General features: G+C 36.4%; 1 protein-coding gene across 3 annotated transcripts; it reads right to left on the bottom strand.

The window, feature by feature from the left end:
* Positions 1–17,685: 17,685 nt before the first annotated feature.
* On the bottom strand, positions 17,686–43,163 carry LOC121370607 (homeobox protein OTX2-like). 3 transcript variants are annotated; one of them, XM_041495957.1, is made up of 5 exons: positions 42,885–43,163; positions 38,701–38,745; positions 29,259–29,468; positions 25,111–25,262; positions 17,686–20,331 (listed from the first exon to the last, which is right to left on the bottom strand). In XM_041495957.1, the coding sequence occupies exons 2-5, from the start codon at positions 38,705–38,707 to the stop codon at positions 19,765–19,767; spliced, it is 936 nt and encodes a 311-aa protein (XP_041351891.1). In that variant the 5' UTR covers positions 38,708–38,745; positions 42,885–43,163; the 3' UTR covers positions 17,686–19,764. The 3 variants fall into 3 exon arrangements, with proteins under 3 accessions (XP_041351891.1, XP_041351889.1, XP_041351890.1); XM_041495955.1 differs by lacking the exons at positions 38,701–38,745; positions 42,885–43,163 and adding an exon at positions 32,854–33,042; XM_041495956.1 differs by lacking the exons at positions 38,701–38,745; positions 42,885–43,163 and adding an exon at positions 32,854–33,042 and having other exon boundaries at positions 29,265–29,468.
* Between the last annotated feature and the right edge of the window lie 28,926 nt (positions 43,164–72,089).

Genomic DNA, 72,089 nt, shown 5'->3' with positions numbered 1-72,089 from the left:
TACTTGGTGTTATATAATAAATATTACTTGATTCGCTTCTCTATAATTACTTTTAATTAAATTGTAAATGAGATATCATAATATGTGATCCATTAAACCAGATATTTTTATTTGATTTTTTATCTTCATTTAATATACATATTTTGGACATTTGTTTTTTTACAGACCCTTAACTAGACAGAAGAGGGTGTAGTGGTCTTACACTTACCCATTGAGTCGTTAAAAATCGCTCTGGGTGAGAGCCGGTACCGGGCTGCGAACCCTGTACCTACCAGTCTTATGTCTGATGGCCTAACCACGACACCACCGAGGCCGATAGACGATATGCATTTTTCTCAAAAAAACTGCTTTGAAGTTTGAATCCTACATGCTAAGATATCTTCCTACATAATGTGACAATTAAAAAAAGAAAACGGACAAAAAGATATATAGATATTTTAAATAGATGCAGTTTCAAGTATTTTTTTATTTCATACATGTATTTAATTATTCTGCTATTTTTAGAATAGATAATCCTTCTTTCAAAACAAAAATACACATGTAATAATAATTTCTAATCCACCACCACCATTTAACACTGTGTTTGCACATAAATAAAATAAAAATAGTTTTAGTGTAAAAATCATATTCATATACATTGTACTTACCTTTCTTTGACACCCAATAGCCGATGTGTATTTATGTGCAGGGGTGTCGTTAAACATTGATTCATTCATTGTTCATGGTGTTATATGTTCATGGTGTTATCATATAAATAGAGCATACAAATAGAGCATGCCTGTATGGAAGGAAGGAAGGAATGTCTTATTTAACGTCAAGAACAAGAATTTATTTTCATTCAGGCCGTTGCACAACGGCGTATGAAGAATATATACGTGAACAATGTGTAACATACACGTGAAAAGATGTTTGACAATAAAACAAAGTTTCTTTTGTTTAACGACACCAATAGAGCAGATTGATTTATTAATCATCGGCTATTGGATGTAAAACATTTGGTAGTTTTAACATATAGTCTCAGAGAGAAAACGCGCGACATTTTTCCATTAATAGAAAAGGAATTTTTTATATGCACCATTCCACAGACAGGATAGCACATACCACGACCTTTGATATACCAGTCGCGGTGCACTAGCTGGAACGAGGTTTGACAGTAAATACATTGTGTGCAATATAAATTTATTTTATAAAAATATACTTTGACATATGCTTACAGTTAATTATTCATATGAATGAATGAATAATTAAATTTCTGTTACATTCATTACAACGTAACGTCATCCGATTGGTCCAGACGTAGCAACGGGAGTTTGTTCATTTTTCGATGAACGTAAAAATTACGTCGTCAGGGAACGTCATGTGATGACGTCATTTTATATGGGCAAGTTGTCTTAATGAGCGTTATTGTTTATGGATAACAAATAATTCAAAATAAAGTGTGACGTTTTAGTGTTATTATTAGCATGTATCATTCAAATTTAATTATAAGTAGTGTTTGTTATTTCTTTTACGTTTATCTGGGTATGAACAAAAAAAATCATCCGCAAACTTATGTGAGAACGGCTTCGCCGATGCACACAGTTTGCGGATGATTTTTTTTTGTTCATACCCCGATGAACGTAAAATAAGCAACAGACAATCCTTAAATGAATGAATGGATGGATGGATGGATGGATGGATGGATGGACGGATGGATGGATGTTTAACGACACCCCATTATTCATAAGATATACAGATATATTATCCAGATATTCGGGTAGCCAAGTATGTTGTAAACACATGTTCATTAAGGCTGTATGGCATCGGGCATATAGTTAAGGACCTCACAGATAATGAAAGAAGAAACCCGCTGCCGCCACGCAATGGGTTACATTTTCCGATCAGCAGCAAGGGATCTTGCATATGCAGCATCCCATAGACAGGATAGTACACGCCACGGCCTTTGTTACACCAGTTGTGGAGCACTGGGCTGTAACGAGATGGGCCTACCGACGGGGATCGATCCTAGACCGACCGAGCATCAGGCGAGCGCTTTACCACTGGGCTACGTCATGTCTCGGTAGCTTGTGTGAAAGAAAGAAATGTTTTATTTAACGACGCACTCAACACATTTTATTTACGGTTATATGGCGTCAGACATATGGTTAAGGACCACACAGATTTTGAGAGGAAACCCGCTGTCGCCACTACATGGGATACTCTTCCGATTAGCAGCAAGGGATCTTTTATTTGCACTTCCCACAGGCAGGATAGCACAAACCATGGCCTTTGTTGAACCAGTTATGGATCACTGGTCGGTGCAAGTGGTTTACACCTACCCATTGAACCTTGCGGAGCACTCACTCAGGGTTTGGAGTCGGTATCTGGATTAAAAATCCCATGCCTCGACTGGGATCCGAACCCAGTACCTACCAGCCTGTAGACCGATGGCCTGCCACGACGCCACCGAGGCCGGTCGGTAGCTTGTGTGAAGACAATTGACGATAACCGTTAATAGCGAACGTTAACTAAAACTGCAGCTGTGTTTGTATTTTGCATAAGTAAATTATTTGGTAACATGATGAGACGAAATTGCAACTTTAATATACATGCTAAAAAAAACACCCAGAGCAATAACAAAAGACACATACATGTAATATGCATGCGATATACAAGGTCCGTATTTTATCCCATGGAAAAATCATGTGAAAATCGTATTGGATATAACACTTTTGAGACGGTTTTAGTTAGCGGTAGATAGTTCGCATCCTCAGAGCTGGCATTTTAAATGAAGCTATCACTCTCCCTCCCCATCACTCCTCTCATACTAGTTTAAGGAGAGTATTTTTTAGCTCTCCTTAGCCTGTGAATGTATATGGTATCAATATGGTAATATCTTAAATGGCTCCTCATAATCTAAGTTAATAATAATAATAATGTATTCGCCGTAAACATACAGTTCATAGGCACACACATACATTATTCATAACATAAATATATATCACATAATTATGCATACGCATAATACATTATCCATAGTTTATCACATAATTATACATACACATAATACATTAACCATAATCCGCCGTATAGTTATATATTCATCACATAATACATTGCAATACATTGTGGAGAGTGGTACATAGAGGATATTTCATGTTTTTTGTCAAATATGATTTATATCTCATTGAGTGAAGTTTGCAAACTTCACTAGATGAGATATAAATCATATTTGACACAAAACGTAAAATGTTCTATTTATTATATAACTTTTGGTAATTTACCTTTATTTTTAAAATGCCAGCAGCAATATAGTTCCGGCTTACTTACAGTGAAGATAACACTTTCTACAATGACGATAACACATTTTAAAGTGAAATACTGAGATTTTCACTCTAAAATATGATATCGTCACTATATCTATTATAAATATAAATTATCATTGCTGCTAATAAATAGTTCAGGTTGGGGGGGGGGGGGGGGGGTGATTAATCAGTCTTCTCGATTTTGGTTCCTTTCTTTCCGTATCAAACCATACTCCACGACGTGCATATCAAAGTCGTTGTGTGTGCTGTCCTGCTCACACAAAAATGCATATAAACGATTCATTTCTACCAATAAAAAAAGCTTTAATGACGGTGGTGAGTTTCTTCTCTTATAATCCGGACCTGTCTGTTACTGCCTCTAAAAGCCGCTCATTAAAGGGACATTCCCGAGTTTGCTGCATTGTAAGATGTTTCCGACTAATACAATATTTCTACGATTAAACTTGCATATTAAATATATTTTCTTGTTTAGAATATCAGTGTCTGTATATTCAATGTGTTTCTGGTCGTCTTAATGTTTGTAAAACGCCTAAACTGGATTTTGTCTTCAAATAATTTCGTACGTATGAAAAAAAAATATTTTAGGAAATAAAATGAAATTTAACCTAGTACAAATATTAGAACGACCAGAAACACGTTTTATATATAGCCACTAATATTTTCTGCAGAAAAATATATTTGATATGTAATTAAAATCGTTAAAAAGTCTCTATTAGTCGATAGTCCCTTTAATGTCGGTGGTGGGTTTCTTCTCTTATAATCCGGACCTGTCTGTTACTGCTTCTAAAAGCCGCTCATTAACTGTGGGCTGGAATGTTGAACAAAATATCCCTTCCCTTTTATTTCGTAACATGCTACTTAATAATAATAATAATACACATGTAATAATAAAGAACTTGCCCTTGTTAGTATATCAAAAGATAATACAAGAAAGCACGTGTTAATGTCTGCTGTCCATAAAACGGCAGTTTCCGCGCCCACCGTTTATTCGACAATACCAACACAACGTACAATAGAAACGCATCTAATCATTTTAAATGTTTCACGTTTCATTAGCTGATAATTTTGTGTCTTCGGACATTAAGCCTTTGAAATCCTTTCAATGACTATCTACTTTGGCGTAAGCGGCTTATTGCGGGGTCCTTATAGCCCGGTTCGTCTCCCGGACCCGTAAAAAGCCATGCATGACTGCAAAGTCCCCATGTCACGGTGCATTTTGCATGACAAGTTTTCACGGAAGCGTTTGTCATATAAAAGGATTTATTTTTTTATATATTTAATAATTCATTTGCTCGCGTTTACGACTGGTACTTTATTAGTGCCACCGTCACTGAAGCGGAGATATTTAAGTGTGCTTTGATTAAAATTAAAAGGAAAATAGATAATTAAACAAAAAAGTATTACAGATCTGATTATAAGGGATAATCCAGCTGGTCGCTGCTACATTTGCTTGCTCGGTGAAGAATAAGAGAGAAGGTGTTGTTGGTAGTGTTGTTGGTAGTAATGTTGCGTGGAGAGTTTCACTCGCGAGTTAATCGCCAACAAATGAAGTGGACATTCCATAGGCGTATAGTATTAATATGATGGGGATTTAGTTTTTAATAGAGAGATAAGTACACGTGTGGTAATATTAACTTACATATCAGTATACAAACGCTGTCAGGGTCGGATCTAAAATAACTAGGGGTCGGGTGTACTAAGAAGAAAAATTCGGGGACCAGTAACATAGAATGTTTTCTAGGAAGACGAATAGATGCTTTTAAAATAAAAAGAGTTCAAATTCGGTGGGGTTTTTTGTTTGCTTGTTTTTTGGGGGGATGTTTTTTTTTTTTTTTGCTGGTTTGCATAAGCGTACGTACAGAAGAGCGTTAAGGCCAAGCGAAAAAAAAGCGTTTTTGTTTTTTTTCGAGTTGTTAATTAGAAATTTCGAGATACTAACTCGAAATTTCCAGTTAACAATTCGAAAAAACAAAAAACTTTTTTTTCGCATGGCCTAAATGCTCTTCTGTACGTACGAGACAGGGGGAGGGGATGATTGTCCCCTAGTGCAGGAGCAAAACCTCAAATTCGGGTAAAACTTATAAAATATCCGGGGAAAATGTGCTAACCTGAGACCTTTTTACCATGTATTTCCATCATTCTACCTCAAAATCAATTGTAATGCATGTAACGCAGTGATTCGTTTGCAATCCTATATAGTTGTTTGGTAGTAATGCTAATATGAATAAATGTTGTTATCCAGATTCGGGCATTTTCGTTTAATTCGGGTAAAAACCAGCCTGTCTCTCCCCCCCCCCCCCCCCCCCCCACACACACACACACAAAATGCTTGTTTGTTTGTTCGTTGGATTTTTTTGGGGGTGGGGGTGCCCACTTTTAGGTACGATCATGACTTACTCAAACAATACAGTAAAAGAAAACAAAGGTTTATGCACATTAGGCCCAATTTCTGTTTGTTTTTCCTTTTAAAGTTACAATGTAAAGGGAATTATTAATACTGAGACAAAGAAGAAGAAAGAAGTTTGTTTTGTTTAACGACGCCACTAGAGCACATTGATTAATTAATCATCGGCTATTGGATGTCAAACAGAAGAAACCCGCTACATTTTTCCTAATGCAGCAAGGGATCTTTCATATGCATTTTCCCACAGAGAGGAAAACACACAAAAAAATCCAATCATGACTTGACCGAGGTGGTTCGATCCTGCGATGCAAGCACCTCAAGCGAGCACTCAAACGATTAAGCTACATCCCGCCCCCTGAGACATAGAATTAACACTACTGGTTTTGTACCTTCGTACCCAATTTCACAAACATACAGTACACCAAAAGGGTAGACCGTTTGGGTCTAGCAATGCCAATTACGTCGTCTATTAAAGGGAGTAACTGTTCTCGGTTTGTCGCCATTGTAAGATATTTATTTCGGGAATTGGGAATGGTCTTAACAGCTAGTGTGAATGCGTTGACTTGGTGACTTGGAAAAATACGAAAATAGTTTAATAATTTATTTTCAAACATACTGTACGAAAATGAACTGTCAGGTGTGAAACATGTTACCATGACAATATTTGTGTAGCTGTCACACTACCTTCGTCGGAAGAAGAAGGAATTGTTTTATTTAACGACGCACTTAACACATTTTATTTACGGTTATATGGCGTCAGACATATGGTTAAGGACCACACAGATATTGAGAGAGGAAACCAGCTGTTGACCACTTCATGGGCTACTCTTTTCGATTAGCAGCAAGGGGTCTTTTATACGCACCATCCCACAGACAGGGTAGTACATACCACGGCCTTTGAAATACCAGTCGTGGTGCACTGGCTGGAACGAGAAATAGCCCAATCGGTCCAGAGCGACGGGGATCGATCCCAGACCGACCGCGCATCGAGCGAGCGCTTTACCACTGGGTTACGTCCCGCCCCCTACCTTTGTCGGCAGCGCACCACGATATATGAGATATCCATGTTGAGAATAATCGTTCAATAAATCTTTCTTTTTAAAAAAACGGGCGGGATGTAGCTCAGTGGTGTAGCGCTCGCTTGACGTGGTATGTGCTGTCCTGTCTGTGGGATGGTGCATATAAAAGACCCCTAGAACAATGTAACGGGTTTCGCCTTTAAGACCATTGGGCTATTTCTCGTCCCAGCCAGTGCACCACGATTGGCTTATCAAAGGCCGTGGTATGTGCTGTCCTGTCTGTGGGATGGTGCATATAAAATACCCCTTGCTACTAATAGAAACATTTAGCGGGTTTCGTCTCAAAGACCATTTGGCTATTTCTCGTTGCAGCCAGTGCACCACGACTGGTTTATCAAAGGCCATGGTATGTGCTATCCTGTCTGTGGGATGGTGCATATAAAAGATCCCTTGCTACTAATGGAAAAATGTAGCGGGTTTCGTCTCTAAGACTATATGTTAAAATTACCAAATGTTTGGCATCCAATAGCCAATGATTAATAAATCAATATGCTCTAGTAGTGTCGTTAAACAAAACCAAACTTTTTTCATTCTTTCTTCTTTTAAATACTTTTAGTCTCTCATAACTCTTATTAATAGCCATAGGAGTGGCGTATGTACTCTTTTTTTGTTATTGTTTACATCATCGTAAATTATTTTTATTGTTGCATTTTATCTTCATTTCTGACGCCATATAACCGTAAATAAAATGTGTTGAGTGCGTCGTAAAATAAAACATTTCATTCCTTCTTTATCTCCATTTGTACAGAAGGTTAGACGTAAAGAATATGTCTGTATATCTGTATGTCCGTCTGTCTTTCTGTGTGTATGAATTGAATCAAATGTTTTAACTTTTCGTTCACTTGTTTTTTAACACGACCTGTCTTTACTGTTAATTAGGAATAGCATATTTGGTGAAATCGAGTTGCGTATCTTGGAGATGACGTTGATAAACAAGTCTTCAAATTTTTTACAAAGACAAAATTTATAATATTTGACCTCACTGGGTAGGTGCCTTGGCCCCTTGGGCCCCCTCCTAGATCCGCCCCTATTATTACCCTAGTTTTAATGTGACAATTACTATAGTAAATATCTAATGGCAAGGATCGATGCGTAGCTCAGTGGGACAGCGCTCGCCTGATCTAGGATCGATTCCCGTCGGTGGGCCCATTGGGCTATTCCTCGTTCCAGCCAGTGCTCCACAATTGGTGTAACAAAGGCCGTGGTATCTACTATCCTGTCTGTGGGATGGTGTATATAAAAGATCCCTTGCTGCTAATCGAAAAGAGTAGCCCATGAAGTGGCGACTAAGGGTTTCCTCTCTCAATACCTGTGTAGTCCAAAATGTGATGAGTTTGTCGTTAAATAAAACATTTCTTCTAATGGCAACTGATTAAACAATGTGCTGAAGTGTAATTAAACAAACATTCTTGTCATGTTTCCACTTTGCTTTACACCAGCTGTTCTGCCTTCAGGTTGCATATCTCCAAATCAAATTCAGTAAACCACAAAGCTAACATATGTGACTATTAAAGCTGGTACAACCTTTCAGTCAGCACAGATATACACACCATATATATAAATATTAGTACTACAACATCTTGCCTTTAAAGGTACAATAACTATTCCATAGGTTTTCGATCAATACAGCCTTTTTAAATATTAAAATTACTAATTACTTCCTTTGGTTCACTTGGAATATTAATGTGTGTGTGTGTGTGTGTGTGTGTGTGTGTGTGTGTGTGTGTGTGTGTGTGTGTGTGTGTGTGTGTGAATATGCATGCATTCAGGGTGTATTTAATGCATTCCTGGTCATCCTAATGTTTGCCTACAGTAATACAAACATATATCAATTTATGTTTTTATTCGATTATAACCCCCCCCCCCTACCCCACCCCCATTTAAAAAACATAACTGTTTTATCAGTATACTTTGTCATATATTTTATATTTTATATAGTTTATTGCATTAAGTACTACAAAACATTTATAGCAAAGTATAAATACATCTCAATAATGAGTTGGCTGTGGAATTAAACTACAAAACAAAGAACACACATTAAAAAAGTAATAATAATAAAAAATTTAAATAAATAATATAATAATAATAATAATAATAATAATATGAAATAAAAAAAATAATATGAAAAATAAAATAAAAACTATATACAATACAATACAATACAATACAACACAATACAATACAAAATCAGTGAACAAATATAATGTTATAAAGCTTTATTACCCAAATGTATGACACATGAGTATATAAAAACTACAAGCTCACCATAGTCTTTAAAATGTACATTTATATTTGTTTACGTTATGTTTATTCAGTTTAAATACTATGACACATAAATAATTATCAAATGTGCCTCACACATTCACCAATCAACTGATTTCTTGGATTCTATATATATGTGGATTCTATATCTGTGTGGATTCGATATCTATGTGGATTCTATATCTGTGTGGATTCTATATGTGTATTCTATATCTGTGTGTATTCTATATCTATGTGGATTCTGTATCTATGTGGATTCTATGTATATGTGGATTCTATATTTATGTGAATTCTATATCTATGCGTATCCAAACAAACGAACAAAACAAAACAAAACCACGCAACCATTATGAATCTATATACTGAGAATATAATAATCCACTATTATTTACAAATTCATTTTTTTTCGTTGAAAAATAAAATTTCGATGATGAAAGTACACAGCAACCATCGCTGTGTATTTGAAAGCCAGTATGTCTTTATTTTATTTTTAAAAAACACAACCCTAACCGAAGAGCATTCTACCCCTAAATATTTAATGGTGGAAGAAGTGGGGGATATGACTATAGTTAGAGCCACCCTGTTGATTAGTCAATTACTTTCAAAGTCCATTTTAATATTTATCTCCTGTCATCTGTTTAGTCCAGGGACGGGACTTAGCCCAGTGGTAAAGCGCACGTCTGATGCGCGATCGGTCTAGGATCTATCCCCGTCAGTGGGCCCATTGGGTTATTTCTCGTTCCAACCAGTGCACCACGACTGGTATATCAAAGGCCGCGGTATGTGCAATCCTGCCTGTGGGATGGTGCATATAAAAGATCCCTTGCTACTAATGAAAAAAATGTAGCGGGTTTCCTCTCTATTACTGTGTCAAATTGACCATTATGTTTGACATCCAATAGCGAATGATTAATAAATCAATGTGATCTAGTGGTGTCGTTAAACAAAACAAACTTTATACTGTTCAGTCTAGATTGATTATGTAGTGTTCTATGTTGAAGAAGCTGTCTTTTCGTGCTATCTTCGGTTAAATATAGGTTAGACTATATTTATCTTTTATATATTATATATGACAAATACGATTCCAAATATTGGAAATAAATAGCTGTTTCGGATTCTTCAATTATATATTTTTTGCAACATTTGGAATGCAATTGGGGTCTGTACAATATGTTCAATTATTTCTCTGAAGACTATGACTGTTTACTTGATATATTACAAAAGGGACACTGTCGGCTACAGAACACATTTCTATGGTGGGTATTCGCGAATCATATAACTCTTGCAAATTCTCCATGGAACCAATCATGTTGCCATGGTCACCGATTTAATCCGAGACTGAACGTCGAAAAATAATGCCCGAGAAAGTGAATGTATCTTCTCGAGGGAAATCAGAAGTATTCGAAATGTTATCCTTATTTATTCGAGTTATTTTGTTCGTTTGATTTACCTTTAAATTAGCGCTTCGTGTATATATGGACAGACTAGTGTAAGCTAATGCAAACGAAAGTAAGAAATATGTATAAAGTGGGTATTTAAAAAAAACCAGAAACCTCTGTACATATCGGAGACTATGTCAATATTGTTGTAATGAGCAGTGCGGATTAAGCTTTAACAGTTCACTTTCATGTTCTAATTTAAATAAATCCATAAAAAAAATGTCTCTATGTCTATAATAAGAAAACTTTTACCAAGATGATAATGTGTACAAGTTATCGCCCCAGAAGACGTACATCGATAACAACGAAATTTTCCAGACACTGCATTACCATTTCAGAAATAAATTGTTGGCATGAAAGTTGTGTACTTGTATTTATACTTTTTTCATTGAAGTCGTGAGCGCTTCACTTTTCAATTATTTATAGTGTTTTAAATTATTTTAGAAAATAACTCTTACAGAGTTAAGATTCCTACGACCAAATAATTATGTCATATAATAATTTGTTTATATTAATATGACTAACAGTATAGTTATATCATAGAAAATATGTTTTCATAAAACGTATGGTTATATCATAGAAAATATGTTTTTATTAAACGTATGGTTATATCATAGAAAATATGTTTTTATGAAACGTATGGTTATATCATAGAAAATATGTTTTTATGAAACGTATGGTTATATCATAGAAAATATGTTTTTATGAAACGTATGGTTATATCATAGAAAATATGTTTTCATGAAACGTATGGTTATATCATAGAAAATAAGTTTTTATGAAACGTATGGTTATATCATAAAAAATATGTTTTCATGAAACGTAATATCCATTGACGTATGTTTAAATGTTGTTCCAAAGAACAATCCAAGTTATTAAATAATAACAATGTCAAAAGCACTACTGTTAAATTAAGTGAGACATGAGAGTACACACACACACACACACACACAACACACACACACACACACACACACACACACACACGCACGCACCCACACACATTTATAGTCCGTTTTCGTAAAACATTTTCAAAAATTACCATCTTAAATCTTTTTTGATACAGGTATGAAGACAACTGATAGAACAGCCAGGTTAAAGCACGCATAGTTCTGCCTTTAGTCTTTGTGTACGGCATCATCGATTACTTCAGTAGCAAAGTAACAATACCGGAGAAGCTACATACCTTGGCTGTTTTTACACCGCTGTATAAAAAATTATATTTAATCTCTATAAATTTACATTGAAATATTTAGTAACAAAATGTTATGAGAGTTGGTGTGGTTTAAAGCTCAATGATATGTTTTTATATGAGCTTTAACGTTATTCATTATACAGTTGCATGCCAATTAATCTGACGCAAACGGTCTATTCTATAAACATTAGGTTAGATGTATTATCAATACATTAGATTAGTGAATTTGGCCAATTTTCAAAAAACAATAGTAATATTTCGATACATTTTATAATGAAAGGTTATCATTATCTGGATGTATGTATTCCTTTTGACTATCATTATTTTATTATTTTAAACTCTAGATATGGTTAATTCCTGTGCCTATAATTATTATTTATTCCCATTAACTCGAGATGAATTTATTATCGATAACTATTATTATTAATTCCTTTTAACACTATGTAACCCCTCTTATCTGTTACATGTATTAATTATTCCTTTTAACTCTATAATCTGTCCCACCCTCCTAAAAATTTGTTTTAATTTTTTGCTGTAAATAATTTCAGTTTAGTTACACGCAAGAAAAAAAGCAAAAGTATTTTTTTTTTTGTAATCGAAAATCGGTTCAGAAATGAATAAGTTGTACTAAATTCCATAATATCAAAAAGGCGTTCCCTGTGGGACGGACTATAGATGTATTTATTCGCGAAAATTAGTCCGTCCCATCCTCCTACAATTTTTTTTTTTTTTTTTGGTAAATAATTTCAGTTTAGTTAGACGCAAGAAAAAAAGAAAAAGTTTTTTTTTGTTTTTTTGTAATTTAAAATCGGTTCAAAAATAAATAAGTTGTACTAAATTCCGTAATATCAAAAAGGCGTTCCCTGTGGGACGGACTATAGATGTATTTATTCGCGAAAACTAGTCCGTCCCATCCTCCTACAATTTAAAAAAAAAAAATTGTAAATAATTTCAGTTTAATTAGACGCAATTTTTTTTTTTTTTTTTTTTTTTTTTTTTTAAAATCGGTTCAGAAATAAATAAGTTGCACTAAATTCCATAGTATCAAAACTTTAGGCGTTCCCTGTGGGAAGGACTATATATGTATTTATTCGCGAAAATTGTTATGATTTATTCGTTTAAATCTAGATGTATTTATTCCCGATAAGTATTATTATTTATTTATTTTAAATTGAGATGTATTTATTCATGATAATTATTATTATTTATTCCTTTTAAATCTAGATGTATTTATTCGCGATATCTATTATTTATTCCTTTTAAATCTAAACGCATTTATTCCTAATAACTCAATATGTAATCCAGTCTTCTATCGGACTTTTACATGAAAATATCTTTTTATCCAATAATCTACATCATAATTGTAATATTTTCTTATCTGCTAATCCACATTATACTTTATTTATACAGTGTCGGTATAAGATAAATAATAGGTTTATAGTTATATTATGCAAACTGTAATAATTCTTCACAAGACGGGCAATGTCACGGCAACATGAGTACAATCAATACCACGATGTATGGCAATAGTGTACTGGTAAAAATTAATATTTATATGAGTAATATAAGTAAATACGTAGTGGGTAGGAAGGTCTCAATAAGGACTTTATCGTTTGTTTACCAGTTCGACTATAAACTTTGGAAACGGAATAGTGTAAACTTGTTCAAATGAAAGTTTCTTCCTGTTCCTCATAAATTGTGTTTACAAAGTTTTGTTTGTACTTTGTCTTTCGTGATAATTATTTTCCTCTTTACTTTTTATTTGGATTGTTGTTTTAGTTTTTAATTTTTTTTAATTTTTTTTTGTTGATTTTTTTTTTGGGGGGGGGAGGTTGGGGCGTGATTCTCTCTCTCTCTCTCTCTCTCTCTCTCTCTCTCTCTCTCTCTCTCTCTCTCTCTCTCTCTCTCTCTCTCTCTCTTTGTCTCTCTGTCTCTCTGTCTCCCTGTCTCTCACTCTCTCTCTTCTCTCTCTCTCTTCTCTCTCTCTCTCTCTCTCTCTCTCTCTCTCTCTCTCTCTCTCTCTCTCTCTCTCTCTCTCTCTCTCTCTCTCTCTCTCTCTCTCACACACACACACACACACTATATCTGTCTGTCTCTCTGTTTGTCTGCATGCCTGCCTGCCTGCCTACCTACCTACCTACCTACCTACCTACCTACCTACCTACCTACCTACCTACCTACCTACCTACCTACCTATTTATCTATATATCTGTCTCTTTCTTTCTTTCTATTTATCTCTCTCTCTCTCTCTCTCTCTCTCTCTCTCTCTCTCTCTCTCTCTCTCTTTCTCTCTCTCTCTCTCTAATGGGAAATATTCGAATCGTTCGCTTGAAACATAAAACGGGCAAAATACCAATAATTCGAGGCCAAATTGGAAACTGTTTCCAGCAGTGTGAGTTGCCCGTGCTGGAAGTAACATCGGAACCGTGTGAGGTGCATCAATATCAAGCCGAGGTCGATAATTGGCTGTGTTAATCCCCCGGCGGCATGCAGACACCATCCTCCGGTCGTTATCACTCCCTCCAGCTTCAAACAGGCAGGTCACGTGATCTCATGGAGACGCCAACGCTCCGTGCATTTTTACTTCGAGCCAAACTAAATCTGTCTTTCTTAATGATCCTCAAACAGATTAATGGTGTCGTTTTTAAAGCAGTGAATGAAATAGTTAATTTTGTATTGCATGGCATATATTATTGCACAAAATGAAGTAAAGTTAACTTAAGGACACCATAACACACAAAACAATCGGCTATTGGTACGAAGGTATGACAACCAAAATACACGTGGGCCCCTGTTTCGAAGCGATCTTAGCCCTAAGACCACCTTAAGTGTATAGCTACCTTATGTCCTTAAGGTGATGTTAGCGCTGAGATCGCTTAGCAAAACTGGGCCTTGATCAATATAATAATATGTTGTCGATATATTTATTTTCATATTTTTTTTATTTTGGGTTAAAAATATTACAAAAAAATATATATTTTAATACTGATCCCGTTTTTTCTTTTTTAACTTTTAGTAATTGATTCTATGTGGAACTGAGTGAATCAGTTTTGAAAAATAGTAACTATAATGATAGTTGTTTGGGGTTTTTCAAGGTAATTATTAATAATTATTTAAATTAGTAATATGAAACAAAATCTATGTTAAAGAAAAGAGACAGATAAAACTATGGTAATATGTTTTTTACTACCGTCATTATTGGTTTTGAAGAAACAGCAAACTATAATGACATCCAAAAGAAACCACGCCAATACTTTAAGAGACTACTGAAGAAGAAACTAAATATATTGCATGTTTAAAACATATATATTCATGAATGTGGTGTTTTGGGATTTTGGATTCCATAAAAGATACTGAATCACCCTATTATTTCCATTATCCAAATTATTACGGAAATTAAATCAATTTTTGTTGGTATAGGGCTTTTTTGGACGTCAGTATATCTAATATAATATTATGAAAGCAAATATATTGTCTTCAGTGTTGTCATTTAGTTTGTTTTCATCAGTTAATAATAATAAATCCAAATGATTTGGTTATAATTTTAATGGAATTCAATATATGTTTTTGCTTTGTAAAATGTTGTATATAAATTGTATCTTCCAAAGAAATCAAATTTTAGGGCTAAATTGGAAATTTTTGATAATATTTTTTTTTTAATTTAGAAATGCCCGATTTAAAAGGCGTCCAAAATTATATAAATAAATTAGTAGATTATATCTTTTCGAACATGAAGCAAATAAATTATAAAGCCCCCTTCCTTTTTGGTAAAAACAAAATTGTCCCAATTAATTTTCTGCCCCAAGTTGGGCCCCTGGCCTCCAGAGGCCGAACCCGGGGGAGGGGGGGGGGGGGGGGGGGGTAATGCTCCAAACCCTAGTGGTATATGAGCATGGAATTTTTTTTCGGATCGGATCAAAAGAAATAATGGAAGATATTTTCAAGGCAATATCCTGCAACAAGGAATAAAATGAGTATCTAGAGTACTGCAGACCAGCCTCGGTGGCGTCGTGGTTAGCCCATCGGTCTACAGGCTAGTAGGTACTGGGTTCGGATCCCAGTCGAGGCATGGGATTTTTAATCCAGATACCGACTCCAAACCCTGAGTGAGTGCTTCGCAAGGCTCAATGGGTAGGTGTAAACCACTTGCACCGTCCAGTGATTCATAACTGGTTCAACAAAGGCCATGGTTTGTGCTATCCTGCCTGTGGGAAGCGCAAATAAAAGATCCCTTGCTGCTAATCGGAAGAGTAGCCCATGTAGTGGCGACAGCGGGTTTCCTCTCAAAAGCTGTGTGGTCCTTAACCATATGTCTGACGCCATATAACCGTAAATAAAATGTGTTGAGTGCGTCGTTAAATAAAACATTTCTTTCTTTCTAGAGTACTGCAATAGCTCATATGGAGTTTCTCAGTGTTATTTTAGAATTTATTGTGTTTAGTGATGTTTTATGTTTTAATTGAGGTGAGACCGTAAAAGGGACATTCCTGAGTTTGCTGCAATTTTTAAGATGTTATCGACTAACAGAGACATTTTAACGATTGTAATTACATATCAACTATATTTTTCTGCATAATATATTAGTGGCTGCATATTAAACGTGTTTCCGATCGTTCTAATATCTGTACTAGGTTAAATTTCACTTTATTTCCTAAAATGTTTTGGGGTTTTTCGTACGTACGAAATTATTTGAAGACAAAATCCAGTTTGGGCTTCTTAAAAATATTAAGACGACCAAAAACACATTGAATATACAGACACTGGTATTCTAAACAAGAAAATATATTTAATATGTAAGTTTAATCGTAGAATATTTTATTAGTAGGAAACATCTTACAATGCAGCAAACTCAGGAATGTCCCTTTAATAACACTTTGTCTCTCTGCCTGTCTGTTTGTCTGTCTGCAATAGTGCCTTAATTCCCCACTCCCCACTACTATAATTCTCTCTGGCGGAACTGCATATAACGTTTTATTTTTTTTAAATGAATTATATTGTTTAGTCCGCTTGTATGTAGAAAGCAAATATCTTTACATTCTGGGACATTTTGGAAACGTATTGTATATTCTAATACATGTAAATAAATTTGCATTATATGTAATTTGAGTGTGTGTACTGCTGTGAAACTAAACTGATCGTGACCAAGAGGAGAATAAATATTTAGTAACGAAAACTGGATATGGTTGTTTTGAAATATTTTACCGTAAGTAATACAAAATAAAGACGATCCTACAGATCACATGCGTGTGGGGGGTAATTTATTTAAAGCTATAAGATTTAATTCAAATGATAATAAATATAGATACTTTAATTTTGTTCAGTACTATTGGAAACAAACTTGTTATTTATACGATCTTTATCCCCTAAACCAACACTCACACCCCCGGACCCTCCACATAATATTATCCTTCTACAGTTCATATCACACTAGTTAAAACTAGATCTTCAAAACTACTTTTTAAATCTACACACTTTATGTTGTGTAGATAAGGAGTTGGTTACTGGCGATGTCAGAGATCAAATCTGAGATGGGCGTACCTGAACCGTAAGTGGATAGAGGCACGTAAAAAGAGTACCCCCCGTACCCGTTGTAGAGGCAATCGTACCCAAGGATCCTTGTTACAGAATATCATTTATAATCATTTCTCATGGGGTTTTTTTTTCCAATACTTAAACATAATCCTTAAGATACATATATATATATACATATATCATGTTTCTTGCTACGTGAGAGATAACACACAGGATCATACCTAAACTAAATTAACAGGGGGGGGGGGGGGGGGGGGGTAGAGGAAAAGAATCAGAGCACTTTAACATAGGGACAAGGTAGTATTTTTCTGCGTGGGTGAACCCCCACCCCACCCCCTCCTGGAACGTATATCACTCAGTATAGTGTAGTAAGTGTTCACGAAAATATATGCTAATTGTGACGTCGTTAGAAATTATAATGAAAGTAATCACCATCACAGTAAAATAAAAGAAACACAACACACTTGGGTACTTTGATAAAACAACGATTTATTTTACTAAACCCAAATAAATCATTCACACTATATATGTATATAGGGTGCGAACTCGCGGCAGCAGCTGCATTACGAGGTGCCATAAATAGAAACAAAAAACAAATACACAAACAGACAATACACGTGTAAACCATCTATAAACTCAATCACACGCCAATCAAGTTTTCTTCTCCACTAGTTTAGGGAGTTTTTTGCGGGAGAAAAAAAAATCACATTCGTTGTACTGCCTTATTAAGTTTACCCCTCGAAAAAATCAGGATTGTAGAGAGGTAATAGCCAAGAGGGCCGAAATATTTTCGGGGGGAGGGGGGCGGAATCAATTATCGGTGATATTATGAAGCAAAACCCCAGTGGAACCGCCATCAAGTGTAGCCAATGTATTGTTATTTTGGTGATACATTGTATTATGAAGCATTACCAAGAGGTATTGTCTAAAAGGGGGCTTTAACCACCACCCCCATCTGAAAACCCTCGTGGAACCGCCATTAAGTGTAGGTTATGTATTGTTCTTTTGGTGATACTTTGTATTATGAAGCATTACCAAGAGGTACTGCCTAAAAAGGGGGCTTAACCAAACACACGCACACCCATCTGAAAACCCTCGTGGAACCGCCATTAAGTGTAGCCAATCTATTGTTATGTTTGTGATATTATGAAGCATTACCAAGAGGTACTGCCTAAAAAGGGGGCTTTACTCCCCCCCCCCCATCTGAAAACCCTCGTGGAACCGCCATTAAGTGTAGCCAATCTATTGTTATTTTGAGACACACAAGTCACACGACTACCTAAAAATACTTTAACACTGACGTTTCCGTGACACACACACACACATTGTTAAATTTGTTCACCCATATTTTATTAAATGTAAAAATAAATACAGAAAAAAAAATACAAGGCAGCCCACCTTGTGTACCCAGTTACAAACTATACACACAAAAAGTTTAAATTTTGAAAATCCGATGTTTTATTTAAAGAAATTCCTCATTTTTTGTCTTAGGTTTATGTATTCTATGTATAATTTAAACCTTTTTTAAAAGAAGAAAAAGAAAATGGATGAGCGAAAATAAAGAAGTGCTCACGATTCAGTCGATTTCTGACATATCATCAACTTCATTCGAACTATGACGTAATAATATGCATGGATCATAATTCGCTAATGAAATCAATGTATTCAGCTGCAAAATATTAATTCCACATGATATTGTGTGCAAATGAATACACAAAATAATAATAATAATATTAATAATAATAATAATACACATTTCACGAAATGTATTAAAATGAATAATCACACGGGACATCAAAGAATGCATGCATGTCATGATAATGAATTTGCACCATGACCATTGTCACATTGTTAAATAGAATATATATATAGAATACTCGCTTCGTAAATACTTTTAACTGGACATGAGTATTTACAGGAATTAAATATTAGACGCTGTCACAAGCACAAGTTAGTACTATGTCCCCTATTATGGATTCTCACTGCAGCCATCACAGAACTGTTATTATGCAAAATGTCTAAAGCCAAGTAAGTTTTGACTGTGAGAACCAAGTGTCACCATTATGATAATGAGCTTCTTTTACGGCAAAACAACATTTCTCCTCATTAACATCATCTCCATTATGTTGTCCTCCATTCTCTTAAAATGGTGCCGAGTTGCAATTATGACGTCACGAATGGGGTAGCAATATTTAGTTATATACGTCATCCCTGACTTGTGGTGACGACCTAAGGTTCAGAAGACCTCCTTGACTTTGGTAACAACAGAAGGGACACACAATGCACAACACACAATACATACTGATGGAGGAGGTACCGACTGTTTGCCTCAAACACGAGAACGATCAACATGTTCTTTTAATTGTCTTGAACAAGTCGAATGCTGAACGGTCGTGTTTTTCCCAGCCACGGGGTCGTGTTCCTGCAAACAAGAAAACTGTTGCAGACGACACAATCCAGTCCAGCGAAATCATGGACTATTCTTAAACACTCCTTTTTTGTTTTTGTTTTAAGAATTTTATTTTTTAAAGAAATGTTTTGATGGATTTCAGAGGACCTGAAACTTGGGCCATGATGACGTATCCTTGTACTCGAGACAATCCCCTGGATTGCGAGTCAGAGTCTGTGTGGATGGGAGGGGTCCGTACGACCCCATTTGATTACCGTGGGTGTTTGATATGCTTGACATGCCGTTGGCCATTTGATTGGACATCACTGGCAATTGCATCTGTGTGAAATAGTCCATGTTTCCATAGTACGACGAATGTCCGTAGTTCTGTGGGCTGTAAGAGTGCGACTGGCCATTAGGCATCTGATACGCCGACCTCTGCATGCAACTAGTGTTCGAGTTCATGAGTTCGTTCATCGGAGCCAGAGATGCCGGGTTCCAGATGGAAGCTGGGTTCATACCGCTGCCGTTAGGTGGCGTGCCGACCGAAGGAGGCTTGTATGTGACTGGTGAGGGAACCTGAGGGGGAGGGGGACTCTTCGTCTCTTTTTTCGGGGACTGCGACTGCTGCGGTGAGCTGGGCTGCCCACTCTGTTGTTGCTTGCTTTTCTGTTCCTGCGCCTTCTGCTGCTGTCGGCATTTTGCTCTTCTGTTTTTAAACCACACCTGTAAGAACAATATAATAATATAATTATGTGGTTATATTTCTGATTGAATATCACATTTAACTGAAGTAGCCCAAAGAAAGTATCCAACAAAACTAAGACGAAAAGAAAAAGCTACGTGTTTCCGGGAACCCAACCATAACTAGAAAAAATGTCGACCCTATGTTTTTTTCGATATGTTTTTTATGTTGGTGAAAAAATACAAACATAGTATTTTATCTGGACCCGTATGAGTGAATGTAGTATAAAAAAAAGAAGGGGAAAAGGCCAATTTACCGTACAAACCGTACTGTTAAGACTAGAGGAATTTAACTAGTAAAATTAAAAGATTAGGTTTAATATGGGAAAAGAAATGAACTATTATATCCAAACAAAAACGATGAGGGTAAGTAAACCAAATTATTTGAACTTTTATTTCCTTACTTCTTTTTTAAAAATCTATTATTAATGTTTTTTTCTAAACTTAATTTGACTGAAAACATATGATGAATAAATCAGAAAATGGAAATAAAAGCAACTGTTCACGTTTTTGGAGTTTTGAGAATAAGGGAGTGTTGCTTTTCATCTCTATTCAATGGTTCGTTATCAGTTGTCATGGTTTTAAATCGTTCATTGTGATAAATATCTCCACATTAATCGACCCAACACAATCTTTTCATAATTAATTTCAGAATATTTAAATTCTAGTATCCAGCCAAAAACAGAACGTACGTCATGTTTCCACTCCGGATGAGCAGTGGATTGCATCCTCTTTCTCCTAGATAGCCTGCGTCTTATTTTTTGAACTGACAAAGGATTGTGGGGAAGATGTATGCAAAATATGTATTCGTAAAATCGTTACCGTCGTGCGTAAAAACCTATCGCTTATCTCTATAGATATTTCATTAAAATTACTCTCTTTTTTACCAATAAATTAAATTGTTTTTTGAGCATGTAAACTGGATGTATAATCTTTACATTTTAAAACATAATTTTAAAAAACTATCTGAAAGAAGCCCATATTATCTAACAGTGGTAAAGCCTCTTTAAAACCTAAATACAAGTCAAGGCTTTGATAGTGGAAATAGATAATGGATGAGAACCGTGTGGCCGTTTGGTGTTTTTAATTGGACTCGCTCATTTTGTTGTTCGCCTTTTGGTTCACTGATGTACCCAAATGCTATGCAGATATTCTTTATTAATCGTCACTAAATACAGTAAAATCTGAACTAACACCGATTCACTTTACAAGGAGTTACGGAATTACCATGCATGTACATCTATTTTCCAACTTTCCTCCTATCCATGGACCATCTGGCCAGAGATGTTATCAAAAGGACGACCCGTTGTTTACCAAGATGACATAACATCCAGTCGACTTGGGGATTAACTACACACGTGTATATCGGACGGGGATAAGGCAGCTCCTAAATACCTCACAGTCAACGACAAACTATATCTAGAATGACATGGTTTGAAATTCACACAACATGTCCAGTTACGTCTAGCTTATCTGCGGAATCGTACCTATGGTAAAATGTCAGGCAATAAAGTACCAGAAGTAACAATATATTATATATATATATATATATATATATATATATATATATATATATAAACTAAAAAGGAACTTGTTTTCACAAACTACAGAAAAAAGTCTCAGATACCAAACTATTAGTGAAGACGTCATATGTAGTACTTTTTCTTACTAAACTTGTTCTGCTAAAATTGAACAAAGTCGTCATGTAGTGTATATAAAAACTCGCCGCTTTATTTCTGTCAAATGTCTAGTTTATGTAGCAAACGTTAGTAAACGATCATTTGCGTAATAAAACAGCTACGTCTATTTCACGTCTGCTTCTGAAAAAAAATGCGTTCACCAGCTATGCCGTTTGAAACACCGTAACCACTGCTCTTGGTAAGACAAAAAGACTCCATCCAGTAAACATTAGCATTACGATGTCTGTCAGAAAACAGTCGGGGGGGGGGGGGAGAAGGGGGGTGTTGGTGTGCACACAGATTCTTGTAACTCTATACATTTTACAGTAGATCAATTCAAAGCGAATCATTATATCCGAACAGCGGGAGAGGCCACTCGGAAGTCATTGAAACCGCGGTAAACTCTGCGATTACACGAACGTTACAAAACAGTCAAGTTTCCTTTATACAAGTTTCACTTGAGGGCCCTGTGTTCCAAACAGTTAGTGGGCAAACCCTAGAGAGAATAGGTTCAGTATACGAGCTACAATGCCGGGTACTGAAAAGCGACAATTTTCCCGGGGCCATTTTCCGGTAGAGTTGTCAGGTGCGTGGTGTGGCTACAATGGGGCACTTACGCCGAGGAAGTCTTACGGGACAAAATAAATCTGACCGTTTCTATTAAAACGTGTTTTGGCATCCGCGTAATATATCGACTGTGTTTGTTGTTGCAAAAGGTTCCCCCAGTCACCGTCCGAGTCCTTGCAAAAACATCGATGAAAAGAGTTTTTTTATTGCAAAGGATATCACCACTTGACTGCATTTCTGTAGCGAAAACACCAATTTTGTTGCCTACTCTTCAAGTGTTTTAGCAATACCGTTCGAAAAGGTGCCAGAAGCATTTGACACAAAGTGCCATGGGTTCTGCTAATTTGTTGAACGACTAGTCTATTCTCGAGCAGAGTTCGGTGAAATTAACTAACAAGAAATAATTAGCTATTTAATTTTCATTCTCTCGGAAAGGATTTTGTTTTGTTTTTTTGTGTGTGTGTGTGTGTGTTACACGCATCAATCAAAATTGTCGGATTTAACACAAAATAATATTATTTAACTGCAACGAAATGAGCTACTGTTAAGTATTTCAACTGAAATTTAAATTATGTGATATGAAAAACCTATTTTAAAATAAAATTATGACAATGCTAGTTACATTTAATATTGTTTATGTTACATTTGAATGTTTAAATACAATTTATTTTTGCAAAAAAACTAAAACATTTTGTAGGCATACATACATAGTTATATATAAAATAATAAAATGTGCACATTGTGTCACCTGTTTTTTTTAGTGGGGGTTTTCGGAGGGGGGGGGGGTCTGTATTTCACATACTTCCTCTTTCAGAATATTTCCTTTGATAGTTATGTTACTCTTAATTTATATATTTATCTTTCAGAATAACATGTTTTGATCTGTCTTTCACTGAAAAACCACCTAACAGCAAAACAACCAGTTTTATAAATAAATAATACAAATAATCCATAAATTAAAATCTAAACTCTGCCTCCGACATGTCGTTGAAGTAGAGCAAACGACGTTACGTGTGGGAAGGTCAAGTCCATATCTGCGATTATACTACTGTCATTCAAACAAAGAAGGATTAGATGAGAAAAGGATTCTGCCGTGTCCCACTGTTCACGCCACAATCCGCTTAGAGCAATGAGGAAATCCTAGTCCGCACTGACTACAATATGAGTATTCCTGTAACACGGTACACTATCAATATTCCTGTAACACGGTACACTATCAATATTCCTGTAACACGGTACACTATCAATATTCCTGTAACACAGTTCATTACGAATATACTTGTGTAACACAGTACTTCGCTAAATTAAAACACTATCAATATTCTTGTAACACGGTACACTATCAATATTCTTGTAACACAGTTCATTACGAATATACTTGTGTAACACAGTACTTCGCTAAATTATAACACTATCAATATTCTTGTAACACGGTACACTATCAATATACTTGTAACACAGTACACTACGAATATACTTGTAACACAGTACACTTCGCTAAATTATAACACTATCAGTATTCTTGTAACACACTACACTATGCATATTCTTGTAACACAGTTCACTACGAATATACTTGTAACACAGTACACTTCGCTAAATTATAACACTATCAGTATTCTTGTAACACACTACACTATGCATATTCTTGTAACACAGTTCACTACGAATATACTTGTAACACAGTTCACTCCACTAACTTATAACACTATCAATATTCTTGTAACACGGTACACTATCAATATACTTGTAACACAGTACACTCCGCTAAATTAGACACTGTCAGTATTCATGTAACACGGTACACTCCGCTAAATTAAGGAAAGGAAATGTTTTATTTAACGACGCACTCAACACATTTTAATGACGGTTATATGGCGTCTGACATATGGTTAAGGACCCGCTAAATTATACACTATCAGTATTCATGTAACACCACTGGCGTAGCCAGGATTTTATAATAGGGGGCAACCCACTACTGTGGGGCAACCCACACTATGTATGTATGTATGTATGTATGTATGTTTGATTTTATAAAAGTTAATACTGTAAAAATAACAATTTAAATGTGTGAATATGCTTTCATTAGAATGGATTTTGTGTGTATGGTGATAAAAGCATTTTCAAAATGTCTCTCCCCCACCACTAGTACCCCACCAACGCGATTATTTTTGGAATCTTTATCTGTGGTACATAAAGTATATATATATATATATATACGCACACATATACACAACACTGCACACCTTATTGGGAGATCCTTGAAATGATGACATGGGAAAGATGATATTTGGAAGGTGTTGGACATTTACAAACACAAATGAAGCCATGTTTTAATTTTTTGTTTGTGGGTAGGTAGCATTTGGAAACAAAGTCGCCTTTCATTTCTCCCATGTAATAATTTATCAAAACACTATTCTTGAATACCCCCCCCCCACCACACACACCCTCCCCCCCAAAAAAAAGTAAATTAAAAAAAAAAAAAATTAAAAAAAAAAGGAAATGCTATATTTACCTGAACTCTAGATTCTGGCAGGTTAATTTTGAGAGCGACTTCTTCTCGCATGAAGATATCGGGATATCTTGTCTTCTGGAACAGACCTTCCAAGACGTCCAGTTGGGCTCGCGTGAATGTTGTCCGTTCTCGGCGCTGTTTTCTCGGATTGTCTGCAAAACACAAATTACAAATTATACATCTTAGTAAACATATTTAACACAGTGGTTTTTTGTCGAATGCGAACTGCCTAGAAAGGTGACTTATTAAGACAACTCGTTCCAGCCAGTGCATCACGACTGGTATATCAAAGGCCGTGGTATGTGTTATCCTGTCTGTGGGATGGTGCATATAAAAGATCCCTTGCTACTAAAGAAAATATGTAGCGAATTTCCTCTCTAAGACTATATGTCAAAATTACCAATGGCCAAGTGGTCCTCTGTTACTGTTCCATAGTTTATGACAATATAAGGTGGCCGGTTAAAACAGGTTTCTGTTAAGTATTGACGGCCGATTGAGCAGTTTTAATTGTCTTGTATGTAGTATTCGCTTCAGAATTTAAATAGGTACTAGTATGATTTACGTGATTAATTTATTTTAAATAGTACAATTAAAATTTTATTCTAATAATTAATTATTTTTGGGGGTGTACAAAAGCATTATGTAAACCCGCAAAATTATGTGTGTTTTCTTTTCTGTACTTGTTTCTTTTTGTTTGTGTGTTTGTATGGGTTGGGTTTTTTTTTGTATTATCATTATTCTTTTATGTGATAAGACCGGAATGATTATTTCCTCAAGTGGTATTTAGCCAATGGAAATTAAGGAAATATGTCTTTACTCACATAATAATTGTAATGTAATTATTTTTAATAAATTAATGGGATATTTTTTTTTAATTTTTACAAAAGAAATGTGACGTATTATTTTTTAAATATTAATTTTCCATAAATATTGTAGCAGTCGTAAATCATGCTGTGTTATTTGTATTGTTAATGAAACGATGCTGTTTGCAAAACTAATTTATGTCGGCTAATTTCGCGCCGATTGTCTTCGAATTTCCGGACCATAATGCCGAAGCCGGAGCTCTCTGTCAACAAGTAAATTACTCCCTGAGGCTCGTTTTGGCGCCGTCTTCAAATTAAATAAATGAAGCCTGTGAAAACAGGCCATAAAATTGTGTGAAACAGAAATGAAAATTTATCTGTTTGCTCTTCTTTTATTGCAGACGAAAAATTACGAGCGTCCATAAACTTGAACCTGTAGGAAGGGAAGCTCGCGTTAAAGGGTCTTCCGGAGATGTCGAAAAAACGATCGGTGATGAATCTAATAATCGAAGAAACATGTCGAAGAAATGGACAGACTTCGCTGTCGTTTTATTGTCAGGCTTTTTTTTTTTTTTTTTCCTTGGCAATTGGGACCGGAGAAGAGGGAGCGAACGTTACAATATACGTTATACAAAGACCTTTTTCATCAAAGCTACCTCCGGTTTTTTCACGCGAAGTCTCCACTGCCGTCGTTCTTTCGCGGCCGATTTCGGGGTCTATCTCATAAAAATGCAATTTTCTATTCACCCGGTTGTCGGGGGACTCGAATGGAAGTCGTGACGAAAAGAATGGCCCCCGACTTTGGGGTTCTTTTCACAGCCGTGGCCAAAAACATGGCCACGAGTTGGCCTATTGACTGAAGTTTATTTTGCTAGCAAAGTGGATGAATGGCGCGGTGTGGCGGGATTCAATGAAACGCCAGATGGGGACAGTAACCCCGCGAAGCGATCCCTCGCCAATCGCACCTTTTCCCCCGTCAGCAAACTCTGATGACAAACACCGCCTCACGCACCTCGTGTAATCCGCGCTACTACAACACTGCTTTACACAGTTTCAATAAACCCTACACAAAACGTAAGACAGGAAGTTTTTCTCTGTCGATTCTATTGCCATGTCATCAATATTAGCATTTCTCTAGAGTTAATTATCATAGGAATAATATCGTATTATATACCCGTAATGCTATCACAGCAGTAACACTGGGCCAGTCATCGGAAGACGTGTGTGTGTGTGTGTCATGGATTATTTTATTGATGAAACAGTTGTATTTATGTGTGTGTGTGTGTGTGTGTGTGTGTGTGTGTGTCATGTACATGTATTATTTTATTGATTAAAAAAAATGGTTTTACGTGTGTGTCATGTATTATTTTATTGATAAAAAGAGTTTCATTTGCGCCAGTTACTTCTTTATTGATGAAACAGTTATGTAATAGTAATAAGTTAAAATTCAGATGAGTTTATTAAAATAACGTTATAGAAAAGTTGTCAAAAGTATATTTATAAACGGTGTTTTTACCGTGTAATTTATAATTACAAAGTTAACTTAATCACTGGTTTTGTTGAAGTGTGATCATAAACCAGTAATAACGACAAATAATGTTAATATTCACAAAAATAATAATACAAAATCAAAGCAGGAACACTGATATGTAGTCAGGAAATAATATCTTTGATATGTTTATAGTAGCATAATAATATCATAATCACCACTGAAGTACTGGAATGAATAATGTACATGTATTCGTAAAAGTGTAATGGGCAAATATGTAACATATTTGTAATATTGTTTAATGTTAGTTTATTGATAAGGATTTTATTTATAAAATAGGTCTCGGATAATTACATGTTCATTAATGTACTTTACATTAAACTTTGATAAAAGTGAAGTACGAAGTAAAAGCTATATAATATTTTATACGATAATTAACGTTTTTAAATACATTTGGCTTTGGTAGAAATTTATTCTGTGGATTTTTGTGGTAAAGTCTCGTGTGTGGAATTTTTCACAGCTTCTCGACAATTAGATTTGTTTTTCCATTGTTGGTTTTAGATTCAAACATAGTTTCAAAATACAACAATATGTAATTTTAATCTGCTGGTGGTGTGATAAAAACAAATCCCCAAAATTATTCATTTCACCCCCACACCTCTTGAGTGCAGTTGTTTTTGAACAGCCCATAGCACACACACACACACTCCAGCTTATGGAAGCTGAACGGGTGCTATACGAACACGACCACCAAACCTTCGCATGTGAATATAATAAAGTGCTGGGCAGAGGAAATTAACCATATATGGTTTCATTACGACCGAGCCATTTAAGCCATCTTCACGGTTTTCAATCCGCGGACTTGGTGCGCACTCGAAACGAAGAGTTTGCAAACACGACGACGTCCACGGGGGACTTTAACAGCTCTCCGCTGGTCCTCACCGCGTACTCGACACCGTTCTCAGCGCCATCAAAAGCGCACAATGGCGGCTTTCTAATCGAGACCCAAACATGAACACAAAAGCCAAGACGAAGTTGGAAAGCTTTGAGCGACGTGAAACTCCGAATATGCCCAGCTGGGGGATTCCTTTGAAAGTCACACATCAGCTTGTTGTTGTCTTTTCCTTTTTTTTCTTCTTTTTTTTTCTCTTTTTTTTTGTGTCGGCAGGTAAAAAATACAGGTGTGACTGTGAGGACGAAATTTACAGGTAACGCTGAGGAGCACAACATCAAAAGTGTTTGCGTTAAGATGTACGTATGATTTGCAGATTTAAATCAGTGTTTGCTACACGTATTACCAGAGGATTGGCTTTGGTGGCTTAACTTTTAAAGACTTTCTCTTATTCGAGCAAATTGACTGATCTGCTATTAACTCAAATATAGCGCGGGGGGTGAGGGGAGGGCTGTGGGGTTTTTTTAATAGCTAATAATTACTTTAGTTGGCCTATTTGTACTGAAACACGATTGTTTTTCTTCGTTATTAATTTTATTAAAGAGTTCAAACTAATAGAAATGATTAACCACAAAATAAGGATTATGACTTATTATTAACATACAAGCTTAAGTATTGTTCAGGTGTGTGTGTGTGTGTGTGTGTGTGTGTGTGTGTGTGTGTGTGTGTGTGTGTGTGTGTGTGTTATATGCATCTGTGTGCGTATGTGCGATTGTGTGAGTGGCTATTCAACAAATTCTTTATAAACAAAATATTAAAATGAAACATCCGTGAAATCCCTGAAAATATTAACAAACGTTTTAATTTTTTAAGTATAAATATTCAACAGGTATTTCTAAACACAAACTTAACAAATGGTCAAAAGTAAAACTATGTTTCATTGACAAATAGTGAAATGACGCACACTCACTTTGGAAACCCATGGCTGGGTGAAGAAGTTCCATGTTGGGTGACGTCAGACTGACACCGTTCACAGAATAAGGTGGACATTTTCCTCCGTGGGACGAAACCGGGGGATACCCGGCCATTGACATCACATCCGAGGGTAGGGAATCCAGATTGGGGATGAGGCCTCGAGATTCCGTGGTAGGGGCGAGATAGCGGTCCGACCACACTGCAATGAGAACAAAAATTTAATTAAAGCATTAAGTATCGGTAAACATAATAACAACATTAAAGTGACAATCTCTCTTTAACGTGTTTTCGAAGTGCTTATAAAACCGACAAATCCTCGGACGCAATGAAGCAAAGTTAGAAGTAATCGGGTGTGATACACGCTTAACGGAATGGTAGTACTCATTAGCACGCAGAGCCAGTAGGGGGAAAACAATTCCAGTCTGGTCCTGCAACACTGGCCCGTCTTTGTCTTACGTTGAACACGAAAGTGGACCATAATCCCCTATGTTTAAAGAAAGAACCAGGTAAAAACCTGACTCAATCTATTGGCTACGGGCCACGACTCTACTGCATAATGCGCCATCACTGTTACCAATAACAGAAATTGTATTGACAGGTGAACGTGTACGCAAATCGGGCCTAGCCCGAGACCCGGACAACAACAGTTTTACTGGTCGGGAGCGAAGAAAATACAATTCCACTTAGTTCTGTCAATGAAAGTCCGAAGTAGGCCTATAGAAATGGGGAGGGGGGGGGGGGGGGTGTAAATAATTTCAGTTTGCTTTGATGCAAGAAGAAAAGTAAAAGTGTTTTGGTAATAACAAAGAAATACAATTTGTGTATGCAATTTACAAATCATTCGGCTCGGAAATAAATAACGTGTAGTAAATTACATAGTATGAAAAAAAAAATGCGATCCCTGTGGGACGGACTATAGGAATATTCGTAATTCAGATCAATGTTAGTAACAAACCATATTTGCCATACAGTAATAAACCATATTTTTTTAAAGATATTTTTATAAATCTAGTTTCTTCAAAAACTAAATTAAAATAAATAAACCTCTGAGAATAAAAATAAGATTTTGGCTCACTTTAGCTACTTTATTCTACATTCAAAAGTAAAACCAAAACAACTTTTTGTTTTCTTTTCTTTTAACCATATTATTATAATACATAATTTAAGAATACAAATAATTACCTACGTTTTTATTTCAAATACCTTTTTGAATTCCTATCAATTTATAGTAATATCAAAAACGTTATTATTTTAAACTATACCAAGAAAAAAAGTTTAGTAATTTGTTACTACTTTAACTCCCAAGCTAAATTCAATGACATGACAGTTACGTATTTTATTTTTATCGAAAATCTCCCGTTACATACACTGACAAATGATGTCTCAATTAAATCCAGTATCTGATTTCACATAGAAAGTCACGAGGTTTTTTTTCTTTTTTTTCTTTTTCTTTTTTTAAAGCAAATTTACCAAATTGCTAGACTGTTCTATCTTAGTATATCAACGGTTTGGTGGAACTTGTTTATCCTAGTATACTTTTAAAATAATATCAATAGAAGCTTTAACATTAAATTTATAAATAAATAAATAAATAAATTGAAAAAAGAAGGAGATTATTATAGCAAAAAGTGGGAATAGGGAAATTATGACAAAGCTTCTACATTACTTTATTATAACTGATGTTATGTGTTTTCTACCAAACAACCAGTGAAAAAAAAATGATGACCAAATGTGTTAAGTGTCGGCACGGTAAACAAAAGGTCAAACAGTGCGAGGGTCATTAGAAGATGTGCCCATCGCAGTGGGCGCTGTTCCAAACGAATGACTGACCGGACTGATTATAACCCCGGTGACGTGGGAGGGGTGGGAGGCACGGGTATGTTTACTCGTCACGGCCTAACACAAACACGGCATTCCACCGGTCCGGCTAGAGGTGTGAGGACTTCCATACCCGGGGTTCGGGGGGCTAGCAACGCGCTCTGACATCACCGTTAGACATGTGTCGTGGGCTCCAATGCCAACACGATCCGTGAGGCTTCTTCCAGCGGTGCAGATAATCACGCAGTTGGTCAACAGCGCGGCGATCATTACAGCCACAATTTAAAACAATCAAACAAAACAGCCGTCATTCTTATACACAGTATACGTGCATTACAAAACACGTTGAATGCAAACTATAATTTGACTACAATTTTATGAATAATAATAAATATATTGTATTGATATTTTTACTCTGTATGCTACATTTCGTGCTTATATCTAATTAAGGTTCAAGCACGCTGTCCTGGGCACACACACCTCAGTTATCTGGGCTGTCTGTCTAGGACAGTGAGCTAGTTGTTAGTTGGTTAGTGGTTAGTGAGAGAGAAGAGGGGTGTAGTGGTCTTACACCTACCCACTGAGCCCTTAAGAACTCGCTCTGTGTTGGAGCCGGTACCGGGCTGCGAACCCTGTACCTACCAGCCTGTAGTCCGATGGCTTAACAACCGCTGCGCAACCGAGGCCGGTAGTACGCTACATGATGATTTTATAGATTCTAACAAAACACCCATCCTTTGTTTTCTGATCACCAAGGTCGGAATGCGTCCATAACAAACTTGCTTGAAAACGCATTAAATCATTACTTTCATTTCATCTATTATTCTAGACAAGCATCATTTAATACAAAAGGGGTCTTGCTTGCTTGTTTTTCTTTCTCTCCTATTACTTGTGCTATATGATTGGCGTCGCTTGCCGATCATTAAGTAATCGTTCGTTAGGTTCGTTAAATGATGTTCGGACATTGTCGTCACTCCTCGGGTTATGTATGTGACATGAGCGCGCCATCTGTCACGACGGACCCCGTATTACCGACGGCACCCGGCCCCCGTGAATCTCAAACGCCCTGTCTCGTGCCACATCTTCGCGCCTTCGTTCGGCACCTCCCACGCCGCTGACGTCCTCTGTTAAAGACCTGCTAACTGGTTAACTAGTTGGAGGCCATAATTTGCGCCTCGCTCTCTGTTTCTTTGCGTAAATTCATTTTCCAAATTGGGAGCAGACTTGAAAATTCTTATGCCGATCGAAAAACGGAGGGAATGCGCACGTGCCGATGCTGAGAGGTACAAACGGCGTCGGTGCCGGTGGAGAGAGAACATATGTCGCATGTTGTAGCCAAGTCAACATCTGCCGGCCGCAGTTAGTAAGACAACTATATCTGACGTTAATAACCGTCAGTGTTTGCAAATCGTTGTCTTTGTCCGGTTTTTGTTTTTGTTTCGCTTTTGTTTAGATCCGTCCATCTCTCCAATGCATTGTCAAAGCAGTCGACAATTATTAAAGCAAAAACGTTTCTGTCAACGTCGGTTCAGTTTGCAGGTGCCCTTGGTTTCGTGTCACTGGCAGGATTATAGATTTGGTCGACTTTTTATCCTAAAGGTATACCCACACCAAAATACTAGCAGTCAAACATATGTATCTCTGTTTCAACTGTTATCAATATGTCACTGGGACTGTATTGTATAAAGAAAGGATTACAAACAATGATTTTGTTGGTTTTAGATGCCACCTTAATATTATTCCACATTATCTACTATAATACATACCGAACTGCATAAAGCGACCAACTGTGTTTAGAGGAAACTGTTCCATACACTCTTGCTGCTTAACACGTCTGGCCGTGCATTTATGACCGTCCATTTATATCCGTATAAACTACAGGAAAAGGTCACCTGTTAATAATGACCATATTTTAACATGTCTTCGTGGGATTAATACAGACAGTTGAATACGGCGATTTGGTAGATATACACTACTACCCCTCCCCGGTATGCTGTAGAGTTGCGATCGATGGCGTTGACGTCGACGCCGGTGTTATTTGTGTTGATATCGACTGGGACAGCCGCGCGCCCAACATTCACACAATTCAGTCCTCACCGCAATCTGTCACACACACAGATTTCTCGAGGTAAGCTGTCGTCGTACACTGGGACAATCGTGTGTGTGTGTGTGTGTGTGTGTGTGTGTGTGTGTGTGTGTGTGTGTGTGTGTGTGTGTGTGTGTGTTAAGGAAGTCCATAATGGTCTTCAGATCTCCTGAATATTTTGTAAATATTTTGGTAAAAAAATATAAATTCTGTACATATCCCAACGATACAACACATGCTTGCTTGATGCGCGGTTGGTTTGGGTTTTTTTTATAGAATTTAATAGTTTTTAAAGTCTCTCATAACTCCATATGAGTGGCTTGTGTATTTTTACTGCTGCATTATTGTATTATTACTGTTCAACTCCTTGTTTTTATTTTCATCTGTACACAAGGTGAGACTAAATAAAGAATTTGTCTGTCTGTCTGTTGTCTGTCCACACGTGTACTATAGTCCGAATGAACGGGGATTAAGGTTTACCATCCTTCTGTAGTAAATAGCACAGTAATTAATTACCCATCTGTGGGTTTTCCCTGCTAAATCTGATTTGTATGTACAAATCGAACATATTAGGCTAATAAAGTGCGGAGTGATTACCTTCAGTCATTGGAATAAACGTGTTGTATCGACTTTAACGCGGACCAACAGGGTGCATACCACATAATCGAATCACTTAGACGACAATAATAACATGTGGCTAAAACTGCTATACGAAGAAGAGTTTCAATCAAGATAATATACACCATGAATATAAATACTCCCACATCTCACCCTCAAAGCAAATCAGAAAAAAATATATTGGAGGTTAAGTTGCCCGTTTCAAACATAACAGGAAGTGTAGCGTCTTTGACTATCCTAGTCTTGCACAAAAATAGCAGCTTATTCTTAGTGGGACTCCGCAAATATTTCAGGCACAATAGTAGCTGGTACAAGTTCAAATTAAATTAGATGAAACAATATTTTATGACAACAATCAGTTACATTTATTGCCAATGACGGGACTGGGAGTATTAACTGTGATATTGAAAGTTGCGTGATCTTCGAACTTTATCCCTTTTAGATGTTATTTTGGTCTATTGCTACATCAAATACTGGAAATCATCTGATAGACAATGAATAAACTGTAATATTGGAAATCATCTGACAGACAGTGAATAAACTAATACTGGAAATCAGCTGACCGACAATGAATAAACTAGTACTGGAAATCAGCTGACAGACAATGAATAAAGTGTAATACTAGAAATCAACCATGAATAAACTGGCCTTAAAACTGCAATGCTGTCGCAGTGTCTCTGTTACAGTGTCGTGATCCCTTTTACACACACACCCTCCCCACCCCAGTCATTTTAGTAAGACAGATAATACTATTTTAAAATTAGTTCTGTTAGTGAAGATGGGTCTAAAACAGTAACGTCAATCATTTGCGTCGGGTTGATGAATAGAACCCGTTGTCATCCAATAAATAACATTACTTAACAGTTTCGTTGATAAGAGTTGAATTTTTATATTGATGTTGATCATCGCTTTAGTTTTGCATTAACCATAGTTTGACACCCAATAGCCGATGTATTTTTCGTGCTGGGGTGTCGTTAAACATTCATTCATTCATTCATTCAGTCTGGTTGACTTTAGGTAATATTAAACGGTGATAACAGCCCTTTAAAAACACTGCTTACTTCAGTCAAATATAACGCAGATTAATATGTTTCTGTTTAAACATGTTTTATGTCACATGTGTGCTTTAACAGTATGCAGTCTACAAAGTTCCATCCTTTGTAGAATAAATATATTTGATAAATAGCACTATATATAAATATATATAAATAAATAAATATACTAATAAATAATAAATAAATTTAAAAAATAAATACTCAGAAATTAAAAAGGACCTAATAATTTACTTTTGCAGTTTCCGCAAGAAATCAAAATCATCAGTCATTTAATGTTATCAAGATAGTTGCTACAATTGGTGGAATATATATTTGACGTGTGAAGTCTTTCTTTTACCTATATAACTATTATCAACGTCTGTATTGTAACATAACCACATGAAATCTGCAGTATCAGGTACTCAATAAGTGTGTACTGGTGCGGACGTAAAATTAAAATATGTATTGTTCCTAGAAAACAAAAACGCTATGCTAATTGAATGCTATCCATTAAAACCTCGTCTTCTTATTTTACAAAAATCACCAGTCATTGAATGTTATCAAGATAGAGTCTACAATCCAACGCTGTATATTAATCTCCAATATCACTTGAGCCACATTAGCATGCTTGTCCGTACGTAAAACTGAATGTTCTTGCAGTTCAAACAGACAGGGATAATTTTCTTATAAATTATTTGTAAAATATCCTCGAAAAAAACCCTCCAACACATCCATCCCCCAATCTGATAAATTTTGGACCGGCCCTTAATTAAGAGTGATTTGTAATTACGTCTCGTTTGACCCTGCAAGCCCATTTGAGAACAACAAGGGCGTGAATAAACCACCAATCATTGTCGCGTGTTCACTCAAGTGGAAAATTACCCAACAAATAGCTAACGATCATTAAAAGTAACTTCTCAATTATTAATGCCGCTTTAATGGGATCGCGGGCGTCTGCTAAAACTGGAGGTGACACCCCACCTTTTACTTCTCCGCCGTGACGTTTGACCCTTCCCTGGAGAAATGTGTACGTTCTTCCTTGTTTGACAGCCATGTCACTTGGGACGAACAAATGATGCGCTTTCCATGCCAACAGAAATCGACATCAAAATATGCATTAGCCTCAAACACACGAAATTCAATATTGTCTATTTACCATATCCGTCTATCAGAACCAAATTAGCTATTTTCTCTTTCTTTTCTCTTTTCTGTTTTTTTTTTTTTTTCTTTCTTTCTTTTTTGTCACCGGTTCATAATGGACTGTCAATCTTCGTATATGTTTTACAAAATAATTTGATATTTTTATCAAATGATCAAACCGCCCTAATAAAACACGATATATTGTTTTGAAAAACATGCGCTTGCATCAAAGAAGTTCCTTTCGATGTTCGTACAAATTTGCTTTGTCGTTCGGTAAAGTAATTACTTCAGCATCGAAACTCATCTTGGGGTTTTTTTTGTGTGGGGTTTTTTTTTTCTCTCTCTCTCTCTACTTTCAGCTAGAATATTAATTTGCTAAAACGCTGTGCACGAAGGCATACACGGTTAGCGCTAGGAGATGCCAGACAGATTGGCATTGTTGTAACACCTGAGTTTTTACCTGTGTTTGTGTCCGCGCTGTTGTGATGAGCTGCGCATTCAAACGAACCGACGTAATTACGGAATAAATTCCCGTCTCTATAAAACGTATTTTCGTGCCGTAACAAGTTAATCTTCGCTGCAGTTTTCTGCAAATTAGACCGGTTTCGTTTGCTTGTGCGCAAATGTGAGCGTTAATTATCGGCAAATCTATTGGGATTTCTCGAAAAGAGCAACGTACCGTGGCAGATAATAGAGGTATTAACCGCTCGTGAAAGCCCAGCGCCGCCCTGGCAGAAACGAGAGAAGATAGGTTTATCTTATCACGACATCCACCACGTCGGCAACGGTACACGTCGCAAATGATTTCTTTGCGACTGCTTCCAAATTAATTATTTTTAATTGTACTAGGTTTTGAGGGGGGGGGGTACCTTTACATTCTGACCAATCCCATTATTTTATGATGTAAGTACATGTATAATATTTTTGGTTGTAATATTTGTAATATTTTATTTATTTTATATCTGAATATGATACATCAAAGATACCCATAAAGATAGACTTTTGTTTAATACTATAATTCCTTGGACATTAAACTGTTAGAATCTGAAAGCAGTTGTAAATATTACGTATTAGTTTCAAAATATTTAGTATTTAATAAAGTTTAACGGATTTTTCTTTTACCGTTGGAAATAAACATAAACTGTATTAACAGTGCTTCCCAAACAAATCATAATTTAAGTGTCATGATCGCCAAAAAGTTTACAATGTCCATGAAAAAAAATTAGTTTACCTTTACTATAAAATGAAATCACAGTAATAACTAAATACAATATAATTTATGACAACATATTCGCAATAAATATTTTTTCAAACAATATACCAATTGATTAATCTCTGGGGGTTGTCTAAATGTATCGCTATGATAAAACGACGAATTAATCAAATAAACTGATAAAAACGGACATAAATGCTGTCTATTATATGCATACGTTGTACGCGTATATTAATAAATTGTAGACTATTAACCACTCAAAATTAAACATTCGCTTCATAATATCTTTGAATTAATTAATATTGACTCTATTGAATAAAAATATTTATACGAATATGAATATGTTCCTTTGGATTGCCGATCAGTTCACAACATGTTCCACACATAAATACATGACAATGCATATATATAAATAACAATTACAAAGAAAACATTTCTATGAATAAAAAAACTGGATAGAAGACGGACGAGGGCTTAAGACAAACATTAATATAAATGATTATGTAGTTGTCGGGTATTATTAAAGGACTGAATAAATGAGTTAAATAACACTGAACTGACGTCGTCAATAAATTAATTAAAATATTCAGAAGATGTATAATACATAAAACTATACAGTTTCAACAAAGATGTTTTAAATACCAAATAACACAGATATATTTCGTTTTTAACCGCGGATACTTGTGAGTCAACAAATTAAAATAATAGACATGTAATTGACAGACAATTATTTTGTGAAATGCGGGGTGGGGTGGGGGGCGGGGGGTCTTATTTTTAAAGAAAACATCAAATAATGGGGGAGGAGCTGAAAATAAATACGACTTACTTTATATTTCTGTTTGCAGATTTGCCAAAAATATGCTTTTCACTGCTGTACATTTTGTTTTAATTGAGGTGTCAAGTTTTTGTCCAGCAAAATTAATATTAATGAGTTGTATTAGATCCCTACCGACGATTGTCACTTTAATCAGACAGCGAGGTTCAATAATGATGATGATGATGATGATGGTGATGATTTAAACATTAAACTACTTGGGGTGGATGACAAAATATATAATTAGCAGAACTGTTGCGAAAACATATATATATATATATATATATATATATATATATATATATATATATATATATATATATATATATATATATATATATATATATATAATTAAATATGTTTTAAACCACACATTAACGTGTGGGGGGGGGGGGGCAATACTACTATCGGCTAACTGAATACTTTTATATTTATACGCACGAATAAAAATTTAGTTAAACGTTATGTAAAAGAAAATATTTTGGACCCTATAAAAATTAAACGTTCAAATATTTATCGATTTAAAATGTTTCTACATCTATAAAAAGTGTATCCTGTATTATTGGATACTATACTGAACATATATGTTGAAAATATGTTTGTGCAAACATGGTATCAAATATATTCATATTCAATCGATGACTACAAAACGGAATACACATATATAGGATAATACATACAAAAAGAAATACACAATTAAATACTCACTCTTCATGTCTACGGGTGGCGTTCTATCTACGAAGTGACCTTGAACTGCAAAGGAAAAAATATAGATATATATATATATATATATATAAACATTAATTTAAAAAAACAGACTACTCTAGTACAAACATCTAAGAAGAAAGAAAAAAACATTGTTCTGTTAATTTGGTTTGGTTTGGTATATATTACCGTATTATACAATAAATTGGTTATAAAATATACTTACAAAGTCGAGACATACTGGTCATTCCGTAAATGTGTTAAAAACTAATTTATAAAGGCCGAGATTCGTGATTTACACCCGTCGAGATATTTACCGTGAGCGAGTAGGACCCTGATTCGCCATGTTAATTAATCGAGATCCACTGGCTGACCGCCGCGTGTTTTAACTGCAATTCTCAGTTTGTAGCGCAACACCTGATTAGGGACGAGAACGGGGACAAGTCAAAGATCAACCTCTGGCTATTCTTCCGCTGAGTTTTTGTCATCCCCGTATAATATTGTTTACATCTTCGCGGGTTTATCGAGTGTCGCGGCCTGTCGCGAAATGTTAGCACCGCGATCTACCCCAAACCCCACCCGCTTATCTGCTCGTTATCTGGGATAAACATCACGTGGCTTCGGAGAAACGAACATCTTAATAACAAGACAAGATAAAAATCTAGAGCAAACACCGAAACAGGTTGTTAAAACTGTGCCAATTGTACACTGTCTGTAAGTTTGAGATATTAAAATTAAAAGAAAACAAAAATTAAAGACGTGACGAGTGAGGGGAGGAAGAGAAGAAGAGATTTATTTCCTCGATTTAATCTGTGATGAGGAAATCTTTACGTAGTTCCCGTTTCTGTTTATAATGTCACTTTGCTCTGGCTATATTCATGTTTTAGTTAGTATAAGGGATATGGGTCATTGGTGTAAACAATGTTATATATTGAATAAACATAGTATACAGTAAGAAGTGTCAGCATCAGTAGTAGTAGTAGTAGTAGTAGTAGTAGTAGTAGTAGTAGTAGTAGTAGTAATAATAATAATAATAATAATAATAATAATAATAATAATAATAATAAAATAATAAAATAACATAAAATAAATCGTTGTGTGCAATTATTATGTTATGTTACTAGGTAAAAAAAATATTATATTACATTTTCAACAATAGATTCCTTAATTAGCTGTAATGCATATATCACTGTAATACATGAAAATTGTATAGTATTGTATATTTGTTATCAAAATTATTGTTATACTTTTGTAAACTAAAATACATTTAAACAAGAAGATATTATAAATTTGGTTAGATACGGTAATTAAAATTAATACTATAACTTTCCTGCTTATAAACAATATTTGCTTTAAACAATATTTATTTCTGTTTATATTAACAGATGAGATTGGTCAACAGGCATAGCATAGCCTATATAAAGACTTTCTCTACATTATACAATTGAAATATTAATTGGTCAACATGGACATTTTAGAAAGTACAAGATGTGCATTTAGTGTTGAAAAATGTAAAACTATTGTATATTTAATCTGTCAAAATATAAATATTTGTATATAGGTTAGAACAGATAAACAAGAATAAAGGACAGGGTGAACGGTTTTATCAGTCAGTGACATTGTGAATTGCTTTGCAGATTCTTGTACTGTTAATTTGGGATCGGCAAATATTAATGTGTTGATGTTTAAATTTAGATGACTTAAGCTGGATAAGTAGGACTGGCGCTCTCTGTTATATAACATTTCAGTAGTAAAGACATAATTTTAAATGTAATCACAGTTCGGTACAATACATATATATACATTTTTAAAAATCGTACAGTTGCAGTCATATTTTAAAAAACATTTTGACATAAATTCAAATATTTATATATATATATATATATATAAACTTTATAAATATCAATTCCTTATAAATATTTGAATTTATGTAAAAAAATAAATAAAAAAACAAACTTCAACTTTACGAATTTTTTTAATGTTTATCACATGCTTACGAATATTATTATTATTATCTAGTTGTAAGGTGGATTTTAAAAAGTCCGTGACTGTTTACCAAGCCGAGGCGTGTTTGTGGCACGACGTGAAACCCACGTTGGTATGCCGTATCACTGAGACTGAAATAGGTGAGCAAAAAGCTAACAAAAACTTTAACATACTTTGTTCAGGTAAACCTTGTTCTTCGGCACAAATTCCATGGACCATAATGGAAAGCGTCTGTATATAGATACACACACATACACACACGCCGCTTATTCCTGTGCGGAAATGCTCCTATGAAATACAAGTCCTATTCCTGTGCGGAAATGCTGGTATAATAAAAATACAAGTCCTATTCCTGTGCGGAATTTCTGTTATAATAAAATACAAGTCCTATTTTCCAGTGCGGGAAATTCTGTTATAATATTTTTTTTTTTTTAAATACAAGTCCTATTCCTGTGATGGAGAGAAGATTATCAAAGTCGTAAAATCGGTCCCAAGATACACCAACCGACTGAAGGCGCTTAACACTCTTATACACTAAAAAGCCAAATTCCGGTTCGGCTTGAGGAGTGCTATCGTTTGTACCCGCCTGTCACCCACGGTTACCCGCCAGTGTGAGGGTTATTTACGAGTCCCGAGTGAGTGGCGTGGGCCCGGATTCCACTCGCTGTTTGGACTTTCCCCGAGTCGCCATTATCTTCCGCGACACTTGGCAGGTTTGGCGGACAATAAGACTGAGCGACGTTCTCATACATACATGTTCCAATCGAGCGAAAAAACTATTCTGTGATTACGACTGACACACTAATTTGATGAAGTAATCATTTGTGACAAAAGACATAGACGGCACGCCTTGAGTATTGTTAAGTACTTTGTACCTTGATGTTAATTAAGTCATGGGAGCGGAGCATCTAGTATAAACTATTCCACTTTTGACATTTTATGACCAAAGGTTATATATAAAACAAATAATTAATACTCCACCGAAATTATACACTATAAAACTAATACACATATTTATTATTAAGTGATACATTTATTTTCGTTTCTTAAATAAATTAAAGTGATTGTCGTGAATTCACTGTCATTGTATGGAGTCCCAACTAACAGCATTTATTTAATGACTCAAATTCTATATTAAATAATTTTTTTGTGTTTAGAACATTTAGTGTCCTTATGTACAAGGAAGGAAATGTTTTATTTAACGACGCACCCAACACATTTTATTTACGGTTATATGCTGTCAGACATATAGTTAAGGACCACACAGATATTGAGAGAGGAAACCCGTTGTCGCCACGTCATGGGTTAGTAGCAAGGGACCTTTTATATGCACCATCCCACAGACAGGATAGTACATACCACGGCATTTGTTACACCAGTTGTCAAACACTGGCTGGAACGAGAAATAACCCAATGTCCCTATGTACAAGGTAGGTTTGGTTATCCTAATAGTTGTAGTGGCCGAAATTGGATTATACGTTCCAATATTTTTGTAGGTACGAAAACAATTATTTAGGAGGAAAATAAATAAGTTCAAGCTTGTTATAAGATTAGGACAACGAGAAATACACTGATAGTATAAACAAGAAAATGTATTTGGTATGTCACTGTAGTGATTATCAGGCCGGAAACATCATACTATTGGCAGTATCCCCCATACACGCATACCTCACGCATCTATCCCTCACGTAACCCACCACACGACGAGAAGGAAATAAGTAGAATAGTTACCTAACGTTTTTACAGTGTAAACTAAAAATTTTATACTTAATAGAAGTATATTATATTTTACGTCGAAACTGGTTTTGGGTAATACATAAAACTAATACAATATTATATTTAGTATCAATTAAGTTAAACATAAAAATATAAAACATCTTAATTATACTTTCATAATTTAAAGCTTCCGAAGGGAATAAAAAACACCCACCTGTATCTTTAAAATTTAGCCACAAGTGTATGGGTATAATCTGCATTTAAAATTCATATATTTGATAATTGTCTAGCAAATATGAAAAAAAAAAAAAATATATATATATATACATCCTTGCGTTCGTATAAGGTATAATATACACTCAGTCAATACAGAACATGTGTTGACTTATTAATATATTTCATTCTAGAACCGTTATGATATAAACTTAGTCAATACAGGACATGTTATTCATCGATAATAATAAATAAACAAATAGAAAACATACCTCTAATGTTCGATACAATGGTAGCCAGCTTTGAAGATTATATTCACTATGTATCCAACGTTTGCACACCTGAAGTACAATAAAGACCTTAGTTTTGACCCGTTCTCGGCATGTGCGTTCACCAAATAACGTAAGTAGATCAGATTTCGTCTCCAAAGACGACCGACTCCTTCCCAGTGGCTTAAACTTATTAAAGTAATATCTAAAATCGTGCAGTGTAAAGCATTAGTTTGTGAAAAACCATGCTCCAAAGATTAGTACTTACGGCAAAAATATGGCTTAACCCCCTTAAAGCTGCGCTTACGACCGATAATGCGAATGTAACTTTGATTGATCACAACCAACTTATGGCCTGCAAATAATAGCAGTAGCTCCGCCCCTTTTTATCCCCGCGTCCAATGGCTGCGCGCGGCTAGTCAATAGGCTTGGGAAGAGAAAGGGTATTCATCCGCGTGAGAGACAGAAAAAAAAGACAATTTACTATAACGAACGTGCCCTAATTTTTATATCCTCACCCACCCTACCCCGTCTATTTCGATATATGTAATTTATTATATTAGTGTTTTGAAGGGAAAAAATATATATCGAAGCGTATACGTTCAAATACTTTTCTTTTAATCTATCTAAATTGGATTTAACGGGATTCTAAACTCTTCGTCGTTACATGAAACTTAGGCTGAGCTTTGCTATTTCGTTGTGCAAACACCACCGACTTCTTTACTCGTATTAAACTAAATAAGATCAAATAAGATTTAAGATAGCTAAGACTTTATAACAAGAGCAGACCTTATGAACGAAATATTTAGTTTACAAATCATTTGTAGCCGATTCTAGCGCTTTGCTACATGTGCTAACAATTCTTTCTCAAGGGAAATATTTCTGTTGTACGTGCATTTTATTTGATTACTGAAGGTGTCGAGATTGTCTAGAATTAAAACGAATTATAATAATACAAATATAGAAAAACTGTGAGTATTTTGCTGGATATTCGGATATGGCAACATCAAAATTTAAGCCAATGACGGAATTTGTGAAGTGAAATTGTTCTTAAAAGGGATACTTATGGTTTCAGTGGTAAACCACACCAAAGCCCAATATATATAAATATGTGTTAAAGGTGGTTGTACTACAGAGGTGACGTAAAAACGCAAGTGTTTCTTAAATGGAGACTGGCTGCTTACAGTATACTTGTGATAATATTTGTTTTATATGTTGTTGGGTTTGTTGTTGTGGGGTCGGGGGGTCGGGGGGGGGGGGGTTGGGGGAGGGAGAGTCTTTCGTGTCTTTGTTCGGATTATTTTATTTGTGTGTGGGGTTTTTTGTGTGGTTTTTTTAGTTGTTTTTTGTTTTGGGGGTTTTTTTTAGGGGGGTCGCAGGGAAGAAGTATTTGTAACGATGTTTTGTTTCGTTTTCAATGTTTTCAAGAATTAACGTGGTGATTTGCAAATACCAGTGATCAAGCATACTAAACATCTACGTGGGGGGACACAGTTGGATGTGCGGCGAGAAGACACTAGGGGGCGCATCGATTTCTTGTGTTCTGATTTATGTTTTAGAAATCGATTCTGTTTGATAGTCTTCCAGCCAGGGCAATTGACGCCGCATGAGATCTGTTATGTTTATTTCTTCTCTTACCGTATACAGAATCTTGTCTCGTGGATTACTTGCGCGATGGAAACTAAACAATGGAATACATCAGTTGGATATCACACCTAGCCTGGATGGATGAACGGATGGACGGATGGACGGATGGATGGATGGATGGATGGGGAGGGAGGGATGGATGGAGGGATGGATGGGTGGAGGGAGGGAGGGAGGGAGGGAGGGATGGATGGGAGCATGGAAGCACGGATGTATGGATGCATGGGATAGATGGATTAATGTATTGGTGTTAGATGCATGACTAAATGGATGGATGGATAGATGGATAGTATGGGAGAGAGTGACGGGGTGCTATACCATGAAAACAAAAATGTGCGATACAAAATATAATAAGGAAAATTACTTGTGACGTCATACGTGCGCTTGTAAAACCATAGACATTTAACGGGTTATAGGATGTTTATTACACTGCTTAATGTTGCTAAATGTTATATTTTCATTCACCGTGGCAATATTGTATGCTGGTGAAGTTTAGTGACCGAGAGAGGGGGGATGAGCAAGCTTCATTTCTCTTATTTTAGAAAATTAAAGCAATGATATTTTGTTCATCACTACCTGAAAATAACGCTACGATCTAAGAAATATTAATACGCCAGGGCCGTACCTTGTCTAAAATAATCGGGGTGGGGGGGGGGGGGGGGGGGGGGGGGGGGGGGGGGTGAAAAACGAATTAGGGCACAGTAATATAGGATCTTGTCCAACTAGACTAAAACAAAAAGTGCACATTTAAACTGGGAAGGGCATTTTGTTTTTCTTATTTGTCGCTCCCATCCCTCATTTTCAGTTATCGTGTGTTATGGAATACGTACGATCAGTCTGTATCGTGTAACGTTCTGTTGTAATATTTTAATATTTTCAAATATAGGACATGTCGTGTTCCCTAACTTCTAAGCGGTGTGCCTCGCTATGAGTAGCCTGTGACATTTGTTACATGTTCCGCTTCTAACTTTGTGTACGTTTGTTCTTAGTCGCTCGACCAAAGGTCAAACACATGTATTATGTGACGGCACTACCACGCATATATTTCCTCATCAGCGCTGTCACAGAAGTTATCATTCGTGGGAGGGGTGTTTTTTTCATGTACATTTTATTATTCATATTGATCGTATATGACACAATAATCTCTATAATATCCGATCCATTAAAACAAATAAAAAACAGTTAAGTTCCTATTTTTTATTGAAGCTAATCTTCTTCTTTTCTTTTTTCTTTCCTCCCTCTCTCTCTCTCTCTCTCTCTCTCTCTCTCTCTCTCTCTCTCTCTCTCTCTCTCTCTCTCTCTCTCTCTCTCTCTCTCTCTCTCTCTCTCTCTCTCAAATGAAAAAACCCAATACTCTGGTTTTCAACAAAATACGACTGATTTAGGAAACATGTTTTCAATAGTCTTCTTCTTCTTCTTCTTCTTCTTCTTCTTTTCTTGTTATATAAAACAAATATTTATAGTTAAAGTATTTGTGCTTGTATTGTGTGATCTGTTGGTATATAGTTGTTCCTATGTTTAAATAAACATGTACATCTTGACATGAGGTACATGTTAAAATAAATACGTAAATAGTGATCTACCTCTAGGTGTGAAACGTTTAGAAAACATACAGTTTGACATGTATTTCACAAATGTCTTCTTTACCGAGTTTGTCTTGCTAATACCAGTTTTGCAAACGATTTACTTTGTTTCGTCGGGTTTTATTTACTTTTTCTTTCCAACTTTTTTGTAACTCGTAGCTATAAGAACATTTCACACTTCGTAAGTGTTGCCAAATCTATCGTAAAATAACGTCTACAATGGTCCTTGACGCCTGGATGTACGAAAAATCACACTTGTTTACATTAACTCCAAGTAATGCACCAGTCACAAGAAGAATTGTTTACACGTGTCGCAGATAACACATTTGGAGATAAACCGCGCGAAAAGCACACTCTTCGCGCTGCATTGTCCTCTAAGTTGCAAGGTACATACCCGTAAATGACAGATTTGGCATATATTGCTGTGCCTACAAAGTGATTACTAGCAATCCTGAGAGAAACAAAAGACGTGGTGTTGGATGCGAGTATTCCTATGGGAGTTCGTGGTGTTTTGGATGTAGTAATGTCTTGTCAACGGTCGTTACTAGCAAACTACCAGATTAAATTAACGTCACATTGAAAACGAATTAAGACAGTGGATTCGAAGCAGTAATTTATATATATATATATATATATATATATATATATATATATATATATATATATATATATATTATATATATATATATATATATATATATATATATGCCTGTTTAGTTTACCAATACAGTATTATAGAACTAAAATTACTATAACAGTATATATGACACAGTAAACATACAACGTGTATATATATATATATATAAGAATACTAGTAGTGTACATGTTTAGAAACTAAAGTGAATCCAAGAAGAAGCTAGCTAAAATAACATATTTTATAGCCATCGATCATAGTAAACATTAAAATAGTGTCATCGAATAGTGTCAAACTAACATACAAAAGTAAACTGATTTCAGTACACGTTGACAGTTTAAAGTATCAAATAGCTTTACGACAGAGGTAAATTTAGAGTGAGTCATAATATTTGCCTGTTTAGTTTACCAATACAGTATTATAGAATTAAAATTACTATAACAGTATATATGACACAGTAAACACACAACGTGTAAACAAAGCGCTGGTACAAATACTCGTATATTATAAAGGTATATATTGGTAACTCGGTACATATATTCAGTATTATTCTTTGAGGAAACGTAATTATTACACATAGTGATATTACTTTTATTATTAATTGAAAACATAGTTAACACGGACATAATTTATTAAGAACTTATTTTGGTAGTCAGTTGAAAACATGTGTTAAAAAAATATGTAACACAAGGGATTTGGGGAAGGGGGAGTATTCTACAAATATTAAATACGGGACTATTTTTTTCTCTGTTGACCTGTTGCTAGGCTGACCTAATTAACGAATACTGGAGTCAATTAAAACGTGGATCAAAGGAGCCGCGCTAATTGCAGGTGAGTGGTCAGCAAGCAGCTGATTATCTCGTCATCAAGGCCTAATGACCATCAGAAACAACTCATTAATTCACCTTGTTGTCAGCGTCGACAAACTGCACCCATAACAACACAATTTAGCCGTCCTTATTTTGTTCTTTTATTTCTCAATTAAGTTTTGACAATACCCATTACGTTTTCATTTATTAACTTTATTTTTTAAGTTATACTTTCTTTACATTTCTTTTAATTAGAGACACAAGCGATATTAATTTGTTTATTAATAGTTCTTCTTAATGTTTAAAGATGTCCATATGTCTAATTTAGCCAAATCATTGGTAAGGTTTGAATGTATACATTTATTTAGAAAAAATACATTTCCGTTTTGTTGTATGTGTCTCTTCTTGCAACACTATTTTTTTCTCATATTCATTTGTATATAATGTTTTTTCTTCTTCTTTAGTAACCTTTGACCCTTTGACTATTTAAATGTAGGGTAAATATATATATATATATATATATATATATATATATATATATATATATAGAGAGAGAGAGAGAGAGAGAGAGAGAGAGAGAGAGAGAGAGAGAGAGAGAGAGAGAGAGAGAGAGAGAGAGAGAGAGAGAGAGAGAGAGTTATGGTCGCCATGTACACGTATATAGGAGAGGATATCCTTTTGTTCTTTGTACATTAAAATATGTTTTCAATCAATTTGTGTCACCCAACTTGCATTTGTTGCAAAACAAAATGTAATCTTGTTTATATAACTATAATATATGCGATATATACTTTTTTTCACGTTAATATACAAATGTTTTATTAAAACACGCGTTGACTACTTTAAAAAAAAAGGTGCATGAATGTATTTAAGCTGATATTTTTAACAGTGTATTAAGTTGAATATGATTTAATCAGTAAGTAAAAAGACAAAATTCACTCTGAACAATTAGTTATTGATCATGCAGCTTTGTAAATAAAAACAATCATGCGAAAATTGTATTCCTTAATAATATGTATATGTGTTTATCTGGTTTTTCGTTTATATTTACTGTATGTCCTTGTTTGTGTAATCCTGATTTAACTTTAGAATGGGAAAATTATGAAGAGTATAAGCAAATTAAATAGTTTTACTTGTCTGACGTATCTACAGGATTTCATTTCAAGTGACTTTTCTAAGTTCGTGGCCATTAAAACAGACAGTGTATTAATCCACTTACATCTAGGTAATAAAACGTATAAGGAGGTTTAAAATAAAGAACTACGGTGTGTCGATAAATATACTCGGGATCCCCTATGACCAAATTATTGATTTTTATTTATTTATTTGTTTGTTGTTGTTGTTTTTTGTTTGGGTTTATTATGTCGGAAGAAGAAAAAAATTGTAATATACGAAATTATTGTGGAATCTTTTTAAAAATGTAATTTTCTGGGAACATGTCGAAAAATAAATAGGAAGAATGCGCACTCTTTTCACATGCATATTAATTTTTATTATTATTGTGTTTTTAATCGAAAAACACAATATATAATTTGAAAAAAAGTAGGATCGAGTACCCGGTAACTCAGATTTGTTTTAGGTCAATCAGTGGCGGATCCAGAAAATCCATTTATGGGGGGGGGGGGGGCAATGACATGAGGCGGAATGCCAATGGAACTTTGGGGGAGGTTTGGAGGGGATCATAAAAAAATTTGAAAATTAATATATAATAAAATTATAACTGTCACAAAATTTAGGGGACCCGGGCCACTGACCCCCGTCCCTCCCTAGATCCGCCCCTGCCAATGTCAAGACGTAAAGAATGCCTTGTCAGAGACTGGGCGTGGGGTAGACGTGCCTGAAACTCTTTTGGATATAGGCACGTTTAATAAAGTAATAGTAACAGTAACGATCCACACTGATCTACTATAAACATTAGGGAGACTAGAAACACGATTAATGTACAAACTGTCACATTCTTAGCACAAATATACAAGTATATGTATTGTCATTTTAATAATTAAAACGCCTGTTTTCGCCGAAAGCATGTTACTGTGGCTCGAGATAAAGTTACAGTTTGTTTATTTTAACCATATCGCTAGAGTACATTGATTTGTTAGTCACCGGCTATGGAATGTCAAATATTTGTTATATATGACATATACATGTATATAGTCTTAAGCCGGAAACCCGCTACTCTATTTCCATTAGTAGCATGGTATCTTTTATATGCACCATCCCACAGACAGGATAGCACATACCATGACCTTTGATATACCATTTTTGCTTCTCTGGTTGGAATAAAAATTAGCTCAATGGGTCTACCGACTGGGATCGATCCTAGACCGATTGCGCATCAAGCGAGCATTTTACCACTGGGCTATGTCCTGTCCAGTTAGCTCGCGATCGAAGTAGAAATGTCTAACTATTTTAACTGCTTGGCACACAACCGATCATAACCCTGTATATAGAGACAACTACTGCTGTCATGGAGAAACTAAAAGTCATCATCTGTCTTTTAAAGAGCATAAATAAGCTAAACGAAGACGAAAGAAAGAAAGAAAGAGATAGAAAGAAGAAAAGATAGAAAGAAAGAAAGAAAGAAAAAAAGAAAGAGAGAGTTAAGGAAAGAAACAAAGAAATACGATTTGGTGTCGAGTACTGGAAAAACTGGCTATTGTTTGTTTTGTTTTTTTCGTTTGTTTGTTTTTTTGCAAATCGTCTAATACACAGTGAAATCACTTTTAATCGTGGTGGTTCCATTTTCGTGTAATTCATGGACTAGAATCGTCAACGAATTTAAGACCAGCACAAAAATATATATATAATACGAATTTATTATATTACCGTTTTGATTCATACATTTAGTTAACCAACGAAGTGCGTATTTTCATAACACCACGAAAATTGAAGCCCACGAAAATAAAGGATTTCACAGTAGTACACACTGACACGTATTAACTCATCAACTGTTTTAAGAGGACCTCTTTGTTTCGAAACTCCACCTGGGCAAGGGTTGGGGGATGTTCAACACGGGTATTACTGTATGTTACGTAATACATAAATTAAATATGCAAATATCTTATCCGTAACCTCGGAATCTTTACAGACTCCTTTTTATATATATATATATATATATATAAAAAAAAGAGTAGATGTTTGATTAAAAACGTATGCTGATAATAGAATAACACATTGCTGATAATGGAGCAAATATTTGTGGTAGTCTCCCCCAGTGAAAGGACCCGCACGCCAGTGTTTGACAAGTTCTATGATTTATTCAAGCCAAGAGATATCGCGTTTATGCCGATTCGCCCGAGTTCTCAATGAAGCCATTAAAACTACACAGTTCCAATATGTCGTCTCCCGTCGTATCGCCTTACAGCGCGTGCCGAACCAATTGCCGTTAAGTATTTTTCGTTATGGCCCCCTGTGATGGTCCACGCGTATAGGAAATAATTTACAGCTAGTTAACTAGATTTTATAGTCTTACTGCTGAAAGAAAGTGTAGTCTGGTGATTTGTCAACGCAGTTCATGACTGACAAGAGCTCAAAGTTCTTTAAATGCAGAGGTGTACTGTGTGTAAAAACGAAATATATATGTTATTGTTTAAACAAAACTTTGTCTCTATACAAATATGCGGCATATTTGTATAATGCTACTGGTGTATGGATCTGTAATCATAAACAGGTCGGGGTGTCTGCCCGTCCATCCGTCGCACATGTACATAGACAAACACAAACACAAACACAAGCACATGCACAAGCACAAACACAAACACAAACACAAACACAAACACAAGCACATGCACATGCACATGCACATGCACAAATACTCGATAGTCGAGAGCGTATCGTCGCAAGTCTGCAAGATACGTGAGATTGGATACCACGGAAGGATTTAATTATCCCCTGCGCAAGTGCGTTAATGTGTATGTACGTATGTATGTATGTATGTAATAGTCAAAACCCGACATACATACACTATATATATATATTCAGATATCAATACAAACATCGAGAGAGAGAGAGAGAGAGAGAGAGAGAGAGAGAGAGAGAGAGAGAGAGAGAGAGAGAGAGAGAGAGAGAGAGAGAGAGAGAGAGAGAGAACGAAAGAGACAGACGGACGGACGGACGGACAGACAGACAGACAGACAGACAGACAGACAGACAGACAGACAGACAGACAGACAGAGAGAGAGAGAGAGAGAGAGAGAGAGAGAGAAATAAGATCTACACATTCGGTTATTTCAGTATTAAGCCTGCCTAAACGGTACATTACTAGTGTGTAATTATAGCGGCATATCAACAGTTTTATCATCAGTCTTGGAATCACCCCCCCCCCCCCCCCCCCCCTTCCAACAACCCGTTACTCAGAATGCAGACATACGCTCCTATGAAGTAATTAACTGGGTATATCACCATATACCTAATTAAGGAAGCCGGCCTGATTGGTGGCTGCCTGCGAGCGCAATATTGCACCGTGCTTGCCGATTATGAGGTGATAAGGATCTAATTTTGTTTACAGCTAATATAATCAGCCCACCGGTTTGTAACCGTGATCCCTAATTGTGCCCATGCGGTGACATAGCAAGGGCAAAATGAAGTGCGGTGAAAACACAAACAGTTCCGATAACAGACTCCCAACGGGAACTAGCTGGGGCCCGCACGTTCGACTTTGTCGGCTCGCCGCACAAATGTGCTTAAACCACAAGGGGTCTAATTAATAACGCTCATAATGGTGCAATGGGCCGGCGCATTAGCCGATTATACCATAACGAAAATGAAAGGAAACACTTGATTCACTGCACTGGTGCGGTACGTGCCTCAACACGGTTCAGGCTTTCATATCGCGGATGTAAAGAGAATAGACTGACACCTGAACACAAAACTAAAGACAAGTTCATTGTTGCGCATATTTATTCATAAAACAAGCCTACTGATTCTACGTTTTAATACATATTTTCATTTTAGTTTATATGTAGATAATAACTAATAATGGTTGCAAATATAAGGGTTATAGGGGATTCGGGAGCATGTCCCTGAAAGGTTTTCAAACTGGGTGTCCTGAAATGCAATTTCCTGCATTCAAGTAAAATTAATCATGCAACACTTTTTAAATGCATTTTGTGACGACGTACAATTTGTGTATGTATGTGTATACGCTGAATATGATTATATACACACCACAGTCATGTACCAAATTGCTGGATCAAATGAAATAATGAACACACCCATTCAGCAAACGGCGAGACACAACGGTGATGATTCAAGCCTTTGAGTTCTCGTCTATAAAACACAGCACCCAGCGAACAAGAAAAATAACAAATCTCCCAGCAACAGACTCAAAATAATGAGATTTCTCAAAACAAATCACTGCGGAGACAACATAAAGACAGACTACTGGGTAGGGGGTGGGGAGGATTTTGGTCCATAACGTTAGACCTGTTTCTTGCATATATTCCAACATGCATACGGTGGTTCAGTGCTTCTCTCCCGGAGAATACAGTGAACCAGCCACAGAAGCAAGCCATAGCACTGGCCATGATTGATGGACACTATCCAGAGACGTCAAGAACACCGATGCATCTGCAACAGATGCTGTGGGGAAATAGAGGGGTAGGAATCTTCATCAAGGACCATAGTGGATTTCGAGAGGAGGACATATCCACAGACGGAAGCACTGCAGAGATGGAGGTGGCTCTCATCCTGTCAGTGTCTTCGGTACCAGAAACGAGAGACGCTCGTAAGTTGTCTTCCTTACCGATGTCCTTTCTGTCCCCCCAGACTCTCAAAAGCAAGCTCGATAGACTGAGATGTCCTAGGCCTTGTAAGTACTCTAGGTCTATAGCCACAATGAATTCCTGGTCACTGTGACATTCAAGGAAATAAGAATGCACAAGGAAGGAAGGAAATGTTTTATTTAACGACGCACTCAACACATTTTATTTACGGTTATATGGCGTCGGATAGAATGCACAAAGACTGACAAACATGGGTGCCGCAGACGAACATGGTGATCGAACAATTGTCTTCCTTACCGATGTCCTAACTGACAAACATGGGTGCCGCAGACAAGCATGGTGATAGAACAATTGCCTTCTTTACCGATGTCCTTTCTGTTTACCTGACTCTCGAAAGCAAGCTCGATAGACTGAAATGTCCTTGGCCATGGTGATAGAACAGGATATCATTTGAAGAAATGAAGATCCGTTGTAGAGCTCACTTACAGGAAGGTGATTATTACCTGCTGTTCCGGAAAAAAATAGGTGGTCATATTCCGACTGAGGACCGGACACAGAGCCAGTACATTGTAACATGTATGAGAGATTCCAGCTGGCACTTTCTCCTCTGTTGCTTGTGGAGAAAGAAAAAATAAAACTGTCAAACATTGTCGAAACACACATCAGAAGGGTTTGTCTTAAAATTGTCTTTGCTATGAAAACAAACAATGAGATATCGTATCCCTTCTAAGATTCCTTCCCTGTTTCGTACAGATATCAATGTGTAAGGTTCCTCCTAACACTCACCAGGATGCATTTCTTTTCGGCTTTAGTTTGTTTTGTTTGTTTGTTTTTTGTTTTAGTTTTTGTTCCTGTTCTTGTTGTTTTTTGTACTTTTTTTGTTTGTTTGTTTGTTGGGGTTGTTTTTTTTGGTGTTCCAGCTTTTTTTTATTTTAAACAACTTTTTCATTTCAAAATTGATATACCTAATACATTTTTCAACCCCTGACGCCATATAACCGTAAATACAATGTATTGAGTGCGTAGTTAAATAAAACATTTCCTTTTAACAACCCAAGAAACGCTTGGCCTTGCTACAGATAAAAAAAACTGTATAATGTAGTCTTGCCGTATCAGGCACGGCGAAAGCAGGTAGATATTGGGGAGGGGGCTGATTGAGACCGAGGTTGCAAAGCAAAGCTTCTAGGGTTTCGCACTTCCCTGCATTCTACAAGTAAAATTCATCTCTGCCTTAAAATGTATTACCAATAATATATATTTCTAATTTCTAATTATTTGGGGAGCTAGAGCACACCCACCTACCCTCAGCCACCAAGCCCCACCCCAACCGCCTGCTCCGCCGTGCCTGCGTATAAAAATAAGAATATATCGCCTCAGCACAAATTAAAAAAAATGCATGTATTTTACCTCTCTATAATGGCAAACGGCTGTTAAAGATTTTATAGACAGGTTTGTCAGTACTTGGTGGTTGGTTTGTCTATAGCGCTAACTCTGTGTATAATAGACAGCCACATCTTGGAGAAGAAGTGCTCAAGCTCGAGTACACAAGCTGTTACAGCTAATATCATTGTGTCATGTTGGCCAAACAAATATCGACGAGATTTCAGGCGTCACGTGACTTGGTGCCTGTGCTGCTTGTATTGAGCGACAAGCTTACGTTCTGCGAAGATGGTCCCCGTGCGTGTTTAAATAAACATTGATCAACACAACACTTACTTGGAGTTGTGTGAACAAAAAACATATATCGCTTGTTATCATGAAACATCAATCACTTCAACTTGCATTTTGGACCTGGAGAGCGAAGAGGAGAGAAGTGGGGTGGGGTGGGGGATCATTGTCTATGTTCCCATAGCTCTTATGTTCCCTCATAACCTTAACCCTGAGGGAACATAGAGCTAACTTTAACCCTGACGGAACATAGAGTTGAGGGGACATAGAGCTAACTTTAACCCTGAGGGAACATAGAGCTAACTTTAACCCTGAGGGAACATAGAGCTAACTTTAACCCTGAGGGAACATAGAGCTAACTTTAACCCTGCGGGAACATAGAGCTAACTTTAACCCTGAGGGAACATAGAGCTAACTTTAACCCTGAGGGAACATAGAGCTAACTTTAACCCTGACGGAACATAGAGTTGAGAGGACATAGAGCTAACTTTAACCCTGAGGGAACACAGAGCTAACTTTAACCCTGAGGGAACATAGAGTTGAGGGGACATAGAGCTAACTTTAACCCTGAGGGAACATAGAGCTAACTTTAACCCTGACGGAACATAGAGTTGAGGGAACATAGAGCTAACTTTAACCCTGCGGGAACATAGAGCTAACTTTAACCCTGAGGGAACATAGAGCTAACTTTAACCCTGACGGAACATAGAGTTGAGGGAACATAGAGCTAACTTTAACCCTGCGGGAACATAGAGCTAACTTTAACCCTGAGGGAACATAGAGCTGAGGGAACACAGAGCTGAGGGAACATAGAGTTAACATTAACCCTGCGGGAACATAGAGCTAACATTAACCCTGAGGGAACATAGAGCTGAGGGAACACAGAACTGAGGGAACATTGAGCTAACATTAACCCTGCGGGAACATAGAGCTAACTTTATCCTTGAGGGAACATAGAGCTAACTTTAACCCTGAGGGAACATAGAGCTAACTTTAACCCTGAGGGAACATAGAGCTAACTTTAACCTTGAGGGAACATAGAGCTGAGGGAACATAGAGCTAACTTTAACCCTGAGAGAACATAGAGATAACTTTAACCCTGAGGGAACATAGAGCTAACTTTAACCCTGAGGGAACATAGAGCTGAGGGAACATAGAGCTAACTTTAACCCTGAGGGAACATAGAGCTAACTTTAACCCTGACGGAACATAGAGTTGAGGGAACATAGAGCTAACTTTAACCCTGCGGGAACATAGAGCTAACTTTAACCTTGAGGGAACATAGAGCTGAGGGAACACAGAGCTGAGGGAACATAGAGCTAACATTAACCTTGAGGGAACATAGAGCTAACTTTAACCCTGAGGGAACATAGAGCTAACTTTAACCCTCAGGGAACATAGAGCTAACTTTAACCCTCAGGGAACATAGAGCTAACTTTAACCCTGACGGAACATAGAGTTAACTTTAACCCTGAGGGAACATAGAGCTAACTTTAACCCTGACGGAACATAGAGTTGAGGGGACATAGAGCTAACTTTAACCCTGAGGGAATATAGAGCTAACTTTAACCCTGACGGAACATAGAGCTAACTTTAACCCTGAGGGAACATAGAGCTAACTTTAACCCTGAGGGAACATAGAGATAACTTTAACCCTGAGGGAACATAGAGCTAACTTTAACCCTGACGGAACATAGAGTTGAGGGGACATAGAGCTAACTTTAACCCTGAGGGAACACAGAGCTAACTTTAACCCTGAGGGAACATAGAGTTGAGGGGACATAGAGCTAACTTTAACCCTGAGGGAACATAGAGCTAACTTTAACCCTGACGGAACATAGAGTTGAGGGAACATAGAGCTAACTTTAACCCTGCGGGAACATAGAGCTAACTTTAACCCTGAGGGAACATAGAGCTGAGGGAACACAGAGCTGAGGGAACATAGAGCTAACATTAACCCTGCGGGAACATATAGCTAACATTAACCCTGAGGGAACATAGAGCTGAGGGAACACAGAGCTGAGGGAACATAGAGCTAACTTTAACCCTGCGGGAACATAGAGCTAACATTAACCCTGCGGGAACATAGAGCTAACTTTAACCTTGAGGGAACATAGAGTTAACTTTAACCCTGAGGGAACATAGAGCTAACTTTAACCCTGAGGGAACATAGAGCTAACTTTAACCTTGAGGGAACATAGAGCTAACTTTAACCCTGAGGGAACATAGAGCTAACTTTAACCTTGAGGGAACATAGAGCTAACTTTAACCCTGAGGGAACATAGAGCTAACTTTAATCCTGAGGGAACATAGAGCTAACTTTAACCTTGAGGGAACATAGAGCTGAGGGAACATAGAGCTAACTTTAACCCTGATGGAACATAGAGATAACTTTAACCTTGAGGGAACATAGAGCTAACTTTAACCCTGAGGGATCATAGAGCTGAGGGAACATAGAGCTGAGGGAACATAGAGCTAACTTTAACCCTGAGGGAACATAGAGCTAAATTTAACCCTGAGGGAACATAGAGTTGAGGGAACATAGAGCTAACTTTAACCCTGAGGGAACATAGAGCTAACTTTAACCCTGAGGGAACATAGAGCTAACTTTAACCCTGAGGGATCATAGAGCTGAGGGAACATAGAGCTGAGGGAACATAGAGCTAACTTTAACCCTGAGGGAACATAGAGCTAACTTTAACCCTGAGGGAACATAGAGTTGAGGGAACATAGAGCTAACTTTAACCCTGAGGGAACATAGAGTTGAGGGAACATAGAGCTAACTTTAACCCTGAGGGAACATAGAGCTAACTTTAACCTTGAGGGAACATAGAGCTGAGGGAACATAGAGCTAACTTTAACCTTGAGGGAACATAGAGCTGAGGGAACATAGAGCTAACTTTAACCTTGAGGGATCATAGAGCTGAGGGAACATAGAGCTGAGGGAACATAGAGCTAACTTTAACCCTGAGGGAACATAGAGCTAACTATAACCCTGAGGGAACATAGAGTTGAGAGAACATAGAGCTAACTTACCCTGAGGGAACATAGAGCTAACTTTAACCCTGAGGGAACATAGAGCTAACTTTAACCTTGAAGGAACATAGAGCTAAGGGAACATAGAGCTGAGGGAACATAGAGCTAACTTTAACCCTGACGGAACATATAGTTAACTTTAACCCTGACGGAACATAGAGTTGAGGGAACATAGAGTTGAGGGAACATAGAGCTAACTTTAACCCTGAGGGAACATAGAGCTAACTTTAACCTTGAGGGAACATAGAGCTAACTTTAACCTTGAGGGAACATAGAGCTGAGGGAACATAGAGCTAACTTTAACCCTGAGGGAACATAGCGTTGAGGGAACACTGAGCTGAGGGAACATAGAGCTGACCTAACCCTAACCCTGAGGGAACATAGAGATGACCTAACCATAACCCTGAGGGAACATAGAGATGACCTAACCTTAACCCTGAGGGAACATTGAACTGAGGGAACATAGAGCTGACCTAACCTTAACCCTGAGGGAACATAGAGCTGAGGGAACATAGTGTTGACCTAACCGTAACCCTGAGGGAACATAGAGCTGAGGGAACACAGAGTTGACCTAACCTTAACCCTGAGGGAACATGGAGCTGAGGGAACATAGAGTTGACCTAACCTTAACCCTGAGGGAACATAGAGCTGAGGGAACATAGAGTTGACCTAACCTTAACCCTGATGGAACATAGAGCTGAGGGAACATAGAGTTGACCCAACCTTAACCCTGAGGGAACATAGAGCTGAGGGAACGTAGAGTTGACCTAACCTTAACCCTGAGGGAACATAGAGCTGAGGGAACATAGAGCTGACAGAACATAGAGCTGACCTAACCCTAACCCTGTGGGAACATAGAGCTGAGGGAACATAGAGCTAATGGAACATAGAGCTAACCCTGAGGGAACGTAGAGTTGAGGGAATATAGAGCTGACCTAACCATAACCCTGAGGGAACATAGAGCTGAGGGAACATACAGCTGAGGGAACATAGAGTTGACCTAACCATAATCCTGAGGGAACATACAGCTGAGGGAACATAGAGCTGACCTAACCATAACCCCGAGGGAACATAGAGCTGAGGGAACATAGAGCTGACTTAACCATAACCCTGAGGGAACATAGAGCTGAGGGAACATACAGCTGAGGGAACATAGAGCTGACCTAACCATAATCCTGAGGGACCATACAGCTGAGGGAACATACAGCTGACCTAACCATAACCCTCAGGGAACATAGAACTGAGGGAACATAGAGCTGACCTAACCCTAACCCCGAGGGAGAGAACATGGAGCTGACCCCAAGTTGGGTCTGCCCAAATACTTTTTGCTTAATGTCCCTTAATATAAAGCAGATAGAAGGACTATTTGGTAGACAGTTTAAGATCGTGTACTTTGAGACAAATTAAATTGCTTTATTTGTACAGATCTTTGAGAATTGAAAATAAATTCACGAAACCCATTTTCTTGTCCATGTAAATGATGTTCTACGTTTGATGTGCGTACGAAATATAGGTTACGCAAATTTTGCGTAAGCGATGCACGAACGAAACTATGATTCTTGAAATTTTTAGAGGCCTGCTAATTTACATAAATAAATAAATCACCGATATATAAATATGATTGAAAGGCAACTTGTTTTTACTTTTAAATATTGATTTATATCTACGTCTTGCATCCATCAGATTTGACCAATACCTCCCAAGACCGTCCTCACCTCCACGGGTGAAGTTCATCATCCGATGATCATTTTTGTTAATTTGCAAACGTTCTGAATAAATAACAAGTTTGACAACGGAGACTAGCTTTATGACCACCGAATGGTCGTTGATCTGAAAACGAACTGGTCCAATATTGCATGTATATATTTATTTAGTCAAATATGTGGGTTAATAAAACAGACAATGAAAACAAACAAATGTAGGCTACATACGACTGTTAAGAAATGGATCATAATGTTCAATTTTTTTTTTGTGATATTCATTTTTTTCATAATATAAAATAAATAAATTAATTAATTAATTAAAATAAAATTTCAAAACACGATCTGATTTTTAAATTAATTTTTTTTTAAAACTTACTTGAAAGGTCATGTGGCGCGTAGATATTTGGGTGCGAATTCTTCAAGTACAAGTTGTCCCATTAACAAAACAAAAAAAAGAAGAAAAAAAGTTGCTTATAAATAATTCATGTCAGATACTTGAATGTGCTTTGTAAGACCTGCCATAGCTGAATAGAAGCGTTATACGGACTCGACGTGTCGATCACATTTCACCGGACGATATGTACTATACGTAGTGTACTACGTTTAGGTGCGTGTGTGAGAGATCTACCGGTTTCCCAGTCTACCCGTTTCGTCCGCCACGCAGACACCGCCGGTGACCTTCTGTCGGGAACGCTGGCTGGGTCTATGGATATGGATGTCGACGGGATCATGTCACAATCTACGTTTGGTGGGGAAATCATGATCCTCTTCCAGCCCATTCTCTTCGGCGTGGGTCGACATATTGTCTCCTCACGCGCTGACGAGATTTTCATCCGCTAACATGATTAACGAAGACTCTATCAACAAATTTGCATGAATTACTTCGTATAGCATTTTCCATTCTCCCTTCGCCTGTCGAGGCAGTGTCCACAACGAAAGCAAACAGATTCATTGTCCGACTCCATTCTTTGCATACGTGTGAAATATAGCTAAATAGCATTAAATATCATTGTAAATATTGCAAGAAAAAAAGGCAGCCGACACTTCCCCCGCCAGAGAGTTTCCCGCCAAAGCGGCCTAGCAGACGAATACGACAGCGGCGGTGTAGATTTACCGGGTTAAATGTAAAGTGATGGAAACACAAAATTATGACATGTACCTCCATTGTGCGACGACGTCTCTGTCGTGAAGATGCATATCAAACTCTGAACACTAATGGATCCGATTTTGCAAATGGCATGTACGTTTAGGCAGGTAATAATAGCAGGTAAATTGGGTCAAACCAAGCTATTATTGTGACAAGGTATTTGGAGTGCAAATGTAATATTGCGTGGCATTGTTATAAAACGTTTTATATAATAATAATAAAAAAAATCTATATAGTAATAGGCAAGAAGCAAACATAGCATAACCACTTTTTTTTTACTTTTACAAAGTTTTGGTTACGTTTTATATAGTTATCTTATTAGATATTTAGCTGTCTTAATTTCTAAAATATTTACATTTTATTATTTTAAAACGCTTTACATAATTTTAAAAATCGCAGAATTGAAAATAGCTTATTATTTATTATTATATTTTTGTCTAGTCCACTGGTAAAGCGTTTGTTTGATGCGCGGTTGGTTTGGGATCGATCCCCGTCGGTGGGCCCATTTGAGCTATTTCTCGTTCCAGCCAGTGCACCACGACTAGTATATCAAAAGTCGTGATATGTGATATCAGGTCTGTGGAATGGTGCATATAAAAGATCCCTTGCTACTAATGGAAAAAATAGCGGGTTTCCACTCTAAGACTATATATCAAAATTATCACACATTTGACATCTAATAGCCGATTATTAATCCAGATTTCAATGTGCTCCAGTGGTGTCGTTAAACAAAACAAACTATATTACAACGGTATTTTAAATATTTATACTTTATGATTTAATACAGCTGGTTTTAACAAAATGGTGAAGATGTTCAATAAATCTATATCACATAGGTATTCTTTAATCAAATATTTAGAGAGAAAAAACATGCAATGATTACCTCATAGTTGTTAGTTATCCTGATAATCACAAACTCAGAAAACGACAAGACTTCTAATTTGTCGTCTGCTGTCAGTTGACGCGGGGACTGGACATGACTGCAGAAGTGGGAAATATAAACTGGAGCTTAGCACGGAGGTGATGGTATTTTACAGGTATATAACTGTTTCACCGTGAACGACGTGCTGCCGAGGCAAAAGTGGGAAAACAAAACAGACGAGAACGTTTGAGAAATTTGTCTGGAATGAGAAGAATGGCATCGACAATGTAAACACGCGACACAAAGGTTTGAAGTAGTCATTTATAGATAATAGCTCTATATAGGAAAAAAAGGGAGAGCCTGATATAGCTCCGTAGTAAATGCGCTCTGTGTTATTTTTGAAAGTGAGCTATCATTTACTATTACTAACTATTCCACTGCTGTTACCACCATCACAACCACCACCATCAAAAAGCAATAGTATAACTGCGCGCTGTGTTATTTTTAAAATGAGCTATCATTTACTACTGCACTGCTGTTACCACCATTATCATCATCATCACCACCATCATCCAAAACCATTAGTAACTGCGCGCTGTGCTATTTTTAAAATGAGCTATCATTTACTATTACTACTACACTGCTGCCACCACCATCTCAACCAACATCAAAAATAACTGCGCGCTGTGTTACATTTTAAATGAGCTATCATTTTCTACTGCACTGCTGTTACTATCATCACCGCCACCATCATCAAAAACCAAGAGTAACTGCGCTCTGTGGGTTTTTTTTTTTAAAAGTGATCTATCATTTACTATTACTACTGCACTGCTGTTACCACCATCACAATCAATATCAAAAATCAATAGTAACTGCGCGATGTGCTATTTTTTAAAATTAGCTATCATTTACTACTCCACTGCTGTTACCACCACCACCTCAACCACCACCACCCAGTGGTAACTGCGAGATGTGTTATTTTTAAAAATGAGCTATCATTTACTATTACTACCCCACTGCTGTTACCACCACCATCATCCAAAACCAATATGGCAATAGAAACTGCGCGCTGTGCTATTTTTAAAGGGACATTTCTGAGTTTGCTGCTATTTTTAAGATGTTATCGACTAACAAAGACTTTTTATCGATTATAATCACATATATGTTTCTGCACAAAATATTAGTGGCTGTATATTAAACGTGTTTCTGATCGTTCTAATATTTGTACTAGGCTAAATTTCATTTTATTTTTTAAAATATTTTTTTTCGTACCAGTTTGGGCTTCTTACAAATATTAAAGGGACATTCCTGAGTTTGCTGCAATTTTTAAGATGTTATCGACTAACAGAGACTTTTTAACGATTGTAATTGCATATCAAATATATTTTTTCTGCATAATATATTCGTGGCTGTATATTAAACGTGTTTCTGGTCGTTCTAATATTTGTACTAGGTTAAATGTCATTTTATTTCCTAAAATATATTTTTTCGTACGTACGAAATTATTTGAAGACAAAATCCAGTTTGGGCTTCTTACAAATATTAAGAGGACCAGAAACACATTAAATATACAGACACTGATATTCTAAATAAGAAAATATATCTAATATGTAAGTGTAATCGTTGAACTATTTTATTAGTCGGAAACATCTTACAATGTAGCAAACTCAGGAATGTCCTTTTAAGACGACCAGAAACACATTGAATATACAGACACTGATATTCTAAACAAGAAAATATATTTAATATGTAAGTTTAATCGTAGAAATATTTTATTAGTCGGAACCATCTTACAATGGAGGAGCAAACTCAGGAATGTCCCTTTAAAATGAGTTATCATTTATTACTACACTGCTGTTACCACCATCATCATCATCACCACCATCATCATCCAAAACCAATAGTAACTGCGTAATGTGTTATTTTTAAAAGTGAGCTATCATTTACTATTACAACCCCACTGCTGCTACCACCACCACCACCACCACCACCACCACCACCACCTAATAGTAACCGCGCGTTGTGTTTTTGTTTGTTTAGTTTTTTAATGAGCTATCATTTACTATTACTACTCAATGGAGATGCGTATAGCCCACTGACTAACCACTAAAACTAGTTATTAACCCCTGTCCTAGACAGACAGCCCAGATAGCTGACGTGTGTTCTCAGGTCAGTGGGCTTGAATTTGAATTGAATATAAGCATGAAAATAAAAAAATGGGAATGAAATGTCACTATAGGCACAAACATTAGTTATAAAGCAGCGTAAAAAAAAATATGCAAGTTCGGCCATTATAGCTTTTTATCATTACACTATTGTAACTTTTTGACAAAACTACTCATTACACAAGTGTAAAATAGTTTCGGCTATTAAAGCGTTTTTACGGTTAATTCGTTCCCAGTGTGGAGCTGGCCGCGGTAAGACTGTTTGTTTCGCCTGTGCACACTCCGCGTGCTTTCGTGTGCTCGACCTGTACTAGGAATCCATAATTTTTGTTGTTGTTATCAAAGAAATGGAGTTTTCTACCAGGGTGTATGTGGCCACTGGAACTGATTGAACGCTAAGATGCTTTGTCCTTTCGACAGCCTGCACCACCAGGGTGGATTCTTCTTCTTTTTTTTAGCAAGATTCCTTGCTTCCACGACATTTGTCCGGCTGATTTTAGTCGCCGTGTTTTTCGGTGACTCGTATGACGGCCATTTTGCAGAACGCCACGGTTGTTCGCGTTTAGTCTCTACCTATCCCAGCCTGTCCTAGCAACACTGGAACATTGACTGCTCCACTCTAAGAAGAAATAGGAAGAGGGGTCGACCCCTACTACTCTTTTCTAGACTTTACTTTGTTTTATATTGGTATTATCTCGTATCCTCCGGAGCCGGGCCTGTCCGCACCACTATATCAACCATGACGACTGGACGATACCCTAGTCTGTTACTCTCTTCCACATCTAATGAATGTCATTATAGGGGTGTTATTGACGGGATGCAACTCATCTCGTCCCCACGAACTAAAGTAAAGTTTGTTTTGTTTGACGACACCACTAGAGCACATTGATTAATTAATCATCGGCTACTGGATGTCAAACATTTGGTAATTTTGACATACTTTATAGTCTTAGAGAGGTAAGGGTAATTTTGACATATAGTCTTAGAGAAGTAAGGGGTCTTTTATATGCACCATCCCACAGGCAGGATAGCACATACCACGGCCTTTGATATACTAGTCGTGGGGCACTGGCTGGAACGAGAAATAGCCTAATGAGCCCACTGACGGGGATCGATACTAGACCGACCGCGCATCTGGCAAGAGCTTAACCACTTGGCTATGGCCACACACGTGGACATAAAGATCGGACCTTCCTTTATTTTTGGACTGTCCTAAAATGCTCCAAATTATATAAATATTCGGCCGAGCAGTCAATTCTTTTTTATTTTAGTTTGTTAAATTCTTTTTTTATTATTAATTTTTTTTACTACTTGCATTAGTAAAAAAAGTAAAGATATATCTATACGATTTTATACCTACGGTCAGGGATTGTAATTAAATATACCTTTTCTTTGTGAGAACCGAGTGGAAATTTTTATAATTGTGTCATTACTAGTACCGTATTTGATTGTCTTTTGAAACAGACTCACTCCTTCTCACACCCCATCTCAACCCATCAAAAATAAACTAACAAGAATAGACTGCAATCATATCTTAAAACGTATTACAGTACTGTTTGAATTTGAAAACAAAGAAAATTATTTTGTGTGTTGTGGGGTTCTTTTTAATAATCGTTAAAAAAACATATATATCCATTTTTCTCTCTCACAGACAAAAACAACCAACAATAACAAGAAGCGGGAAATGGCAAGACGTAAGAAGAAGAATGGCCGCGTTTGACAATACGTGAAACTTAGACGCCACAGCCAATTGGAAGAATCTTTTCATTTCTGTTATCTCCAGTTAACACGCATTGTTGAAAGCGTGCAGTGCACGTAAATTTGCCCGGTAATGATGATTATATCACACGGTGGAGGTGCACGCGCGAACAATTTATATGAAACGGTCGTATCTTGGAGAAGCAGCCTTTATTCAGCACTTCCTCTGTCAGTGGCACGGCCATCAGACTTGAGATAGTGTGTCCATTAACCCCGTAAACACCGTGTCGCTAATTTATAGTTAAGGCAGGGGAAGCCGCTCTATGGCGACCGATCGCTTGGATCGATTCCAGTGGGGGATCCTTGACACTGAGTCCAATGTGAAAGAGAAGTTGGCAATAATCTGGTGTTTTTGGTGTTCCTTGATAAACAACAATGAGCATGATATTTTACAGAAAAGGTATAAAACATTTTTTTAAAACCCCAAACAATGAGGATAACATTTTATAGATAATGTGTATATATATATATATATATATATATATATATATATATATATATATATATATATAGTATATAAACATTTTTAAAAACCCACACAAAAAACCCACCTAAACAATGAGGATAACATTTTATAGAAAAGGTATAAAAACAACAACAACAAATAAATAAATAAATAAATAAATGAAAACGCACACAAAACAAAACAAAACAAACAAAAACCAAATCCTTCATATGAGCCCTCAAACATTCATAAAATAAACCAATACACACTTTTAAAATCATTCCGTTTTGTTTGTTTTTTCTTGTTGCCTTGCAAAACAAATCACTACTCCGTTGATTCTTGGAACATTTACAACCTTGTCAAAACTTCCTTTGGTTTCTACCCAGTGCGGATATATGAACTCTGATACACTACTAGTTTTGTTGTTCAAGACAGTTCTGCTAAACTAATACCGTATCTATGTCAGACCGACCGACAGTCAGCAAATCCGCCACTGAAATGGTGGGTTAGTTTCAGAAATCTTTTTTATTATAAAGGTTATTTCAGAAAATGTTTCAAAACTTTTGTCACACACTGTTTCTAGTACTGAAAGAAGATATTGTTCAAATCGAGGTGGAGGATGAAATAAAATGCGTTTGAAACAAAAACCCTCAACTTAGTTTTCGCATTAAAATGGCATGTTTTCAGCATTATTTATCGCGGTATATTGAAAGAAATAAAGGAAAACAAAACAGTTGCTTTCATAGGGAGACAGGTATAGGCAATGCACGGCAAAACAGATTTTCATATGTAATGCTGTGTTGTTGCATTAAACACCAAGTTATGTGGGGTTTTTGTTTGTTTTGTTGGAGGGTTTTTTTTTTCTTTCTTTTTGCTTCAAACGCATATTCCATTTTTTACGATTTAAATAAAATAATTTTTCACTTACTACAGTTGTTACCAATATACAATATGTCTACATGTTTCATATATATGATATGACATTTCTGAAAGAAAATATTCAGCGAAATACCCTTTGCGTTATTTATGCTTCTCAGTATATATGTTGATTTTTTTTATTTATTTTTTATTTTAGGTGGGGAATTGGTAGGATTGGGGTGTATGTATGTATATGTATTGGGTTTTTTTTTTTTTTTTTTTTTTTTTTTTTTTTTTTTTTTTTTTTGGGGGGGTGTTGTTTTGTTTTGGGGGTTTTGGGGTTTTTTGTGGGGGGGGGGGTTGGTGGGGTTTTCTTTGTTGTTAGTTGTTGTTTTGTTGCTTTTTGTCTAGTTGGGGTTGGGGGGGTTTCTGGGGGGAGGGTTTGGGGGGTAGGAGGGGTGTTTGTTTTTAAAGCAGATATTATATAATATACTTGTTGCGTTACACAAGGTATTAATTTATCCTGGTATTCGGGGAAGTGTTAATGTTATTGCTGTGCGTAGTAGTGTCACTGCTGTATAAGACGTGGCTCGGTATCGGCACCATCCACCAAATACGACAAATAAATGGAGTATGTTTTTAATAACAAAATGGTTATTTTTGTCCAAAATAGCATAAAATGACCTCTGATGTTACTACATGTTGTTGCAATATTTTTTTAAAGTTTTGAGCTAATAATATGGATTTTGTTGGTCAATATTGAGATTTTAAATTTTTTTAATATTGTCTTTTAATGAATTTCTCAATTATTGCAATTGGACAGAAGATATAAGTATAATGAATATATCACTATTAAATGTAATTAAACACTTTAAATAAATAGTATACAGTTTTTAACATGATTAAGTACTATAATAATACATTTCTGCTACATTTATGGAAATTACACACTTCAGTCATTTTTCAAAAATGGTCTTTTAACCTTAGAAAATCTAATCAGCTAATATTCTATGCTGTCTGAATGTATTTATTGTGTTCAGTAATCAGCTGCTGGTACACTTGTCAAGTTTATTGCAGAAAATGTGCCAAAAAGTTTAACATTTTGCTTGTAAGGCATACGGCAGAATAATCCATAATGCATATTCAGTGGTCATTACTACAAACATCATTCCAATCAAGACATACTACACTGAGGTCTCCAAGACACTGGCACATGATTACAAATGTTAAAGGGACATTCCTGAGTTTGCTGCATTGTGATGTGTTTCCGACTAATAAAATATTTCTACGATTAAACTTACATATTAAATATATTTTCTTGTTTAGAATATCAGTGTCTCTATATCCAATGTGTTTCTGGTCGTCTTGATATTTGTAAGAAGCCCAAACTGAATTTTGTCTTTAAATAATTTCATCAGGGTGACCAACTTTCCGGAAATTTCCGAAAAATCCAGAATTTTTAACCCATATCCGGAATTAATGCCAAATATCCGGAATTTTTTCCAAATTCGCTATCATTATTTTTTTGGGAAGCAACCATTTTTAAATATATTTTTAATTTTTTATATTTTTCAATCTCGAGTTTATTAAACAGAGTTTATAATTCTGCATTCTCCATTGCAACCTGAACTTGGTATTATCGACTGCTTCGTGCTATTACTAAAACGTTTGTCTATTGGCTGTATTTGTCAACAGCCGACCAATGAAAATGTGTTTGACAATCGAGTAAACTAAAGCCATGTATGAAATTTGTCTTACTTGCTATGTCGTTTATGTTTTAAAGATATTTTATATAGTAATTACTACGGGGCAGACATCGGTTCTATGGCGATGCATGCATCTTCGTCACGTTGTGTAAAAACCTGAACATATAACAGAACACTTGCGATCGTACGAAAACAAAAGAAACGGAAAGAAAGTAAGAAAGAAATGTTTTATTTTACGACGCACTCAACACATTTTATTACGGTTATATGGTGTCAGACATATGGTTAAGGACCACATAGATTTTGAGTGAGGAAACCCGCTGTCGCCACTTCATGGGCTACTCTTTCCGATTAGCACCAAGCGATCTTTTATTTGCGCTTCCATAGGCAGGATAGCACAAACCATGGCCTTTGTTGAACCAGTTATGGATCACTGGTCGGTGTAAGTAGTTTACACCTACCCATTGAGCCTTGCGGAGCATTCACTCAGGGTTTGGAGTCGGTATCTGGATTAAAAAACCCATGCCTCGACTGGGATCCGAACCCAGTACCTACCAGCATGTTGACCGATGGCCTAACGACGACGCCACCGAGGCCGATCAAAAGAAATTGATTCACAATTCTCTTCTTAAATTCTTTTCATATGCTTTCACGTGCAACATTTCACTAAATACTATTTGGCTACTAGTAATCTGTGACACATTCATAACATTAATATTAATTAATTAATATACCTACCGATCTTGTTTTATTCAAGTAAGTTAAACTATAAAAAAATGTAAATTTTTACAAACCATTGTTAGATTTTGCCGCGAAAAATGCTACTCTAATAGTAATGTAAGCGTAATGCAGAACGATAGCCAGTCTAAATGTGGGTACCAGACGTTTCGTCCCCGATTCAGTTAACCACAAATTAGTTCGACCCCACTGATGAAATAGTGCAAATGTGGCAATGTACCTACATAAAAATAACATTGGTCCGAAGTTTGTCACTTTATTACTAATCTGTAGGTGGGAGTGAAACTGTATTATACTATTGGCTAATAAAGTGGGGCTTTTAGGGGTTTTTTGTGATGATTTTTGATGTTTGGTCTGTGTGTGTATGTGTGTGTGTGTGCGTGCGTGTGTGTGATAATGCTGTTAATTGCTGTACTTGGTATAGTAACTTTATTCACACTGATGAATATATTTAGAATGTTTTACTAGACAAGCCATAAAGTAGGGCTATGCTTAAAAAGGAAGTAGAAAAATTCTGCCACTTATGTGGATTGATTTATATTCTTATTATTGAATACATAACATTCCAATAAATAATAAAATTGTTTTATTGTTATGTATCTCGTTGGTTGTTGTTATTGTTTAAATATGTCAAATATGGCGCTGTTTAAATTATTTTTTATATTTTTGAAAATGGCGTTTTCGCGTGCTTTAAACTATTGCTTTGAAAGTGGCGTTAGCGCGCTTAGAAATGAAAATATCAGAAAATTCCGGAAAAATATTTCCATTAGGTTGGTCGCCCTGTTTCATACGTACGAATTTTTTTTTTTTAGGAAATAAAATGAAATTTAACCTAGTATAAATATTAGAACGATCAGAAACACGTTTAATATCATCTTCATAAATCAAGGCTAATATTCGTTTCTCGTATTCAGCCTTGATACATGTAGTCAAGATTACTGATATCCACTACTAGTGCCCTCTATTGGAAGAAAATTTGTAACACCGATTATGTTCCTTACACGATGACATCGCTGACCAATCACAGCATCGGTAACATGTGACAATCTTGAAAGAAATATCAAAAATTAACCGCCGGACGCTGATGCTGCCATCTTTGTTTACAATAACAAGGGAATCTATAAGGAGCGTTGCGATTCGTTGCAATCAGATATCATCGCATCCAATGAAATTTAAGCATTTTGTGGCACGATTTGTTGACGACATGTAACAAGGCTGAATACGAGGAACGAATATTAGCCTTGATTTATGAAGATGGTTTAATATACAACCACTAACATTTTATGCAGAAAAATATCTTTGATGTGTAAGTACAATCGTTAAAAAGTTTCTGTTAGTCGATAACATCTTAAAAATTGCAGCAAACTCAGGAATACCCCTTTAACAGTTATCACTGGAAACTGAAACATATGGTGCAAGTACCTCTTGGTAGGATTTATATCAGCATTTTGTGCCAAAATCTTCATTTTTAAAGTTGTCGACAACAAAAAACATATTATGGTGTATACCTAAATAATATCTGTAGAGCATATTCATCTTAATATGCAGTTATATGGGCTGTTTTGCCTTTTACAAAGTGGCTACATGTCTAATACAGTAAATGAAGTAGATTCAGTAAATTTAGCAGGTCAAAATTGAATCTGAGGCCTATCATGTCTAATTTCCCCTCAAATTTAGTGTATAAAATTTGTTACAAATGGCCCCGATTTTGTGACTTTCACCATCCCTCTGACACATTTCTAATAAGGTACCATGAATTCAGTCACCATATCTTTAATAAGCCTCCAATTATCATATCTAAAATGCAAAAGGCTCGGGAAGGACAGCATCAATTTACTCGTGCAAGATAAACGGTATTGCCTCGTAGCTCGTTGAGTATTCTCTAAGTATTATGCTCGCCAGAGGCTCGCACAATACAATTTTTATTCTAATACATGTATACGATATTGACGATACAGAACTCTGGTAATAACCGTTATATGCATGTTTTTAAGACAACAACGAGCATACTTGATTACTTGCTAAACTAAAACGTGTGCTGTCACATTACTGGACTCCTGTGTTATCTAGTGCATTAAATTAAACGAGCATGGGGAAGCCATTTTTGTCATGTTATAATACTGATCTTGAACAGACATCAAAATGGCTTTACCAACAATAGCAAAAACCAGCACAACTACTGATTCAACACCGTTTTTAAATCTTTGATTGTTACAAATGATTTCCGGACGTTGTAAAATTCCGCCATACGCATTGGCAGCACCGGTGTTTCGTAGTCTCGATTCACACAGAATAGTCTCGATTCATCGAGCATGATCTCGTGTTTGCCCCGTCACATCCATCCCCGCCCCCTTGGGCCGCCTGTTTGCCGAGCTTGCTTGTATTTGCCAACCTGTCACACACCATCACGTGCTGTCAGATCGAAACAACATTTAGTGTGCACACACATTTCGCCAGAAACAATCGTGTAGCTTAACGCATGGTACCCCCGTCACATGAGCAGACGATGGGTTGAAGCGATTCAAATATACAAGGGGGTATCTTGTTACAACGTTTCCGTTTGCTATCGACCTTTCACCCCAGGAACAGAATTTTAAACAGAAACAGAAAATGACGACTTTAGGTTGTGTATTTCAACCATTTTTTCCCCATGGGTGCAGGCTTCTCTTTTTAAAAAAAGAAGAAAAAAAAGACAATAATATGCTCCGTTAATTGAAATCTGTTTAAAA

This window comes from Gigantopelta aegis, chromosome 4, assembly GCF_016097555.1.
Source record: "Gigantopelta aegis isolate Gae_Host chromosome 4, Gae_host_genome, whole genome shotgun sequence".
Lineage (NCBI taxonomy): Eukaryota > Metazoa > Mollusca > Gastropoda > Neomphalida > Peltospiridae > Gigantopelta > Gigantopelta aegis.
This window is presented reverse-complemented; position numbering and strand designations above follow the sequence as displayed.

What these genes read in the sequence shown, in the direction of transcription:
- LOC121370607 (XM_041495955.1), bottom strand. Translation starts at nt 32,947, where the DNA reads ATGGACGGTCATAAATGCACGGCCAGACGTGTTAAGCAGCAAGAGTGT. An exon ending in TGGTCGCTTTATGCAGTTCG is followed by an intron (nt 29,469 to 32,853) that starts GTATGTATTATA and finishes TTCTCATTGCAG; the next exon opens with TGTGGTCGGACCGCTATCTC. An exon ending in CATGGGTTTCCAAAGTGAGT is followed by an intron (nt 25,263 to 29,258) that starts GTGCGTCATTTC and finishes TGTGTTTTGCAG; the next exon opens with ACAATCCGAGAAAACAGCGC.